The sequence below is a fragment of the Balaenoptera ricei genome, chromosome 5, assembly GCF_028023285.1.
Source record: "Balaenoptera ricei isolate mBalRic1 chromosome 5, mBalRic1.hap2, whole genome shotgun sequence".
NCBI lineage: Eukaryota > Metazoa > Chordata > Mammalia > Artiodactyla > Balaenopteridae > Balaenoptera > Balaenoptera ricei.
In genome coordinates this window covers 111,451,339-111,510,023 of record NC_082643.1, presented here as the reverse complement: position 1 = coordinate 111,510,023, position 58,685 = coordinate 111,451,339, and the positions used below count along the sequence as shown (strand labels likewise).

General features: G+C 45.1%; 1 protein-coding gene and 1 non-coding gene across 3 annotated transcripts; one reads left to right on the top strand and one right to left on the bottom strand.

Annotated features, from left to right (window-relative positions):
* Positions 1–8,765: 8,765 nt before the first annotated feature.
* HADH (hydroxyacyl-CoA dehydrogenase) lies at positions 8,766–57,321 on the bottom strand. Of its 2 annotated transcripts, XM_059923400.1 has the most exons (9): positions 57,061–57,321; positions 33,185–33,313; positions 31,926–32,083; positions 24,915–25,041; positions 20,986–21,075; positions 16,226–16,298; positions 10,655–10,771; positions 9,509–9,660; positions 8,766–9,238 (listed from the first exon to the last, which is right to left on the bottom strand). In XM_059923400.1, the coding sequence occupies exons 1-8, from the start codon at positions 57,190–57,192 to the stop codon at positions 9,542–9,544; spliced, it is 945 nt and encodes a 314-aa protein (XP_059779383.1). In that variant the 5' UTR covers positions 57,193–57,321; the 3' UTR covers positions 8,766–9,238; positions 9,509–9,541. The 2 variants fall into 2 exon arrangements, with proteins under 2 accessions (XP_059779383.1, XP_059779382.1); XM_059923399.1 differs by having other exon boundaries at positions 8,805–9,660.
* Positions 46,252–46,385, top strand: LOC132366792 (small nucleolar RNA SNORA43). The gene has a single exon (XR_009503519.1). It is a non-coding gene; the product is annotated as a small nucleolar RNA SNORA43 (small nucleolar RNA).
* Positions 57,322–58,685: the final 1,364 nt, after the last annotated feature.

Below are 58,685 nucleotides of genomic sequence, written 5' to 3'. Positions count from 1 at the left end.
TTAGTCCTAAACTTGAAGCAGGGAAAAATGTCTATTACGTTCAGGGGACCTACTTGTTAAAGGTTTCATATTCATTTGAAACTCTCTCTCTGTTTTCTTAACATACATGAACCAAGAAGTTATAACTGTTTAAAGCTGCCACTGTGGTCTCTCCAGAAGTTAACTAGAAGATCCAAGGAAGTGTAGGAAAAATCTAGGGTGTTCCTTTTGGGGGGAAGAACAGGTCATAGCAACACATTGGTTCTTCTGAGTCTTAGAAAGAAACTGATTAGTGATAAAAGTCTGTCCGTCAAGTGAACAGAGCAAGGATAGTTGTGAGACTTGAGCCTCAGCCAAAGCCTACTCAAGTCTCCTCTCCCTGGGTTCCTCCTCCTCTACGTTTATATGACGCAAAAAATGGGTAAACAGTATTGAAAGAAATGGGTTGTTTGAATCCTCCGGGCCACAACTTGGTCCCTCCTAGTTTTCTATTCATATTTCCTCCAGAATAACTCTTCCTAGATAACCTGGATGTCATGGCACGGTGCTCACTCCTGGCCCATTCTTCCCAAATCCTGCTTTCTGCAGGCAGCAGTTTTGGGGAAAGGAGAGTCCAGAGTCCCCTGAGAGGCACACACAGACCAAGGGACACTCTCCTGGGGCTACGGGGCAGAGGGACTCCCCTCCGGCCACTGCTTCTGTTTGCTCTTGCAGCGATTCCGCTTCGGCTTCCTTCCCCACAGCGAGCTCGAGGCTGGAGTGCGTTGCGAGAAGAGGATGGCCAGCCTCTCTCGGAGGTCACAGCTGACGCGCCGGTCCTTACCAAGCAAGGGGCGCTTTCCTTGTGGCTTTAGTTTGTTTGGTTGCTGGCAACTACCTGTTCGGCTGGAAGGAGCCTTGGAACACCTTCGCAACTATGGCTGTCCTAAATACAACAATTTTTTCCTCTATACTTTAGGAAACTATGTCTTTTCCTCTAGAAGGTTGAAACAATATGGAAACTTCTGGTCAGGGGCCCGCGAGCAAGAACAAGATGTCTGCGTGGCTTTCTTTTTAAAGGAGAAAAGTCACGAGGGAGCGACGCATGGTCCCGACAGAAAGGAGAAACTTAAATTCCGCACGACGTACTAGTTGTACAGGTTGCTACATCTGCCACAGGATGTTATCTTTCATACACAGAAATTTTAAGAGCTGCCCTGTGAAGCCTGACCTCCAGGGATACGTACATGTATACGCGCACAAAATCTGAACCGCTTTTTAATAGACGCTGAATAGTCTGAAGTTAAGCATCTTAATATTAATAGAAGAATGGGATTCTAAATGCTTATGTATGTATTATGGGAAAAAATAAGATGATTGGTTTTGTTGGCTATTACTTAGTGGATACCATTTTGGCAGCTGCAAACTTCCAAAGCTTCTCCAGCTCTCTAATGCGGAAAACCTGCATTGTCTTACTCTGCAGCTAAGAGTGGTTTTGAGGGAGATAGGAGAACATATCGGGTATACCGAGACAGCCAGTTAAAATAAACGTCACTAGCATGAATCAACCTAAATTAGAAATTGCCGAGCTGAAGAAAAATGCTGTTGTTGTTTACCATCGGCAGTGTTGCAGGCCAGTAAAGCGGCGTTAAACAGAATTGGCCAACGCACTCATTCAATACCTATTTACTGAGTGAGCACCTGCCCATGGGCTCTGCTGAAATAACTGTCCACTAGGAAAATGTTTCTGATGTTTGTAAGCTTGTTCACCACCTGCATTTGTTATAATATACAAGCATCCTTCTCCCTGAATAGTAATTTAAACTTTAAAAATCAGTTGCTTATAACGGAAGGAGGTACACGGTGGGGAAAGCCCAGGTTTGGAGTCGCACGGAGCCGGACAGTGTCGGCCGTGCCCGCTGTCAGGAGCTGCGCACTTCATCCCTCTGCGCACACCCCCTCGCGGGCTGAAGAAGATCTCACTGACCTCCGCGAAGGTACGGCGAGTGGAAAATGAGAGACACCCCACACATACAAAATAACTAGCAAATGAAGTTCCCTTTGAATTGTTTTAGAATTTGTTATTAAACAGTTTCTTTTTTCCCCAATGTAAAAAAATAATACTTTGTTTTTGTAATGCCTGTAGCCATAGAACATGTGAGCATTTTTCTTCTGCCCGTGGAAGCAGTTGGTAACCAGGCCTAACCACTCTGTTTTGGACCAAAGAGTGAGGAAATGGTTACACTAAGGGGGCAGAGTCTGGATTGTATTGGGTCATTTACACTGATGTGTTTATTAAATATTTTTCTTTATATCATCTCTAATATCTTGAGATGTTACCAGCTCAGTTAAATTTTGATCTCCATTAAATACATGGAGAAGTTGTTCGAAAATGTATTATTTGCCAGATGGAATGAGAACACTGCCTACAAACAGACTTAATCACACAACTGTTTCTCTTTGGAGTCACAGTGAGATTAGTAGATTAGTCATTCTCTTCTCTGTTCGTAACTTGTCTCAGAATTTGAACTCAGTAGAATCACTAAATTATGTTCTACACTGTAGTAATATTTTCTCCCACCAGGAAGAAGGTGCAAGACAACCAAAGTAAAACGGAGCCCCACAAATTGGCCTGTTGTTCTTAACAGGTCCTATCAACGTTGCTCAGCTGGAGAAAGGCAACCCACGGTTTCAAAATCTAGCTCGCCCTCCATGCCCAGCTCTAGCCACCATGCAGTGTACAAAGCAAGGCCTGTGCGGTGCTTGCTGGGGGCTTAAGAAGCCCAGCGGTGCCTGCTGAACCACTTCATCTGTTCCCCGCATGCCAGCATCTGGCACAGGCTGTGCCTGCTCCGATTCCTAGGATCCAACTAGCTGGGACTCTTCTTTCCTCAGTGCCTGGTCTCAGAACTCCAACCCATCCAGGCACCCCTTACAACAACTGGCCCATTTTCAGAAGACCTAAATAGACATTTCTCTAAAGAAGACATACAGATGGCCAAGAGGCACGTGAAAAGATGCTCAACATCACTAATTATTAGAGAAATGCAAATCAAAACTACAGTGAGGTATCACCTCACACCGGTCAGAATGGTCATCATCAAAAACTCTACAACTAACATTGTAGAGACGTGGATGGACCTAGAGACTGTCACACAGAGTGAAGTAAGTCAGAAAGAGAAAAACAAATATCGTATATTAATGCATATATGTGGAACCTAGAAAAATGGTACAGATGAACCGGCTTGCAAGGCAGAAATAGAGACACAGATGTAGAGAACAAACGTATGGACACCAAGGGGGGAAAGTGGCGGGGGTGGGTGGTGGTGGTGGGATGAACTGGGAGATTGGGATTGACATGTATACACTGATGTGTATAAAATAGATAACTAATAAGAACCTGCTGTATAAAACAATTAAATTAAAAAAAAAACTCTACAAAGAACAAATGCTGGAGAGGGTGTGGAGAAAAGGGAACCCTCCTGCACTGTTGGTGGGAATGTAAATTGGTACAGCCACTAGGGAGAACAGTATGAAGGTTCCTTAAAAAACTAAAAATAGAACTACCATATGACCCAGCCATCCCACTCCTGGGCATGTATCCAGACAAAAGTATAATTCAAAAAGATATACGCACCCCCGCTATGTTCATAGCTGCACTATTCACAATAGTCAAGACATGGAAGCAACCTAAATGTCCATCAACAGATGAATGGATAAAGAAGATGTGGTACATACATACAATGGAATATTACTGAGCCATAAAGAAGAATGAAATAACACCATTCGCAGCAACATGGATGGACCTAGAGATTATCATACTAAGTGAAGTAAGTCAGAAAGAGAAAGACAAATACCATATGATATCACACGTGAAATCTAAAACATGACACAAATGAACCTGCCTATGAAACAGAAACAGAATCACGGACATAGAGAACAGACTGGTGGTTGCCAAGGGGAAGGGGGTTGGGGGAGGGATGGAGTGGGAGGTTGGGGTTAGCAGATGTGAGCTATTATATACGGAATGCATAAACAACAAGGTCCTACTGTATAGCCCAGAGAACTATATTCAGTATCCTATGATAAACCATCATGGAAAAGAATGTGAAAAAGGAATGCATAAATATGTATAACTGAATCATTTGCTGTACAGCAGAAATTACAACACTGTAAATCAAATATACTTTAATTAAAAAAAATATTGATAGAAAGAAAAAAAAAATGGCCCATTTTCATGCACTTTCAACCTGAATGCAACACTCAGTATTGTGGCCACCACAACTCTTATTCTGAAATGTTAGGAGCACTGTGTCTATTCTCCCCTCCAGTCCTTTTCCCGGAGCAGCAGGGATGGGGAATTTCAAGTGGTGATGAGAGGCCCTGGAGCACAGAGTCGCACAGGGATGGGGCGGGGACCACAAACAGCAAGAAGCGAGACAGAGATGTGTTGTCTCCAGACCCCCTGGCACTGCAGACTAGCGTGACTTTAACAAAACGAAGCTAGCACGAGTCAGCCCCTAACACGTGCGAGCCTTAACCAGCAAGGGAGGACAACAGAGAAAATTAAGACTTGAGCGTTCCTGACCTCACAGAGGCCCCTGACCTAAGAGCATCGAGCCAGCTACCGGCAGAATCCCCCAAGAAACCCAGTGCTGAAAGGGCAGCAGACTCTCTAAACATCCCCACGCGCACGCGGCTGGTTCCCAGCCGAGGAGGTCTGTGTGTTCGCTTAAGCTCTGCCAGCCGTGCAGGCCTGGCGGGGGGGATGGCAGCCCGGTACCGCTTCCCTCCCTCCTGCATCACCTCTTCATCTGATGCCAGTTAAGCAGGTGTCACCTGCGGGCCTGAGGGCGGACAGCCTCCCCTCTGGACTCAGAGGGCCGATCACGGCCCCGGGCCCAACCAGGGCGCTCCCGCTCTGCCCCCGCCACGAATCCATGTGGGGGAGGGGCTGCCTCTGTGCCCTCACGCTGCTCTGCAGCTGTAACACTGAGGTGGAAGAGCTCTGCAAATCCCCCTCCCCAGGAGTAGGTGGCAAAACCTCCACGGGCTCCAGAGTGAGGCTTTCAGGGCTCAGTCCTTCAGATGCCTCAACCAGAAAACCTCCCTCAAACGGGCCTTCCTCCCCAGGCCTGTTTGGGTGCTTTCTCAGTTTCCTGTTTTCTAAACCCAGGATTTCCAAACGTGGTAGAGCCAAGTGACCGTTTACGGGGAGTTCTTAGTCTAAGTTTTCCTCTGTGACATGTGCTCGGCCGCCTGAGGACAGGCTACATGTTTCTGGCGGACTCAAGGCCTGCAGGCCGGCAGCGGCCACAGCCCTTGCGCCTGAAGGCCTGTCTCCTGGCTCTGCCTTGACAAACTCACTAGGAGAGCACGAAGTTCGCCGCTGCTTCTGTTCCTACACCGCCCCCTTCCCTAACTTCTGCATGTGTTCGGCGAGTCTTGGGGCCCTCTCTCCTACGCACTTGCTTTCTTTCTGGGGTCCTGAATCATCCACAGTCTACTGCCCACACATAAAACGTCACTCACCTGGGTGACGGCCGCCTGGCCCGCTCGCTGGTTCCTGCGTGCTTCTCCCTCCGGATCAGCCCTGACAGCGGCCCTCCCAAGGCTTGGGAGGCCCTTCTGGAGCAGCTGCGGGGTGGAGAATGGAGCGTCCGCACTTATCTTTTTACCCAGTTATCCCCGCAGCTTCACCTCTAAGACTCTCTTTTACTCAGCTCCCTCCCCCAGGTGTAAAAGGTTCTGTAAGCCTGTAGGTTCTGGGGAACCGTGGCTTCCCTCCAATGGGGCACAGGAGGGAGGCAGTCACAATCAGCCTATTGAGCCAGGCAATGAGCTCAACACCGGAAGTCCATCATCTCATTTGGTCCTCAGAAACCCTGTGGGGTAGGCCCCATCACTGTGCCCATTCTGCTAGATTTCTCCAGAAGACAAGTAACCGCCCGCCGCCCCCCGCCCCGCCCGAGGTTAGGCTACATAGGTAAAGAGAGTGCAGCTGAGCACTAGAACCCAAGTCCGTTTAATTCCAAAGCCCACGGTATTAATCATTTATACCGATTAATTCTGGAACAGCTACATTTGGTCATTTTAAATAAAACATTGAATAGAATTAGTATCAATGAGGGGATTTTTCTGTCTTTCAGGAGTTAAAATTTGTTCTGCCATAGAAATAAAAACTGTGATTATGAAATCGAGTGATTTTAAAAATAGAATTTACACAATCAAATTGGGTTGAAAATGCAGCAATGCTTCCATTGTTCAAAGCATTTTTTGATTACTATTTATGTATCATCAATGCCTGTTTACAGGAAAAATAGTTCCACAAAATTACAGCCACACCTTGTATTTCTGCTAAGAATCAATTAGTTACTTAGGTTGAAATGTTAAAGGGATTAAAATCAAGACAAAAGCTTGTTTCAAATGCGTGACAACTATAACTTGAAAACTATGAGAGAAAGTGTAATTTGTGTATGTTGTATAAGCAGTGACTAACATATTAGTTTTACCTCCTCCAACACTTAATGGCTGGGTATCAAATGAGCTTTTAAAAGCTGACATGTTAAAGAGTCAGAAAACTTACCATAGAACAGAACCCAGTGGGGAATCATTTTGTACCGCTAGATTTTATACTGTACTTTCAAGATCTGTTCCTGCCTTACCCCCATGCTGCATCAGTTAACAGTCCCCAAACTGGAAACAGACCTTACAACTGATGCCAAGAGAACTTAGCCAGGACTTCCTTGGTGGCACAGTGGTTAAGAATCCGCCTGCTAATGCAGGGGACACGGGTTCGAGCCCTGGTCCGGTTAGATCCCACATGCCGCGGAGCAACTAAGCCTGTGAGCCACAACTACTGAAGCCCGCGCGCCTAGAGCCCATGCTCTGCAACAAGAGAAGCCACCACAATGAGAAGCCCGCGCACCGCAACGAAGAGTAGCCCCCGCTCGCCACAACTAGAGAAAGCCCGCGTGCAGCAATGAAGACCCAACGCAGCCATAAATAAATAAATAAATTTTTTTTTTTTTTTAAAAAGAGAATTAGCCAACCATTGCCCCCTGAGAAACTACTAACAGTGAAGCTTATGGACATTAAAGGGCCACAATTTTTACTTTACAAAGACATCTTCAGAAGCGCTAAAACTATCCTTCAGAGAACACCATCTGGCTAAACATAATTGAAGTCCAGGTGATGGCTATGCTCAGAGGCTCAGTCTTTTTCGACAAGCTATTTCATCCATCGTACAGCTTTCTTTTTAATCTCAAATTTTCATTTCTATTATAGGAATAAAAATATCACTAAGAAGGGAATACAGGAGAGAAGGGGGGAGAGTAGCCTCTTGATCTAAAAATCTAGTAATTACGTTCAAGATGTGACCAAACATCCCTGGTCGCTGACTGGAGGAGAGTTCAGGGAAGAGAGGAGGAACAGCATCGGGGAAGCCAGGCCCACAGCCCCTCCTGGACTTGCCCTCCCTCCCGAACAAGGGCAGCCAAACACAGCAGAGGCCAACCCAAGCCCCTACGGTTCCTGCTGAGGCTCAGTTTGCAACACATACCGCGGCAAACAGCAGCAGCCGTCCTGATTTGAAAGCGGAGGACCTGACTGACCACGGAGACCCTTCTCCCCACGGAGCCCTCGGCGGGCAGCAGCTGGGCTCACCCAAGAATGCAGAGACGGGGCTGCGAAAGCCGCTCTCTGCTCCTGTGTGTAAGAAGATGTTCAAAATTCCTTCCCGGACTCAAACATGGCACGTGGAACAGGATTTTTGAAAATGATAAAAGAATCTTCAGAGGCCAGGTGTTCTGACTTTCTGGCAGGCTGAGTGAGCTGGAAACCCTCAACCAGAGAAAGGTGGCTGTGACCTCCACCCTCACCCCGGCAGGCTGACAGTCACACCCCTGAGTTCTCTCTTTCCTGGAATTCAGTGGTCAAGAAAGGGCCCTGCCACTTCCAAGACAAGGGCCCACATCCTGCAGGCACTCCAGTCAGAGAATAAAAAGAAAGAAAGGCCCCTCCTAAGCCCGGGGCTCCTGTCAAACAAAGGTCAGGAGCCAGCATGAGAGTGAGCAGGGGGCTGTCTGACCACAGGGTAACCTTAAGTAATGGAAATGGTGATGGTGTCACAGGTGCTTCCTTTTATCGTTATGAAATGCTTTATAAGAATAACCTACAAGTTTCCTAAACCAGGTTCTATGTGTGGTAGAAATGTATGTACATATCAATTTTTCCATTATGCTATAGTTAGATTCAAGTAAAAAAAAAATGAATAAGCTCCCCTTTATCCACCATGAAATGGAGGGGGGGCGGAAATCTCTCAACCAGTGGCACTGTGACCCAGGATACCAAACAAGGATGCCCATTTTGGGGACAGTCCTGTTTGAAAGGATTTGAAATTTTCAAATTTGCTATTTTGTATTTTTTTTTATCACTGAAACCTAGTTCTAATCCTGGCTCTGCCACAAAATTTCTGGTGACCTTGGGCACATCACTTCAGCTCTCTGTTAATGAGGCCACTGGACCTCAGGGTTTCTGATGTCCTTCCAGCTTCAAAATTCTATCTTGGAAGACACTTTCTCAAGCCAATGATTAAAAGAAGCTTATGTTACACTGTTTCTTTTTGTTGGCAAAGAAGAAACAGATGTTCCTTAAAAAGTGTTTTCTGTGCCCTTATTATTGCTCTCCGGGTAAGAAATCTGGAGTGACAGCTGCAGGCAGGTTGTACATGAACACCTTCTCCTGCCACTCCTTCCCCTCCATTACCACTCAAAAAAGTGACTACAGGCCAAAGAAGATGGCACAGCTTCTGGCTAAACCTTTACTTTTATAACCATTTAAGCATATTATGATTTTAAATTATACATGTTTATTTCAATTCAAATTTTCACAGAATAAAAGACTGCATTTCATTAGAGTCAATCTGCAGCAATTATTTCTCATAAAAAAAAAAGACAATAATCACTCAGCTTTCAGAGGTGAATGAAACCTCTTCCTGCAAAAACAAAACACATGGAGGTATTCCCACCAATCCAGAAGCAGCATCTCGATGATGAGTTGAATCAACAAGACATGACACCTGACGTCATGCCCAAAGTAGGGTAAGGCTTGAGGCTGCAGGCGGCAAACGTTCTGGTAAAGGCGAGATGCAGGGGCTGCTCACGCAGCCCTCCACAGACACACCACGACGAGTCAACGGCTCGCGGCTCTCCCGCGTGGCAACGACCGACACAGGGTGCTCTCGTTCGTTACAAGTGAATGAGTTCAGGTTCAGGACACTCTTTACAAAAACGACAAGGTTCAAAATAAATGTTTACTCCAAGGCACCTAAGGTGTAAAGCTTTTTAGAAAATACACAGAAATGAACAAACAGACTAAAAAAGGAAATTAGTTCTCAATGGAAGAATCGGCTATTACTGTAACTACTGTAAATAATTAGTTCAGATAGATTACAATCAAAATACACATCGAACAGACTGTGCTGTGTGAGGGAACGTCTGACCAAAGAGCATTCCCCTGGGCACTTGGGGAGCTGTTGGTATGTGCTTACGGGGCTTCTTCCCAGAGCCAGAGAAGCTGCGCATCACTTGTATTTGTAATATCCTTCTCCAGTCTTCTTGCCAAGCTTATTCTCTGCTACCAGCTTATTCATGGATGGGCTGGACTGGAACAAGGGGTTCTTTGTATCCATTTCATGCCATCCTATTGAGAGGAGGGAAGAGAGCTTCGGATGAAGTGCTGGGTTTAGGTCTCGGCGTTCCAGGGCAAGTCTGGAGGCAGAGCGTGGGGAGAAGTGTCCCTACTGTGATGTGGGAGAGCCCCACGGGCCTGATGCCACTCGGGCCCAAATGGCAGAGGCAGAAGGAAGGCTGAGCATGAGCCCTAAAGCGGGTGTGCTGCCACCAGGCCGCGCCGCTCGAGGCCCAGCTCTACCAACGGCCGTCCTGTTCATCCGACCCCTTCCTGGGAATCGCTAATGCCAAAGGTCCAGGGTCACAAACAGAACCCAATTCACCTGGTGGCTGGACCCCTCAGTGACACAGTGAAATGACTTTTCACTGACTTTTCAGCAAATCTGAATTTGCTGCCACTGGTATTTTGTACCCTCGTAAAATTCAAAAGTTCATGCTTAAACCAGAGCCCTCCTTGCTCCTCCTGTAAGTATTCTTTGTGCAACTTGGTATTATGAGGTACATTCAACTTCAGTAGCCCAATTTGGGTTACTATTTTAAACCTGTCTTCAGAGCCACTACAGTAAAATGAATACACTTTTTTAAATGGTTGTGCATCTTGAATGCAGTGGTTACACATATCAGCATATGTGATAGAATGACTGTGTACCAATGTCAATTTCCTGGCTTTGATACTGTACTGTGGTTACGATATAAGATGGAATCACAGGGGGAAACTATATAAAGGGGTACACAGGCCCTGTTTGTGCTGTATTTGAGACTTCTTGTGAATCTATAATTATTTCAAAATGAAAAGTTTTTTAAAAAAAGTTGCCTTATGAGGAGAATAGGCAATCACATTTTTCCTTCTGCCATTTCACTTTAATCTTTAAGCTGGTGGGGCAGGACTTTGGAAGGTCTACTAAGACTCCTTATCTGTTTAAATAGGCATTATACTTATTCATAGTTGAGAGAGACTACCTCAACTCAAATGAGGACAGACAACAGAGAATTCCAATTCTTACCGTCCATGATGAACTTCGTAGTATCCAGCCCAACATAATCGAGAAGCTCGAATGGGCCCATGGGGTACCCAGCGCCCAGCTTCATAGCAGTATCGATGTCTTCCTTGGATGCGTCACCTAAGCAGAAGAGGGCAGTGCTGAGTCCCCACCATCCTTCCCACAATCCTCCTGGTCACGTGCTGAGTCCCTGAATTACTAGCATTTTACATATTTGCACATTCAAAAAACATCTGGAGTCAGGAACTCTGGCTTAGGTAAGATTTTTCTTAGAGATAAATGCCAAACAGGTCACAAGATTTTCAAAGCTACTCCACAAAGTTACTCTGTGAGGTGAATTCTAGAGCACTGCAACCTTGTTCATGGAGAGAGAAGGCCCCAGTGGCCTGGAAACATTAGTTACTTTCTAATGGATTGGGAATCACCTTCTCTGGAATAACTTACTAAAATATCCTTTAAAGCGAGGACATGTTTTTGATTGATAAATGGCCTTTTTTTTGTTTTTCTATGTATTGTATGTATATTTTTCTTTTCCAGCTTTCCTGGTTTTATAAGCAATGAGTATTCCTCTGGAATCACATGCACACAAACTCTTTAGTCAAGATAATGTTTAAAGGAAAGCCCAAACCTGATTTAGAACTGCCATGCAAGTTTGAAAGTGTGTTGAGGAGTCAAGGACCAAGGTGCTTTTTTCTTGGAATTTTTATCCTTCACATAATGTCCTTGGGTCACAGAGGTCTTTACAGAGAACAAGCTGGTCCCTTTCTCCAAAATCAGGACTAGCCTGTAACAAGTGTCTATCTAGAATTTTGTTCCAAAGCATAAAGAAATGGTCAATTATACCAAAGCTAATAAAATTTAAAAGTTATAAAATACTTGAGAGATTTCACAACCTAAATATTTCAGATTTTTAGGCATGAGGAACAAGAACTACTTAAACATGCATAAAGACTCTATTTTTAAAAGCATATGAAGTACTAAGGTAATGCCAAAGGATTTCAAGGCAGTTCAAGATGATTAAAATACCAACCAATTATTTCTTATGGGAGACATTATCAGTACTCCACTGATTAGTCAACCAGAGGATCCTGAGAACCATGATTTGAGCTTCAGGCCATAAGAGAGCAAAAATGATCACATACACATTAGCCTTATCAGGCAGCCTCATTCATTCATTCAACTTTTGTTTATATCTGTTATGTATCAGGCGCCAGAGACTTGGAATGAGACAAAGAAAAACAAGACAAGCACTCCAGTATTCACAATATAATGGGAGGATTCAGATGTGTAAACCACAAATTTCATCATGACAAGTGCTGAGGAGTCATGAAGACTCACACGGCTGCATGGGCAAACACGGAGAGATTTACTCACACTGCCACGACTTCACCACAACTGCCAGCCAGGCCCGGGTCCTGGCGGTCCTGAAGAGAATCCCAGGGAGGGGCAGGGAAGGGCATTCCAGGGAGCAGGAACAGCACGTGCAAACGCAGGAGTGAGAAGGAACATGGCAGCTGATGAGTGGATTATGCTGAGAGGATTTCATGAGACGTCGAGGTTTCTGTGGCGTCAGGGCCCGAATGCCGGAGCGACAGCCCAGGACGCTCCTCTGGCTCAGCTCCTGCTGTCCCTCCCTTGACTGGTACCCTGTCCTCAACAGCGCAGACCTCTGCTCAGGCGTCACCTCATCAGAGCCTCCCCCTCCTCCCTGCACATAAACTAGCAACTGTCAGGACTCCAGGCTAGGGCTCTGGCCATCCCCTAGACTTTATCTTTCTCGGGGATTACTGGTCACAACCTAACATGTTATCTATCGGTTCATTCGCTACAGGCTGTCTCCCCTCATTAGAATCTAGGCTCCCTGGGGATAGAAATCTCATAGCATAATGGTTCCAACTTACCTAAAGCCATTTAATCAAATCAATATTCAAGGCAGACAATAAACCCTAGAGTCAAAACTGTAATTCCAGATTCAGAGACTCACTTGACTAAAATAATATGAAGACACAGCACATCATGTAAAAAAAATCTAAAAAGCTTTACAAAGTCAGTACAATTCTAAAAATTCTGTTCTGAGTAACACAGGGCGAAAGAGGCAAAAAGAAAAGAGAGAGAAATAAAATACACACCGGTGTGCCAAGTGGGAGTTAACAACACGTGGTATCGCGTTTTAGACCAGTAATTCCTACTCTTTAGAATCAAGCACTTCACTCAGGACCTGACACCTTCTCCAAAGACAATGCACATATACACAAAATTCTGCATCAACCTTAGGAGGCTCACGGGACCCACCCCCACCCCCAGCTAAAAGCACCCAACTCTGAACAACAAAGAAGGGCGTCCTCAGTGAACTCCCAGCTCTTCTGCAGGCCTGAGAACCTGAGACCTGCCCCAACAGGCTTCTTTTGCCGGCTCATCAGCACCACCTACCGACCATTCTTGGCATTAACAACAAACCAGAGTCACAGCAAAGAGTTCAGAACCGCAGTGCAGCCGCCACTCCTTCATTCATCAACAGCTACCTAAAGCCTGTCCTACACAAGCACTTTGCGGGGTATGAAGATGGGGACCCAAATACTGCCGCAGAAAACAAGAGTACAGTAGGAGAAGAGAGACACATGCCGTGCGGCAGGGAAGAGAGCAGCACACGCCCCGAAGGAGAAGCAAAGTGTACAGAGAGTCACGACAACACAGATCACACCCAGCCTGGAGCGCTGGGGACAGCCCAGTGGGGCCTTGTGAGAAGGTGGGAGTAAGGTGTGGGGCGAGGACAGGAAGGCAGAGGGTGAGGAGAAAGAAGGCCCCCCGGCGAGGGCACCGTATCTGGTAGGCTACGGTGGAACCGCTGAACACGTCTTGGGCGGGGGAGGGACAGTGTGCGCAGGATGTCGCACAGTGCCTGGGGAACAGGCTCACGACGCTCCCAGGGTGTCACCCGAGAAGAGCCCCACCACGCTGCCAGAGCGGACCCTGACCTGTCACAGTGGCATCTGACGGGGGCAGCTGTCTGCTACAGGCACCAGCCTGCTCAAAGGTCTGCAGAGAGAGCCCGGACCCCCAGGGACGAGGGTGGCCGAGCCCACCAATCAGGCCTCGGTTACAGTGGGAAGGATGAGAGCAACGGAAGGAGAGAGGACAGAAGCTGCAGGGCACTGGGGAGGAAGGCACGACCCAGAGGCAAGGAGGCTCACAGCGCCAGAGAGCAGTGATGGGGGTGGTGAAGCGCCGCTAGACTCCACAGGCAGTTGATGGAAGCGCTGCTGGGGGCCTGTGCGCTCTGAAAGCTGCTCAGCTGCCCAGGAGGCCCAAGTGGACGACGACGGAGCTGATTCTCTGTTCTAACGCCCCACACGTCCTTCTGATGAACCTCTACCACCCAAAGCAGCATTCTGCCAACCTGAGTGGCACACATACCTCGGGAATACCAAAAGTGTTGTAACGGACCCAAAATTCATGTTGAAATACTACCCCCCAATGCGATGGTATAAGGAGGTGGGGTCTTGTACGAATTAGGATTAGCAGAGTCACAAGGGTGGAGCTCCCATGAATGGGATCAGAGCTCTTCTCAGAGTCATAAGAGAGCCTGTTTCCTCCCTCTGCTCTCCGCCATGGGAGGCAGTCTACAACCAGAAGAGGGCTCGCACCAGATACCCAATCATGCTGGCACCCTAAATTTGGACTTTAGCCTCCAGAACTGTGAGAATTAAATTTCTGTCATTTATATGCCACCCAATCTATGCTGCTGTATTTTTTATAGCAGCCCAAGCTGACCAAGACAGTGTCATCCAGAGAAATTCTCCACAATGAGTTCGGGAAAGGCTGGGCTGAACTGCCTTCACGGCTTGACTCTGCTGCCCGGGGGCAGTTCTGCATGCACTGTGCCCTCACCCTCCTGGACAACACAATACCTGAGGAGACCAGTTTGGTAAAGGCACGAGGTAACGGGAAATCCTTTGCTGCCTGGGGGAGCCTCACTAAAGGCAGGCTGACCGGCACAGGGAGACTGGGATGCCAGGGAGGAACCCAAAGTGACAAACGAAAAGACACGGCAGCGAGCGGGGATAATCCTAAATGCCTTCAGGTTTCACAGAAGAACGGATGCAGCTCCGCCAGCCACTCAGAGCAGGCTCACAGAGGCGGGGTGGCAGGCGTGCACGTGAGCACCCCCTGTGCTGGCTGAGTGACGGCAGAACCTTGAGGTGGCAGAAGGGACATGGTAAGAAGCTGAGGTGTGAGGAGTCCAGACCACAGCGTGGCTTCCTGGGAAACAGCACCCAGACATGACCCCCAGCACCTCCAGGGTACTGAGGGCACCGCCAAGAGCAAAGTAAGAGTACTTCCCCTGTGGGGTCAGATTCCCCTCCGAATTTCACCTCCCACGTGGCTAGTGATGGTGAAGGTTAAAGGGACTCCATCTGTTTAGAAAAGGACCACTGCTGGTAAGAGGAAAGTAGAAGATAAGAAAATGACTTTCAACTTACAACCAGATACATGGTTCAGTTGAAAATATATCAAAGTGACAGCATGTTTCAGTGAGAAAGACACCGTTATGAGGTGGATCACCCGCATACTATATTCTAAAACATTACATTACAAAAAAAACTCTGCCTTTCAAAGTAGGGCAAAATGCTTCATGCTGTCTTTGAGGTGTAATTAGGCATATTTGTTGATAGATAAACACAGAAGTGTTGGTTTGATCTTGGAGCAAAAGTGAGGCAAATGCCTCCATAAAACACAGAGAAAAGTTTTAATATTTAAAGCAGATTTTGAGGAAGCAAATATGCTTTCATCTCTCTGGAAGAGCTAGTATAAATGTTTTGTTTCAAAAATGACATTCTCAGGAGCAAGCATTTGTGAATGAAGTAATTGAAAACAATTACACTTGCTTTTCATCCAGTCCTATTAAGGCCTGTTTGCCTTTGAAGCAGACATGATAGTTACCTTTCCAGAAATGCGGTAGGTAAGGTAGGCAGGAGGATACATGACATTTTATAACCTTGGACCATGTCCCAAGTCTACTTCTGCAACAGGGAGAATCATTCTTTGTCAATCAACAAAGTATTGAGAAAAAACCATTTCAGACCATTCTTAAGGTTAAAAAAAAAAATGCATCATAACATCACTCAGCAAGGATGGACAAGGCGGTTAGAAACATTCCTTGTCACACAACAGCCCTGTTACTCAGTTCCCTTCTCCTGTCACAATTTTAGAACCTTAGGGAATTTTAAAGGTTTCCTAGCCCTGTGATTTTTACATCTACATCATCATCATCATCGTGATTATTATTATTTTAAACAATAAACCCTTTAACCAGAGATCCAGGATATAAATCCGTGTTGGCCTATGATTGCTCTGGCTGGGACTGTAGTGGGGGGGCTGTCCCAGGGCCACCTCAGAGGGAATCCAGGCGGGCCTGGGAACACAGTGACAGAGGCACGGGGGCCCAGGGTCAGGCTGATCCACAGAGCCAGAAAACAGAAGCTCCTCCCCTACTCCCCATGGCCCATCCCTTCCCACAGACCCTGCGGGAGAACTCCCAGACTCGCTGCACCCAGCCTGGGTCGGGACAGCTACCTCGTTCATACAGCCTGACTGCTTCCATGAGGTATGGCACCAGGAGACGGTTCACAATAAACCCGGGAGTATCCTGTCAGAGGAGAGAGAAAAACAGTAGACAAATGAATTTTCCATGAGCTTTATCTTTTGTAAAGTCACCAGATCACTCCTTCTCACCCTGGACTGTTACCCACATTTATGAAGCTATACATTTTCAAAATGTTTTAAGGTACCAAGACAGTCTCACTTCTATCTCACATGACAATTTATCCAACAATTATAGTACCCCAGAAGTCCCTACTGCACAGACCCTGAAATAAAGGCAGATAAGGCAGAGGGGTCACTAGAAAGAGCATGGCTTTGGGGGCAGGCAGATCTGGGCTCGAATTCTAATATTCTCTGACCTTGCATCATTCTGAATCTCAGTTTCATCATCTGTGAAATGGGAATAGTAACTTCCACCTCACAGGCTGTGAAGATAAATCAGAACACATAAAATGCTGTGCATATAGCCCTCCCCTCAAATGGCAGTCTTTTTACTCCTCTTCTCTCCCACATCCCTTTCAGGAGTCTAGAAAAAGTAACACTCCATCTTGAACACTCCTCGTAGGAGCACGACCTCCCGGCTGCTCAGGATTTTCTCAGGTTTCAGCGCACAGCACAGGATGGTGGAGCTGGGGACAGGCGCCGGGGCAAACAAGCAGATCCTAACAGATCGATGGCCTTTCACAGCTCACTACCAAAGACTCTTTACCCTGATGACACCTTGTACTGCACATCCTTTCTTCATTTCCCCCTCATTAAAATGCTTAACCATCTCTCCTGGAGGCCTAGTATGGGATCTGGATTCTACCTACTGATCTCTTTTGGAAGCCTGTGGGGCAGGCTGGGTTGGTTGCCTTTTTGGTGGTATTTATGTGAAGTTGATTTCCACTAAGTAAATGGAGCCCACTCTTTTAACAAAAGGCTGTGATCCTCCTGCAGGAAGAAATCTGCACCCTGGCCCCAGGCCTTGTGTCCCGTTTCAAGCACACACTGGGCACTCCATAAACATCTGAATTAAAGACGCCCAGCCTCCTGCATTACTCTTTCAACTCACCTGACTGCACACCATAGCCACAGGATTTGTACCTCCTTTCACTCTGGACAAGCTGAACCCACCCCTACCCCATCTCCCAGGAATACAGAGATGCACAAAAGAGCTTTATCAGTTTAACCAAGACTATATTAATATAACAATGTCGATTTAATAACTAGGGCATGGAAGCAACTTAAATGTCCATCAACGGATGAATGGATAAAGAAGATATGGTACATATATACAATGGAATATTACTGTTAGAAAAAAAGAAAGGAATAATGCCATTTGCAGCAACATGGAGGGACCTAGAGAATCTCATACCGAGTGAAATAAGTCAGACAGAGAAAGACAAATACCATGATATCGCTTATATGTGAAATCTAAAAAAGTGGTACAAATGAACTTATTTATAAAACAGAAATAGAGTCACAAGTGTAGAAAACAAACTTATGGTTACCGGGGGAAAGTTGGGGGGGTTGATAAATTGGGAGACTGGGATTGACAAATACATACTACTATATATAAAATAGGTAATTAATAAGGACCTACTGTGTAGCACAGGGAACTCTTCTCAATACTCTGTAATGACCTATATGGGAAAAGAATCTAAAAAAGTGGATATAGGTATAACTGATACACTTTGCTGTACAGCGGAAGCTAATGCAACACTGTAAATCAACTATACTGTAATAAAAACTTTTTAAAAAACTAACTAGGGCGAACATGCTTTTCAACTTCAAAAGGTTTATTGTAGAAATTCAGGATGGGGTAGGGTATCTGAATACATGAAGCACACCATATACAAGGTTAGAAATCAGAAAGAAGCCTGGGAAAAATATTTTCTCCATATATAATAAATGGAGTTTTAAAATCATTTACATAAAGAGCTCATAGAACTCAATAAGGAAAACATGCTAAAACTCACAAAATATTTAACGAAATATTCGTTAGAACAAAATAGCATGTTGCCAGTAAGATTATTGGCAAGAGGTTTTTTCCCCATTATAATATTCAATGCTGTTGAGGATGCAGAGTGATACTCTCATAATATTGGTAGAATGTAAAGAGACACAGCCCTTTAATTAAGCAATTTAATTTTATGTAATCATACACCTTACATTTTTCATACACATATATTTATTAAATATACTTTATTTACCGTATTTATTATATACCAGGTATTGTTTGTTCTAAGTACGTTACAAATATTAATTCATTTATTCCTCATAATAACCCTGTGAGACAAGTACTATTATTACCTCTACGTGAGGTAGAGGTAACTGAGGCACAGAGAGGTTAAGTGACTTGCCCAAGGTTACACAACTAATAAGTGCCAAAGCCAGGATGTGAACCCAGGCAGGCTGGCTCCAGAGTCCGTGGCCTTAACCTTTTCACACCACACTTTCCCTGTGAAGTCTTACTAGGAAGAAAGACACATTTTAGGCACGTTCATGCCATTCTTCTGTGTCAGGTGTTGGTAAGCTACAAGCCTGCAGGCCAAATCCAGTTGTAAATAAAGTTTTAGTGGAACACAGCCACACTTCTCTGCTGGTATGGTCCATGCAGCAGAATCGAGTAGTGGCAACAGAGACCATAAGCCCTAAAATATTACTACCTGGCCCTTGACAGAAAAGTTTGCTGACCCTTGTTCTATGCGATTGCCTTCTGTCGTCTGGGTGCCTCAGCAAGAGCTTGAATAACTGACCCTGAAAGACGCCCCCAAAGCCCTAAGGTATCACCTAAGAAGAGAGTTCTGCAATGATGTAACAAGGGCAATTTTATGAGACCAGAGTTCCCAGGCCTGCATCTGCCATGGCCAGTCTGATGGAAGAACGAATCATCACTCTGCATGAATTAATGACTGTGCTGCTGAAGACCATCCCTGGCTTGTTCCCGCACCTCCATTTTCATACCTGGCTTTTGATCTGCTGCAGGCTGATGTCCTTTCTAACACTATGACTACTTTCTGCCACAAACAAAGCATCAACCGGTAAGAAAAAGTGCAACCATACCCTCTGGTTATTAATGTGATTTTTTTTTTTAATCCAAAATATTTAAAACCATAAGACTAGACCAAAAAAAATGAGTGTTAAAAAATGAGATTCCCTAATATAACACTACAGACCTCCACCGGGGGGACTGGCATGTGGAAGACTATTGGGGCCCACATCGACAGATGACTGATTCAGATGATTCATGAACAATCTGAGTTTTCATGGGTTAATACAATACTGTGAGTTCAGACTTGAGACTATTTTAGAAAGCAAAACTATGGTATGAGAAGAACCACAATGGTATTTAAAAGATTATGGTCAATCAGCAATTCCACTCCTGGATATATATCCAAAAAAGCAAAAACACTAATTTGAAAACATACATGCACCCCAATATTCAGAGCAGCACTATTTACAATAACCATGACATGGAAACAACCCAAGTGCCCATAACAGACAACTGGCTTAAGCAGACATGATATATATACAATGGAATACGGCTCAGCCATAAAAAAGAATGAAATTTTGCCATTTGCAGCAACATGGATGGACTTGGAGGGCATTATGCTACGTGAAGTCAGACAGAGAAAGACAAATACTGTATGATATCACTTATATGTGGAATCTAAAAAATACAACAAACCAGTAAATAGAACAAAAAAGAAGCAGACTCACAGGAATAGAGAACAAACTAGTGGTTACCATGGGGTGGGGACAGGGAAATACAGGGGTGGGAGAATGGGAGATACAAACTACTGGGTATCAGGTAGGCTCAAGGATGTATTGTACAATACGGGGAATATAGCCAATATTTTGTAGTAACTGTAAATGGAAAGTAACCTTTTAAAATTGTATAAAAAATCTTTTTAAAAAATAAAAAAGATTATGGTCAAAAAAGTAGATAACATATTTATAAAAATTTGTAATGGAATTCTGTGACACAATTGTCCTTTCAGAAAAACAGCCAAGTCATGCAGAAGTGCAGTCCCTAAATCTGGGGGGAACTGAAGAGGAACTACAGCAAATGTAGAGACTGAAGGTAATCAAAACAAAGTAGGTGACAGCAGCTGGGGATAATTTTACATATAATACCAGGTATCTCAAGACAGGGGAAAAAGGCCGGAGGAAGCTTTCCACCCACCACACTTCTTACTGAAAAACAAAACAACACAAACAAAATCATAAGCAACATTCCACTGAGAAACAGCTTCGTTTTTTGCTACCTTGGTTGAGGTGGGCTCTACCTCTCTCACACCATTTCCCTAATCACCTGCAGTGTTCTTTCCAAAAGGGAAGCCCCAGTTTTCTGTTCGGGATTCATGTGCCACCAGGCTGTGCCTGACACACAGGGTTCTGGTTCCTCAGGGCCCAGAAGAAGCTGAAGCTGATGGGGTAACAAAAACCACTGATGGAAACACACTCACTCATCAAGAGACAAAAGTCAAGACCCAGAGAGAAATCCGAGTTTTCAATTGAGCTGAAGCCATGGCTCCATTTGGATTGCAGACTATCCACCTGATGGCCTTGAGCACGGCTTAGGAGTCCGGTTTCCCTGCTGGATGTAACTTGCTCATTACAGCCTGCGGACAGGCCTGCAGCAAAAGTAGCCCACGTCCCACATCATCCTACTATGGAAGAATCCTACCTGGAATAAATCAGATTCTGAGAAAAATCACCCCCTTACCAAGCTATCCATACTCTACCTTGCAAGCAACAGGATGCTTTCCCAGGGTTTTGCTGAAGTCTACCAGAGATTCAAAGGTCTTCTGGCTGGTCATTGGTGTTTTAATGACCTGGAAACGCAAAGCAGAGAAGAATTATAACCAGAAAGTCAGCAAACAATCTCAAAAGAACAGTTCAAGGAAACACTGATCAAATATTGCCACACAGGTGGCAAAAATAATTTTAGTTTCAGATTAGGATTTCAGGCCAGAAACAAAACGTCCACTTTAAGATAGTGGACTACTGCAGAACACACAAAATCAAGGCTTAAAATATAAATGTGGGGACTTCCCTGGTGGCGCAGTGGTTAAGAATCCACCTGCCAAGGCAGGGGACACGGGTTCGAGCCCTGGTCCGGGAAGATCCCACATGCCACAGAGCAACTAAGCCCGTGTGCCACACAACTGCTGAGCCTGTGCTCTAGAGCCCGTGAGCCACAACGACTGAGCCCACGTGCTGCAACTGCTGAAGCCCACAGGCCTAGAGCTCATGCTCCGCAACAAGAGAAGCCACCGCAATGAGAAGCCCGTGCACCGCAACGAAGAGTAGCCCCTGCTCGCCGCAACTATAGAAAGCCCGCGCACAGCAATGAAGACCCAACGCAGCCAAAAATAATAAATAAATAAACAAAATAAATAAATTTTAAAAAAAACATATAAATGTGTGTGTGTGTGTGTGCGCGCGCACAGGAGAGTTCTACAGGTTTTGTCACTGAGACAGACCTGGGTTCAAATACCAATCACACCACTTACTGGTTCTGTGACCCTGGGAATGTTTCTTGAAACTGAAATGACATTGAAATCACTCTACCTACCTCAAGGAGTTAAGGTGAGAATGGAAGTAGATTAGGAAGTAAAGCATTAAGGGCAGCTCCTACGAGGGCTGAAGTGCTCAGTAAATGCTGGCTTTTATTAGGGTTTTACTTGCTACTGTTAAGTATTTCAGGGAGGTAACTGGAAGTCTACTAGAGTGTAACAACTGCCCTTACGGTACTCTGCATGAAGTCACACCTTCTCTTAGCGTACAGATGAGAAGGAGCCTCAGGAACAGAGGTGCACTCAGGTCGCCCAGGTCCTGTGGACTCTGCGATGAGTAACCCCCCCATTTCTCTGCCCGCTCCCACACAGATGCCCCAAAGCCCAACAGCTCCCTTTGCCTCAGGACAGGTTCATCCCAGAGGAAGGCTTCCATAACCAGCGAACACCAGCCAATGGCTGGGGCCTGCCAGCTGCCAGGCGCCTCAGGAAGGCTCCTGGCCGTCCTGCTGACCTTCTCTATGAGGTGCACTGCCAGAGTATGACTGCTACCCCGCTCACAGTGGGCTGCTGGGCTCTACAGAAGTCAGCACCAAGGGCCACACCTGGCAGTCCACTCTCAGGCGTTGTCAGCAATTAGATTTCAGCAAATGGAGAGAGACCCAGATGAATTTAAACTTAAAAAAATATAGAAATTAAATATATAATTTAAATGCCAGTTAAGGAACTTCAACCAGAGTCAAAGCAAACAGGCTTGGCTTCTACATCAGACCCTTTATATGAGCCTAGGCAAGTCAAATCAACCCTCCGTGCCTCACCTTTCTTATATGAAATTGGGATGGTGATATTTGACACATCCTCCCTCTTTTAAGAGGGCTATATGGTGTAATGAGCTAGTGTCTGTGCAGGATGAAAAACTCTATATAAATGAAGAGAATCATTATCATTCATGTTTTAATGTGATCACAGCTTGGGGTGTGGGGCTACGTTATGGCACTAAGGGAAGTAAATGAGTGGAAAGAGAAAAAAGCACCATGAAGATGGGGCTGAGGAATGGGATGAGATGGGCCAGAAACTGCTCTGCAGGTATCACAAATCAAACAGCAATACGAGAATTATTCAAGAGGAGGTATAAAATCACCTCCATCAGAACCGTATAGATTGAGCTAGGACAAGGGCTGCTAATTATGAAGTTTTAAAAAAATAATTTGTTGGCTTAAAGGAGTCAATACTATAGGTTTTTTTTTTTAACAGGAGGGATGCATATCTACTCATTCGTTCGACAAGTAGCAATGTGCTACATATATTCTGTTCCAACACAAGGTCTGAAAAAACATACATATACACATATAAATTGAGCCCAGCTCCAAGTAAAGAAGAGCCACTCAACTTACGGTTCATTGTGGTGCTTACCACCAGCAACACATACATGAATGCTCAACTTAAAAATGAAAGTTGCATAAAGAAGAGCACTTTTGGAAAACACTTTCTAGAAAATGTTAACACTTGCCAAGCATTAACTGTTAACAATCAACGTGCCATATTTCTAAAGACCCAGACGGACATTATGAGATAAATGCAGTTGAAAACAGTATTAAGAGTTTGAAGTAAATCTACAAAATGTGTCTTTATCTTTGAAACACATTATGTGCATGATATGGTAACCAAAAAAGTAACTAGTCCCTAAGTACTGAAATGCTGAAAATTCCACTCCACTTCCTTGCTCTTTTCTGCATAAGGAGAAATGCTGTTTCTTCTATTCCCTGTGCCCCTCCCTTTCATTCCTTAACTTCTTCAAAAACAGCCTTAGGGATTGGCAGTAAATTGGAAGAAACTAAGAAGCAATGTTAGTGGAACAGATAATTCCTATCGCAAGATGGGTCAGAGCTGTCCTTGAAAGAGAACTGTAAGAAAACGTAGTCACCCTTAAACTAGATGCTAATGCTTATGTTGTGGGGGGAGGGGACACGGGAGGGGAAGGGGCCTGGAGGAGAAGGCAGCAGTGGAGAAAAAGACCCCGACGCGCGCCCAGGGAGCCCCGGCCGGTCTCCGGAGGCCTACCTGGATCCACAGCCCCACGCTTCGCGCATGGCAGTAACTCCTCAGCCTCAGCACAAATGCTACTTTAATAGCAGCTGCTCCTCAGACCCTGTAATTAGCCCCCCTATTAAAGGCAAGTTGCCACATTTCAGGTGCAAATTATCTACAGTGACTCCATCTCCCTGGTACCTAAGACTCCAAGCAAGCAAGTAGAAGCAGCCCAAACAGGATCGCTGGCAGCCCTCCCTGGCCACTTTCCTCCACCTCCCAGGTTTGAGGTCGGGAGGTTCAAGGCTACTGGAAGCTGCTTTTTTATTTTTTTTTAACACCTTTATTGAGTATAATTGCTTTACAATGGTGTGCTAGTTTCTGCTGTATAACAAAGTGAATCAGCTATACATATACATATATCCCCATATCCCCTCTCTCTTGCGTCTCCCTCTCACCCTCCCTATCCCACCCCTCTAGGTGATCACAAAGCACTGAGCTGATCTCCCTGTGCTATGCGGCTGCTTCCCACTAGCTGCTTTAATAGCTCTGATCACAACACACGGGAGCTGTGCCTCCCCTGGTGACAATATCAAGGCCCTGTTACCTGGGGCTGAATTCACCCCGGGAACAGTGGTCAGGGTATATTACAGCGGCTCCTGTGGGAAACCAGGCTTCTAATAGAATTCCACATCCAGCCTAGACAAACTGACCTGGACAAGACAATATGAACATGGGTGGCTCTCCCCTCTGTGGTCTCATCAAGCTAGTGGTCTTTAGTGCGGCCTTCCCAGTCTGATGCCTCTCTCTGCACTGCCCATCAGCTATGGCACAAACAAGTAAGTGACATTCCACAAAGTTAGTAGCCCTCCTGGACATCACTGGTCAGAACACAGGGCTGCAAAAAAACCAAGCACAGGGGCCTTCCTAGATATTAGGTGCTGTTTCTTCCTTTGGCTCTGAAAGGAGAGTCTGGCCAGAGAAATCCAAGCACAAGGACAACCCTCCACCCTGCCACTAAAATCTATCCAGTGCAATCCCCAGTGGCAGGGAGGGTGCAACTCACAGAAGCAGGGCTGAGAGCTGGCAGAGCAAAAGCACGCACACACAAGCAGACACCCACTGACCTCCACAAGTTTCATCAGGGGCACTGGGTTGAAGAAATGGAGCCCGGCAAATCGGTCCTGTCTGGTGGTGGCATTGGCTATGCTTGTGATCTGCAAAGAGGAAGTGTTGCTGGCAAAGATTGTGTGTCTGTGGAGAGAAAGACAGTGGAGTATTGGAATGAGTCCCATCTTTGGAAGCAGTCAGGACTCCTCTCAGGTGCAACACACAAGGTGACTGCTTACCACCCAGATCCTGTCCTTTCCTGGCCCTAGAGGAGGTCAGGGAAAAGACACAGCTTCACACAAGAGGCTGAAATCAAGTGACCTGTTTCATTTAAATTTTGAAATTTTAAATTCAAAAGTTACCTGTTCCAAAAGCCTACGCAGTCTTTACCGATCCTTCCTTAATTTTAGGGAGCAAAATTTCTCCTGGCTACTTGCATTATTTAACTCACACGGTATGTGAGAAACAAAAGGAGGCAACAACGTCGGTCACAAGATGAAACTCCAAGTGAACAAAGACTAAGGAAAAACAGGATGCATCACAGACACTCAAAAGAAGCAAAAAACTGTGAAGAAACACCTGAATCCTTAACAAGAAACATCTGACATAAACATGAACTACAATCTTTTCCCTTCAAGTGAAAAGCTTTACTTTTCCATTGACTGGGAATTAAAATGAAAACAGAAGAAAACCAACATGATCCAAAAGAAGTTTTAAGGTTACACTAGTAGACTTGGGGAAGGCAGGATACATGTATACACATGATAAATGTAGTTCAAGGCATTCTTATTATTATAAAATCTCCTTAAAAAAGCAGTACCATCTTCTTTTGAGTATATAAAATATTAAATTATTAATTTAAAAAATCCATACTGACTTAAACCCAATTTAATTTTTTAAGACCTCAATAAAGTGGGGTGCCAAAGGCATGACAGGCAAATATTTAAAGAGACAGGTAAGACTTACCGGCTTTCCTACAGCACCACCTCGTGGATAAATGTACACAAAACGGCCTAATGCTAACTACAACCACAAGGGCCTGGTCACAGCGCAGGGAGGGGAGTGGTTCCTTACGACCAGATTGGGGGGTTCCTGCTTGCTCAAAAGGCAATACTACAATCTGCCTGAAATCAGGGGAAAGTGGGAAGAAAGGAGAAGGGAAGGGAGAAGAAACTAGTAATTTGGGAAGAGGAGAGAAGAGTGAGGTGAAAGCAGCTGGTGTGCTAGATGGTGGCTACCAGAGGCTGAAGGAAGACCCTTCGTGTGCTCAGCCCAGGAAAGCACTTCACTTTTTTTTTTTTTTTTTTTAATTTTTGTTGGGGTATAGTTGATTTACAATGTTGTGTTAGCTTCAGGTGCACAGCAAAGTAAATCAGTCATACATATATGTATACCCACTCTTTTTTAGATTCTTTTCCCATATAGGCCATTACAGAGTACTGAGTAGAGTTCCCTGTGCTATACAGTAGGTCCTTATTAGTTATCTACTTTATATATAGCAGTGTTTATGTGTCAGTCCCAATCTTCCAATTTATTCCTCCTCGCCCCTTACTCCCCCACCCCATAACCATAAGTGTATTTTTTACATCTGTAACTCTATTTCTGTTTTGTAGATAAGTTCATTTGTAGCCTTTTTTTAGATTCCATATATAAGTGATATCATATTTGTCTTTCTCTGTCTGACTTCACTCAGTATGACAATCTCTAGGTCCATCCATGTTGCTGCAAATGGCATTATCTCATCCTTTTTATGGCTGAGTAATATTCCATGGTATATATGTACCACATCATCTTTATCCATTCCTCTGTTGATGGGCATTTAGGTTGCTTCCATGTGCTGGCTATTGTGAATAGTGCTGCAATGAACATTGGGGTGCATGTATCTTTTTGAATTAAGGTTTCCTCTGGATATATGCCCAGGAGTGGGATTGCTGGATCATATGGTAGCTCTATTTTTAGTTTTTTAAGGAACCTCCATACTGTTCTCCATAGTGGCTGTATCAGTGTACATTCCCACCAACAATGTAGGAGGGTTCCCTTTTCCCCACACCCTCTTGAGCATTTATTGTTTGTGGATTTTTTTGATGATGGTCATTCTGACCCATGTGAGGTGATACCTCATTGTAGTTTTCATTTGCAATTCTCTAATAATCAGTGATGTTGAGCATCTTTTCATGTGCTTTTTAACCATCTGTATGTCTTCTTTGGAGAAATGTCTACTTAGATCTTCCACCCATTTTTTGACTGGGTTGGGTTTTTTTTGATATTGAGCTGCATGAACTGTCTGTATATTATGGAGATTAATCCCTTGTCGGTTGCTTCATTTGCAAATATTTTTTCCCATTCTAAGTGTTGTCTTTTTGTTTTGTTTACGGTTTCCTTTGCTGTGCAAAAGCTGTTAAGTTTAATCAGGTCCCATTTGTTTATTTTCATTTTTATTTTCATTACTCTAGGAGGTGGATTGAAAAAGATCTTGCTGTGATTTATAGATCAATGGAACAAGATAGAAAGCCCAGAGATAAACCCACGCACCTATGGTCAACTAATCTATGACAAAGGAGGCAAGGATATACAATGGAGAAAAGACAGTCTCTTTAATAAGTGGTGCTGGGAAAACTGGACAGCTACGTGTAAAAGAATGAAATTAGAACACACCCCAGCAATCCCACTACTGGGCATATATATACCCAGAGAAAACCACAATTCAAAAAGGCATGCACCCCAATGTTCACTGCAGCACTATTTACAATAGCCAAGTCATGGAAGCAACCTAAATGTCCATCGACAGATGAATGGATAAAGAAGATGTGGTACATACAGACAATGGAATATTACTCAGCCATAAAAAGGAATGAAACGGGGTCATCTGTAGGGACGTGGATGGACCTAGAGACTGTCATACAGAGTGAAGTAAGTCAGAAAGAGAAAAACAAATATCGTATATTAACACATATATGTGGAATCTAGAAAAATGGTACAGATGAACCAGTGTGCAAGGCAGAAATAGAGACACAGATGTAGAGAACAAACATATGGACACCAAGGGGGGAAAGCGGGAGTGGCAGGGGGGCAGTGGGATGAATTGGGAGATTGGGATTGACATGTATACACTAATATGTAGAAAATAGATAACTAATAAGAACCTGCTGTATAAAAATAAATAAAATTCAAAAAAAAGAAAATTATAAAGAAAATCAATATAAAGCAAGATGCTATTTAAAAAAATAGATAACTAATAAGAACCTGCTGTATAAAAAAAAAAAAAACACAAAAAATAAAGCAGATTCTCAATCTAGTCCATTAAAAAAAATAAAATAAAAGCACAGAAAAATGACTGCAAAAAAAAAAAACCAATGAAATGAGAACACACCCTAACACCACACACAAAAATAAACTCCAAATGGATTAAAGACCTAAATGTAAGACTGGACACTATAAAACTCTTAGAGGAAAGCATAGGCAGAACACTCTCTGACATAAACAGCATTTCACTTTTACGGCACAAGAACACTGACCTTTCTCAAACAACTTCTCAGTTGGCCAACTTAAAGGCCAGCTAGAGGGGCTTCTCCTTTAAAAAAAAAAAGACTTTTTTTAAGGTTTAAAATTCTAGTTTTCAAAGTTTCTTGCTTTTTGGCCTGGGGAAAATAATATAAATTATCCCGTCACATACTATAAACCATCCCCCATCACAGAAGGCAAGGAGACCCTGTGCAGTAACAAGGAGTGGCTGACGTGCCCTGAAGCACAGCAGCAGGGTCTCCACAACCCAAGGCTGTGCTAGCAGGGGTTCCACTCCCCCCTTAAGAAAGGGCTATCCCAAAGGCGAGGGTTACACACTCATCTTTGATGAGTGTGGCATCTTTTTATAGGACATTTGAAGGGCAACTCATCTGCAAAAAGGGGAAACAAAGGCACACTGGCTGGAGAGCACGTTTCGTTAAACAATGAAGTTACAGTCGGCCCTCAGGATCCACAGGTTCTGCCAACCCGGATCAAAAATATTCCAAAAAAAAATTCCAAAAAGTTCCAAAAAGCAAAACTTGGACTTGCTGTGTGATTTACATAGCACTTACAGTGATGTGGACCATTTTTTAAAAAGTCTTTACTGAATTTATTACAATATTGCTTCTGTTGTTCATGTTTTTTGGGGTTGTTTTTGGTCCGCAAGCCATGTGGGATCTTGGCTCCCCGACCAGGGATCGAACCTGCACCCCCTGTACTGGAAAGCAAAGTCTTAACCACTGGACCACCAGGGAAGTCTACATGGTATTTACATTGTATCAGACATTATAAGTAATCTAGAGATGATTTAAAGTATATGGGGGATTGCGCAGGTTACATGCAAATACTACACCACTTTATGTAAGGGACTCGAGCATCCTCAGATTTTGGTATTCACAGGGGGTCCTGGAACCAACCCTGACAGATACAGAAGGAAGACTGTACATCAGGGCCCAGTGCCGAGTGTCTCCAACCCAGGACACTCCCAGCACACATATTACCAGAAGGAGAAAGATGTCTCCTGCCGACAGACCTCCACTGCCACCTCTCCTAATCGGCCAGGCTGGCTCGGCTACTAACAGTGTCTCCCACTGCCTTCCTTCAACACAAACACGACGTATGTACATGTTATCTTCCACAAAAAAGCACACTCTCACGTTTTCCTTGAAACACTTGACTCTCTAGGACCATCTTTTGTTTTTCCCTTTCTGACATTCATGTACCAAAAAACTTTCCTCTTAAATGCACCAACAGAAAATCAACAGCACAAGCATGATGGTCACTGGAAACACCCCCAGGTATGAAGACTAGAGGGGATGGTGGACTGTGGTGGAGGAGAGCCCATGCTTTGTCAAAAGTGGGGAGCCAGGACTCAGCTGGGATGGGCCATGGGCCTTAGGGAAGCTTTTCATCTGCACGTCTTATACTGCAGCTAGGGAATTTGTGCTCTCTTCCAGGATGCAACTGTTTTATCAGGGCTTCCAAGTGGAACTTTATCACTAGAATATATTTTCGTCTCCCATTATAGGATCTAACTGCAAAACTAAGCAGTAAAGTATCTCAATCAAGCTGTTTTATCAATAAAAAAACACAACAACAACAATTCAGCAAACATTCAATAGAGGCGGTGATCTAAAATGAAAACAAGAGTGTGGAGGAGGATGGCTGGGGCCAGAAGCAAAGTCACATCTATGGCGTGCCTACTACAGGTCCTGTCACGTGTCACATCTGTTTTATGATATAAACTTAGGTGAAAGAGGCTAGTATAGTGCCTGACATACAGTAGCTCTCCGGAAATGTGAGCTGAGTTACACGAGTTTCCTAAACAACCCTGTGCAATAGGTAACACTACCCCCATTTCACGGACAGGGCAACTAGTCTTAGAGTTAGAACTGGGAAGGTCTTGGAAATTATTTACCCCTAACTCCTGAACTCAAATAACAGATGATAAAACTGAGGGTCGGGCTTCCCTGGTGGCGCAGTGGTTGGGGGTCTGCCTGCTAATGCAGGGGACACGGGTTCAAGCCCTGGTCTGGGAGGATCCCACATGCCGCGGAGCAACTACGCCCGTGAGCCACAATTACTGAGCCTGCGCGTCTGGAGCCTGTGCTCCGCAAGAGAGGCCACGATAGTGAGAGGCCCGTGCACCGCGATGAAGAATGGCCCCCGCTTGCCGCAACTAGAGAAAGCCCTCGCACAGAAACGAAGACCCAACACAGTCAAAAGTAAAAAAAAAACAAAAAAAAAAAACTGAGGGTCAGAGAGGGTTCATGACTGTCCAAGGTCAGAGAGGGAAGTGGGGGGGGGGGGGGCCTGGCACCAGGCCCCAGGCCACCTGACTTTCCCCTAACAGTCCTTCCCTTACTCGACGCTGACAAAAGAGGGTAGTCAGACCCGTCACTGTCACGAGGGAATGACCAACATTCCAATAAAGACCAACCTGCTTGACAATACTCCCTTTTCTGGGAGTGGGTGTTTTACTGACTCAGAGGGTTCCCCGCTGACTTGGGAGTCAACACCCCTACCAAGACAACCTTCTGTTTCTGTCAGATGGTGCTGCAGCCCCTAAATGCCCCTGTAAAGCACATGAGCATGCTGGTCAGCAGAGTGACACACAGGTGACAGAAAGACAGGCCTCTTCTCTTTGTCAGGGCAGGGCCTCTCCGGCCACCAGACCATAGAGCTCTAAGAGCTGACAATCCAGCAGGCTGGTATGCAAGTGTTTCTCTTTAGCCAGTGCTCACTGGTGGCTGCCTAAGAATTACTGTTGTCATATAATCTTATTTGACTTTGAGTCCCAACCAAGAAGGGTGAAGCGTGGCCAAGCAAACCACAAGAGCATGAATGAATGCATCAGGTGTCAGAATCACCAAGAGCCACACGCAGAACTAGAGCTGCACATGTGCACAGCTTGCTGACACCGCACAGACAGTCCTGAGCCCGGCGGCCCTGTGCATGACTCGCATGAGGCTGGCTCCCCTCTCCCACCCTTTGCCAGGAAGCTGGGTAAGAACTCAGTGCTCCTTAATGGCTCCTAAGAGTGTTTTGATTTAACCCACAGAAAGCTCAAAGCAGGAGGGTCCTAGAAAACTGTGCAGACAGAGAAGCATTCCCTTCAGTTACGTCATGCTGTTGGTTCCACCCAAAAGAGGGGACACACCAAATTGCTCTGAGGTTGCTCAGCAGACATTTAAGGACATGTCCGAGTGCCTCCATCCTCTGGCCTGGGAGGGCCCATGACAAAGACGCTGCAAGAGATGAAGGCCTGTCCCTGGACGGACCCTCCATTTCACATGGGAAACTCCACCCTCATCTGGGGACAAGGATCAGATCAGGGCAGCCCGAGCCTCGGGAAGCAAACTGGGGGTGGGGGATGGAGAAAAAGGGAAGCAGTGTCAGCTCTTCTGGAAGCAGCTGTAGGGCAATAAAAAGTCTTAGTGTCAGAAGACTCCTTCCCAGGAGAAAAGCCCAGGCGCCCAGGAGGAAGCCCCCAGACCCAACCAGATCTCCCAGAGATCACGTACTCGGCAGCAAACTTGTCCAGCCTCTTGAAGAGCTCGCTCTTCACGGTCAGATTCTCTACGATGGCCTCCACCACCAGGTCTGTGCTGTGGACCACGGACGCTGCGTCCATGCTGGTCAGTATGCTGCTCAGGGTCTTCTCCATGAACTCATCGCCAGCCTAATGCAGTGGAGTGAGAAGGGAACAGTCACTGGGCTCACTGGAAAATGGTGTGTGATTTGCTGCTAAGGCGAGAGGAAAGAGGAGGGCGAGGATACCCCAGACACAACTTGAATGTGTCCTGAAATTCTGAGAAATACAACTCCCTACGTTTCTTCTTAGGGCAGACAGCATCTCAATATACTTCTGGACACCAGGGCAAGAATCAGCCTGTGAACAATCCCAACTGCTGGTCAGCACACTGTCATGTGTCAGTCATAACCTTTCAAGCTCGTAGTCAGCTCTGCTCCAGCAACTAAACTGTTTGTTCACAGCACCTGGCTTGGCCTGTTCTATCTGCTCTGAGTGAAGAGCCAGCCAGCCATGTACTGTTCCATGACGGGCTTCTTGGAAGCCTGTAATTTGTCTTCCAGAAAAGGGCAAAGGCTGAGCTCAGCCCCATCCATGAGTCTGAGAGGTGGTGCTGACTATCTCCCTCTAGTAGGAGGCAGGGGAGAGCTGAGTAAGGGCAGGAGCGAGGAGTCAGAAAGCTGAACTCAGCAGTCGCTCGTCAAATAATGATCGCCCGTCATGTGCCGGCAACGGGTGGTTCAAAAGCACGCCGGACACAGTCTCTGCTCTAAAAGAGCTCACAGTCCTGTCTTTTCCTCATTTGTGCCTCCACGTTTCCGCAAAGAGACCTCCGTTAGGGCAGAAACAGACAGTGCCCCTATCAGCTGCCATTTTACTTCAAAATGTAATTTGCCCATGAGGATTCAAAATGGTCACAATCAGCTGAAGGCATCCAAAGTCATCAAGAAGTAAGCAACTATCAGAGCTGTTCAACAGAAATATAATGCAAGACGATAGGTGATTTAAAATTTCTACTGGTTGCATTTTAACAAGCGAAAAGAAACAGGTAAAATTAATTTTATTTAACCTCAATATTTCCCATGGAATATTTAGTGATTATGTTATTATATTGGCCTACAGTTAGGCCTATTATACTGGCCTAAAGTTTCAATTCAAACAAATTGAAAAAGCAAGCAAAGGGCAGAACCCCCTCACAAATGTGAAGTGGTCAGAGGACTGGTCTTGAGGACACTGATGACAAGAAATTACCTTGGGGTTTTCTGCAAACTTCTTCTTGGCCACTTTCCGAAGGCTTTCCTCAATTCCCTTTCTAGATTTTGCCAGGATGTCCTCTGTTTGGTCCACCAACACTACTGTGTGGCCAGTTGCTGCAGCAACCTGGAGCAAAAAAAAAAAAAAAAAAGCAAGAAAACATAAAAGTTAAAAAAGAAAACAGTAGATGGGAATTCCCTGGTGGTCCAGTGGTTAGGACTCGGCGCTTTCACCACTGGGGTGCAGGTTCAATCCCTGGTTGGGGAACTAAGATCCTGCAAGCCGTGTGGGCGTGGCTCAAAACAAAAACAAAGAAACAGTAAAGTTTCATATTCTACATGAACTCTAACACCCTTCTACTCAAAATACCGAGTAAACATAATAAGCCAACAGTAATTAAACACACACTTCTTACTTCTTCCCAGGCACTGCTCTAAACCCTTAACACAATGACAATTCTCAAAACAACCTAACAAGGTTAAGAAATGTGCCCACGGTCACACAATAGGTAGGCCGCAGAGCTGGGATCTGAATCAAGGTTCTGAAGGCCACACTGTAACCACTACCCTAGGCTGTGCTGTCCAACACAGAAGCCACTAGCCACACAGGACTACTTAAATTAACTGAAACTAAGTAAAATTAAAAACTCAGCTCCTCAGTTGCATTAGTCCTATCCCAAGTGTTCAACAGCCCATTCACAGAGCACACGCTCCCTCCCCAACCACCTTTCTTCCTTAGAGCTGGCCCAGCTTGTGCAGATTGACCCGTGGCTCAGCTCCACTGCAGTGCTTAAGTCAGCAATGGGTAAGACTTTAACAGTGGTGGCAAAAAGACTCATGTCCCCAAGGGCTAATTAGTGACAAGACTCCCATGAAAGTAGGTGTTGTCATCAACCGATTTAAAAGGAAAAGTCCCCTCCCGTCCCCTTGCCCATCTTGGTTAAATCCTGAGGGTACGTTTAGTGAAGCTGCCCCAAGTTCGCATGGAGCCAGCCTAGTTTAGCCACAATCAATGACAAGTCAAGCCCTACCTACTTCATCACAGTTTGCCGATAGCTTTGGCAAAAACTGTGGAAAAGGTAGATAAATTTTTTATTTCATATTACAGGTAGGTGTTATACTCAGTTCAAGCCATAAGTAATAGGACACATATGGCCTAAAACAAACATCAGTGATGCAAGATAACAGCACAACTGAGATGCCTCTCAGGGTCTGGAGACCCCACAGAACCACTGTCTTTAGAACGTCTGTGGACCAGTGGTACGTAAAAGAGGGGCAGGTTAGCGGAAACAAACCTGCCCAGAGATGACAGTAAAGAGTAGTTCTAAACCACCATCATGATGTGATTCTGGAAACCAGGCAACTAAAAACTCAAAGTTGAAAACCAAAGAGGAAAAGAGACAGAAACAGAAGAGCAAAACGCAAAGGAAAAAATGTTCATATCCCAAAGAAAGATTTCCAAGGAACACTTCTAAAAACGATAAGACAGGTTTTAGATGGAAGTTAATTACAACACTGTCTCCCTGAGAACACTGCACTTAGGGCTGCGAGTCTGAGCCTGTGGGGCCTGTAGGCCGCATAAGCACCGCCAACACCCCAGAGCCTGGAACCAAGAAAAGGAAACACTGCCAGGACCGGAAGGTCTGACAACCACAGCAGGGCAATGGGGGTAACGGAATGAGTTATCTTGATATAAAAACAGAGAAAAGAAGCAAACTTGCCCTGTCAGCAAAAAAACAGGCTGCAGGCAGCAGCAGGTCAAAGTAAAATAACACCCCGAAAGCTAAACACCCATCAGTCCAGACCAGGTTTCTCCCTAAGTAACAACAGACCAAGGCCCATCTTGCCAACACCTCAAATCACTGGACACAAATCTGAAGCTCCAATTCAATAAATTCAAAGTAAAAAGGCAAGAGCAAATTTAGAAACTGTGCAGAAAAGACCACACTGTGAGACTGTTATCTTTAGAAAGGCTCTTGGCTGGTGTCTGGAAACGTACATTTGGAGAGGGTTCCTGCTCGCGGTATCTAAACTGCGCAATATGGTTTACACTCACAACTGCTTTCCTTCTGAGAGTCTGAAATTTTGGTGCTTGCCAGGAAGAGGGTGCCTATGTGACCAGCCCCAATAAAAATCCTGGGCTCTGGGTCTCTAATGAGCATCCCTAGTAGACAACATTTCACGCGTGCTGTCACAACTTGCTGCTAGAGGAATTAAGTGTGTCCTGTGTGACTTCACTGGGAGAGGACTTGAGAAGCTGGCACCTGATCTCCTCTAGACTTTGCCCCACGCACCTTTTCCCTTTGCTGATTCTGTTCTATATCCTTTTGCTGTAATAAGTTATAGCCATGATGATGACTCTACGCTGGTCCTGTGAGTAAATCACCAAACCTGGAGAAGTGGGGGGAATTTGGTGAGGAACCCTGACACAGAAAACTAAGAAAATAAATCTGAAATTCCAGACGCAGCTGGTGATGAAACTGAACTGCTTTGAGGCAGGCAGCCCTGGGGAGCAACAGGTGAAGGGAGGTGTGATGACCACTGGTCGGGCACCTCGTCTGCAAGGCGGGGCAAGCAGAGGTGCTGGCTTGGGGACCTTCCCTTTTCGTCTTGCTCCTCTGTCTGACAGTCCCTCTGGAATAACACACGTGGTTTTCACCTTGTTCCTCTTAACCTCTGACCTAGGTCATCCTTTCAACAGGCCAGACAGAATTCCTCAGGTTCCCCCTTCTGCCCAGGCCCCAATCCACTCTCCCGCAATTCAGCTCCAGCATCACTCGGGCTTTTTTGCTCCTCAAGGGGTTGGGGAGGAAAATTCAAGTACATTTGGAACAAGACAGTGCCAAAGCTGAAGGGAAGAGAGACAAAGAAAGACAGCAAGGGACTTCCCTAGTGGTTCAGTGGTTAGGACTCCGCGCTTCCACTGCAGGGGACACTGGTTTGATCCCTGGTCGGGGAACTAACACCCCGGAAGCTTCAGCTGGCGGTCAAAAAAAAAAAAAAAGACAGACAGCGAAGGCAGTGTCTTTCTGCTTCAAAACTTTATAATCCCACTGAGAAAACATGAAGGAAAAAAAAACCACTCAACAATACAAAGCTCCATATGTGGGATGTCAAAGAAAATAAAAACCACATGGTGAAGAATTCTGTCAGGCAACAGATCTCGGAAAGCTGGGTAAGAAGAGCACACCTGGAATGAGCCACCTTCCCAAGGAACAAGGTATTAACCTTAAAGAGGTGGAGCAGAGTAAGTGAAGGAGGTGGTGTCACGCCATCTCTCCAGCAAGCCTCTTTCAGAGTTATCATCATCGTGTTTGTGACAGTCACAGGGCATTTCTGGTTATGTGGCAGATAAGCCATAACGCTATCCTTATGATTACTTTTTTTAAATTGCAAGCAGAACCAAACCTAGAGAGGAAGCAACCCTCAAAAATTCAAGTGAACCAAGAGAGACTTACAAAAACACTAAAATTCAACTGGGAAAAATCCTGGCCAAAAAGCATTTTCAGCCTAAATGCTGACTTTCCACTCCTATCCAAAGTCCTCTGATAAACACCTACAGCTGCCCACCCACACTCCCCTCACCAATCCCCCGCCCAGGCCATAAGGAGACACTGGGCAATTCAGTCACTGCCTTGCTCATCCTGGCGTCTAAATGAGCACACTAGAGATGATACAGTATGTAGACACCAGCCAAAACCAGCTATTAAGGCTCTCTAGGCAATGTTCCAGAAGAGCAAAGTGCACGTGTCAAATGACCCATGTCAAAGTTACTGAGGGTGTAAAACTTCTGTTTACTTTCTCATCTCAACCAGAAGATACAGGATGTGCAAGGAGGGACCGAACCTCAGAGAGAAAGAAGACAGATCTTCCCGGTGTCCCTGATCACATCCTCACTCTGCAAAACTTCCCTCAGCCCCACGTGCCTCAATGGTCTCAAAGAGGCTGCTCTTGTAGAAACTTAGCTCAATTTTTTTCCCTACCTCAACTGACTGGAGAATTTTCTACAATTTTGGGCTCTCCAAAATGCCTAAACTGGTATTTCTGGTGTAGTAAGAAAGCAACAATTGTATACTCTAAATGGTTATCCCTTTAAACAATTTCTACTTCAGCTTTTCTTACCTTGGTTAACTCATAAAGCTTTAAGAAAATACAAAGGAAATCTTATGGTAGAGTCATTCCACAAATATAGCTAGAGAAGGACATTCTGGTTTAAACCCAAAGTGGATATGGTTAGTGGGGAGTTCCCCGGCTGTCCAGTGGTTAGGACTTGACACTTTCACTGCCGTAGCCTGGGTTCAATCCCTGGTCAGAGAACTAAGATCCCGCAAGCTGCGAGGCACAGCCAAAAAAAAAAAAAAAAAAAAAAAAAAAACCCCAAAGTGGATTCTTGAAATATTTTCCATCTCATGGTGCAGCTCTTGGTTGCATAGCAGTAAACTACCGTTACAGCACAACTTCAACTGATTTCAAAGAAAGCAGTTATTTTCATCCTACCCACTTTCAGAGAGTAACCCAACCTAATGCTCAAGTTCCTTGCAATCATTTCTTGCAGACATACCCAAGAGACACAAGGTTGGCGGTATCTTGAGGACAACTTCCTGTCCTATTCATCTTTGCAAACCCCAGTGCCTGGTCCATGGTGGGCACTCAATGTATATTTGTTGAATAAGTAAATGATCAAACTACATCTAGCCCACTGCCTGGTATGTATTAGACACCTGATAACATTTCCACAGGATGAGTCCAATGTTCTTTGATTCTATTCATCTACTCCAAGTAGGGCTGATATTCCTCTCCTACTGCTGTGTGTCTAAACGGGCTACCACCGGGATAGAGTCAGGATGCAGACAGCCTATCCCTTGCCCCCATGCAATCCATGTCCAACCTGAAAGCTGCATGACTCTCATCCCAGACTGGCTCAATACGCTGATGCAACCTTAAGCATGGCCAGCAGTCAGATCTTCATTCCTGGCTTCAGCTACACGTGGGTTTGAAGGCAAAAACCAGAAAAAACAGAACAAGAAGTGCTGTGTTTTTCTTGGAAGCCAAATAACTGTACTGGGGTATACAAACAATCTGGACAGCGGGGAAGCCGTCAAATAGTTTGGATCAAAAAATGCAGATTATTAGGAAATGCTTTCCACCAAATGACCAGAGGTCACAGACGAGAACTTTGGCCTCTCAGAGGTGAGCACTTCTGCTCCCCCGCGCCAACACCCGCACTCCCCTGGGGTGGAGGGCAAGCACCATTTAGAGTCCCGTGCTGGGCACAGCTCCACGTGCGTTCCCTTTACTACTACTGCCTCCTGGTGGCTCAACACCGTGTCGCGGCTGCTCCAGGCCCCGGGACAAGGTGAGGAACAAAACAAATCCCCTGCTCTCAGAGAGCTTTCACTGCTCATAAATTACCCCGTTTGGTCTGCACAACAGCCTTTGGGGGAGGCACTGTAACAGTAAGCAAAGTCTGGATGTGATGGGGCTTTGACGCTAGGGCCGCCTGTATCCAGAGCTCACGTGCTGGCTGCTCCTGACCCCGAAAGGCATGGCTGGATCTGAGGGGAACAGTCTGAGACTGGGCAAGGGCCACACTCCGGAGCCCGTCTGCCAACTGTGAGAGAGAAAAGTTCCTTAACCTCCAGAGGCTGTCTCCTCACCCATAAAAATGAGCAGCAGAGCTGTTGAGAGGATTAAAAGAGTTCATATACACTAGGCACTGTGCCTAGCATATCACAACAGCTTAACGATTTTACTCTAGGCAGCCCCCTTCCTTCTTCTGCAAGGGTCCAAGGCCTAATGCTGGATCCAGGTACAGACTCCAAAGGTAAATTATTTTGCTTTTAAAATGACATCATCTGATCTCACGACTTGTTCCCTTTTTGGTTTTCATTTTCAGGTTTTCTCTTCTGTGTCCTTCCATTTTTACAAACAGGCTAGGATCTCTCTTCATTTAAAAAGAATGTTTAGGGACTTCCCTGGTGGCGCAGTGGTTAGGAATCTGCCTGCCAATGCAGGGGACACGGGTTCGATCCCTGGTCCGGGAAGATCCCACATGCCGCGGAGCAACTAAGCCCGTGCATCACAACTACTGAGCCTGTACTCTAGACCCCGCGAGCCACAACTACTGAGCCCATGTGCCACAACTACTGAAGCCCACGTGCCTAAAGCCGGAGCTCCGCAACAAGAGAAACCACTGCAATGAGAAACCTGAGCACCGCAACGAAGAGTAGCCCCCGCTCAATGCAACTAGAGAAAGCCCGTGTGCAGCAATGAAGACCCAACACAACCAAATAAATTAATTAATTAATTTAAAAAAATAAAAAGAATGTTTAAAAAACAGGGGGGACACCCACAAGCTTCCTTAGCCACCTGAAGCTGGCCTTCGCTTCACCACAGAAATCTTTCAATTACTGGGGGGGCACAGTGGTATGTGGAGCACGAGTTCTAGAACTGGACTTCCTAGGTTTAAACCCTGGCTTAGCCACTTACTGCATAACTTTGGACAAGTTATACAGCCTCTTTATCTATGATTTCCTGATCTGTATAAGGAAAACAACAGTGCCCATTTCATAAGATTGTTGTGAAAATTAAAGAAGTTAAAGCGTTTAAAGTGTATAGACCAATGCCAAGCACAAAGAAGGTGCACAATGCTTGTTAGATGTCACTTTCGTCACTACACTTTGCACTCTCACTTTCCCCCTGAGCCATGCAATTCCTAAACCCTAGCGATGAGGCTTCCTCCACCACTACTGTGGTATGAATGTACAGATAACTTATCAATGGTCTTCTAAGTGCTAAAGCCAATGCCTGTTCTTTGGCTCCATATTCTACTTTTCCACAGCCCTACACTGCCAGTTAAACCATCCTTTTTGAAACTCTCCAATTTCTTATCTGTATTTCCTATCTGTTCCTTTTAGCCATATTAATTCTCTCCATCTTCTCAGCCTTTAAACAAAGGTATCCTTCAAGGTTCTGCTGCCAGTATTCTTTTTCTCTGTCTTTATATCCTTTCTTTCTGGAATCTTAATCATTTGCATAATTGCAGCTATGTATGAAACCAGCATGTTCTGTCCTAAGCTACAGTCAACACCTTGACCCTAAAAACCAATTCTCCTTGACCTTCATTAATACTACCACTATCCTGAGGGTCACAATTTGCTGGACAACACTTTTTTCTTAACCACAACCCTTAATTACATCCAAAGAAATTATATCCACTATTCAAGGCCCATTTCAAAAGCTATCCTCTCCATGAAGCCTTTTTCCAAATGAATGTCTTCATTCCTCTGTTTTGAAACCTTAGACCTAGACTTTTACTGCTGTTATTATGCTGCTTCACACCAAAGTCAGCTGTGTCATGTGGATCTTTGTCTAACGATCTCTGTCTGCTCTTAGATCTGAATCCCTTGATAGCAGAAACTGATCTGGTCCCTGTGTCCCCTAGCACTCATCACTTGCACACGGTGGTTGTCCAATAAATAACTGCTCAATACCAGGTGCCTAGAGCGCAGTGACCTGAGCCCGTGCTCTCCTCCGGCCACACACTTCTCCCTCACGCTGCTTCACAGCTCCACGACCCTGCCCTTAGGTTCCCTCCACCAGAAAGCACCTCTCCCTCACTGTTGCCTGGGGGACTCCAACTCACCCTTCATGATCCAAGAGAGGCCCTCTCTCCTTTAGTGAAAGCTCTCCCAACCTCTAGCAGAGGTGGTCACTCCTTTGTGCCTCTACTGATTTCCAGATACAGCAGGTCTTTCCTGCAGGACTCCAAATACAGAAAGAAAATAGAGTGCAGAGCTGGTGAGAGCCACCAGCTACCAATGGCCACTCAGTTATGTAACGGTAGCCAGAACCCCAGGATGTGAATACAACAGAGAAATCAAAAACAAATGGTCATAAACGATTTCATGTTGTAAAAATCTTACAAATTTCAGAATAAAGGTCATAAACCAATGAGTATGTAGGAGAAATTCCAGATGTGAAAGATAAATTAGACATGAAAAAGCTGACCAACACCAACTCTTGATGATGAACTCAAAATAATACCTAAAGACCTTTTCAAAAGGGCTGCCGTATCATCCACTTCTTCAGAATCTGAAGTAGCTGTTACCACAAATCCCAACATAGGGTAGTTCTGGCACACTCTTAACTGCAATCCAACCAAAATTTCCAGTAAATATAAATTTCATATACATACATGTGGTGCAATGTATACATATGCCTTTTTTTAACATGTACTTTTTTAATGTTCCTTTTCCCTCACTCTAAGAAGATATATCTTATATGTAATATCATATCTTAAGGTATTTAAACCACTAAAACTTTCATCTGTGTCAGGTGACATCCCAGACATGATAAGCAGGCGATCTGTGCCTTTATGACAATTAACTGTTCATACTTGTACTTCCTCCTCTGGACAGCAAGCAATTCAAGAGCAGCAACCACTGTCACCTTCACCCGCCCCAATGCCTGGCACAAAGGGACACAGTATTCATGAAAAGAAGGCATGAATAATAGCTCCATTTTTTAAAAGCATCACTTTGTAAATTATCTTAGGAATAAGTTCTCAAGAAATCATGACTGGTTTTGCTACTAGAAACTATAACAAATTTTACAAACCAAGTTATTTTAGAATTATGAAAAATCACACTCTTAGTTTGAAAAGGATAGGAAGAAAAAAAAAGAGTTAATAACTGGAGCCTTTAGTCAATTACCAAGTGAAAAAAATGCCACAAAAATGCCTGTTATTTTGTGAGCAGTCCAATCGTTTTCTGGCACTGGTGGAGATGCCAGGCAAAAGGGGAACTGGAGGGCAACCGCCGTGTAATATGACCACCTCTGTAATTTCAAAACTGGATTTATGTTTCATTTCCTCCAGCATGTCAATGTCAATGTGTCCATTTATGAAAGGGGCTGTGGGCAAAGACACACACAGCCCCTTTGACGGACAGGATGTGTCCGTCCATCCTGTGAGGGACACGTGCGTGAGCCAGGTCAAGGATGACCACAGACATGTGACATAGGTTTCTCTTCAACGTATGTTTCTTCTCTATCATAGTAGAGAGAAAGTGAGGCACCTTAATTTCTCAACTACTGCAAGGTCAGAGATTGGCAAAAGTATTTACTGTTCAGCTTTATTAGCTACAGATGATCAAGATCTTCTGTTTTTAGAGCAGGACGATCAGTGTGGTGGCTTTCACACTTTTTAGCCATGAAATCCTTCCTCATAAGAATGTATACAGAAGAACAATACATAAAGCATGGGTCAGGGAAGAGGGGTTTTGGGGACCACCAAGGAGATTCACTGAACTCCTAACCCTAAAGTCTATCAGAGCATAGTGTAAAAACCTCTGATCTAGTCACATGTTAGGATGGCTATTATTAAAAAAACAAAAACAAAAACAAAACCCATAAAATAAGTGTTAGCAAGGATATGGAGAAATTGGAACCCTTGCACACTGCTGACGGGTAAAACAGTACAGCCACTGTAGAATATGGTATGGCAGTTCCTCAAAAAATTAAAAATAATTACCATATTATCCAGCAATTCCACTTCTGGGTATATACCCAAAAGAACTGAAGCAAGACTGTAACACAGTTACAACCGTAACACAGTTGTAGACCATGTTCATAGCAGCATTATTCACAATAACCGAAAGGTGGAAGCAGCCCAAGTGCCCATCAACGGAGGAACGGACAAACGCAATGTAGTGTGGACATGCAATGGAATGTGATGCCATTAAAAACATTCCAATGCAATATTATTCCTTATGAAGGAAAGAAATTCTGACACATGCTACAACACAAATGAACCTTTAAGATTTTTAGGTGAAATAAGGCAGTCACAAAAGGACAAATACTGTATGATTCCTCCTGTAAGTAGTATCTAGAACAGTCAAATTCAGAGACCGAAAATAAAGCAATGGCTGCTGGGGGAGGGGGAGATGGGGCGTTATTACTTAACAGGCATGCACTTAAATGCCACTGAACTGTACATTTTTAAATGGTCAAAATGCTGTCTTACTTTATGTATTTTTTACCACACACACACAAAACCTTTAATCCAACACAACACCTTCACTTTACTGAGAAAAGAAACATTAACTAAAGCAAAAAAAATTATTCGCCTAAGATCACATACAGGCACTAAAGTGTTCTATCCAAAATATAATTCTGTAAAAGGCATTTCTGTCTACATTACTAACTCCATTAAACTTTTCAGTGGCTCCCATGACCACAGAATAAAAGTTCTTACACACGGGGGCTTCCCTGGTGGCGCAGTGGTTGAGAGTCTGCCTGCCGATGCAGGGGACACGGGTTCGAGTCCTGGTCTGGGAAGAGCCCACATGCCGCGGAGCAACTAAGCCCGTGCGCCACAACTACTGAGCCTGGGCGTCTGGAGCCTGTGCTTCGCGGCAGGAGGGGCCGCGATGGTGAGGGGCCCGCGCACCGCGATGAGGAGTGGCCCCCACCTGCCGCAACTGGAGAAAGCCCTCGCACAGAAACAAAGACCCAACACAACCATAAATAAATAAATAAATAAATATTTAAAGAAGAAAAGGGAGGAAAAAAAAAAAAAGTTCTTACACATGGCATGCAAGGCCCTCCAGGAAAGGGATCCACCTCCTCCCCAGACACGCTGTTCACCGTCGCCTGAGACTCTAATACCACCACAAGGCTCGTAGTTGCCCACATATGCTACTGCCTCTCACCTCCAGGACTTTGTACTGCCCATGCCTTCTCCCCAGCTTCCCCTCATTAACTAAGCCTGAGTATCACTTCCAGATACTAAGCATCCCCACCCCAGGATCCTCTTCGTCCCAGGCAAGGTGTCTCCGTGTTCCAGTAATACCCCTGCATACCCTTACCACTCCACCCACCACGTCGTGTGATGATCATCCGTTTAAGTGCTGTCTCCCCTACTCCTGGATTCTGACTAAACGTCATTCTATCTTTGTCGGCTGAATAGACCCCGTCTGGCTGGGGTGGGCCCTCAGGAAATGCTGACTGAACAAATACATCTGGTGGGAAAAGCCAGGATGAGATTAGGTCTCCTGAAGGTCCAAGGCTCTCTTCATAGGGTTGCTTAGGGCCTCCCCTCATAATGTGAAAATAACTATACTGGAGTTCCAGTTCAAGACAGTACAGTAGGAAGATCCTGAACTCACGTCCTCCCATAGACACACTTGAGTCTACAGCTACATATGGAACAATTTCCTCTTTAAAAAAATCTAAAGAGGGGCTGAGTGATGACTACACATCAGGCAAAAGACAAGAAAACCACAAGGTGGGTAGGAGAGGCTGGGATACAATCTCATCATAAACCCCATGCAGGGAGGGACCTTGGAACCTGCAGCTTCTCCCTGAAGAGCAAGGGGCTTGCACCCACATCAGGCATCCCAACTTTTGGGTCATACACTTGGGATGACCCTCCAAAACTTCTGGCTTTGAAAACCAACAAGGCTCATGTCCCAAGACTCACAAGACTCTAGCAATCTGAGAAGCCACTCTTAAAGGGCTTACACGCTCAGGTTCACACACTCCAGGGCAACGCTCAGAGGCAGCTGATCACACCAGACTTAAAATAAAGGAAGCTGACCTGCTTATATTAAAGTGTCAGCCTAAAGGGCAGGCATCTAATTTCACACACACATCTAGAAGCCGGCTGTAACACTCTCCAGGTATGGAGACCGGTAGGCACCATCTCTGCGCTCTCCTGTGCCATTCTCCAGAGCACCAGTGTCTTCTGGTGGGAAGCTTTTGCCCGTGTCTGGTGCCCCGATTTTTGTGGTTGCTACTAAGCAGTGCCTCTTGACCGCCTGCCTCTGGAGGCTAGGTGAGTTTGCATTCCTGGCCCCACAGGACGGTAATAATTGGTGTCACCCAGAAAGGAGCTCATACCCGTCTGGCACCCGGATTTTTGCTACTGCTGCCAGGGGACACCTCTACATCGCCTGGCTCTGGTGGTCAGTGGGGTTCATGTTCGTGGTTCCCACAGGACTGTAACCTACAGAGAAAGAGTTCTTAAAGGGCCACCAGGAAAGAGCTTATACACTCATCTGGTGCCCTAATTTCTGTGGCTGCCACTCAGGGAACACTTCCAGATCACCTGGCTCTGGTGACCAGAGGGGCTTATGCCTAAGGTTCCACAGGACTGTATGTATCTAATTACTTTTCAAAGCTGATGCCTGAGGGCCTGGCTTCCAGGTGGCCTGAATCTAGATGCTGAGATTCTTCCCTTTGGGACATTAACAGGACTTGGCACATCCTCAACTACTAAGAGCTGTTAAAAACATAACAGGGTACTTGGATAAGCATAGAGGTTTGAGACAACCAGGAGCTGAGGCAGGGATGAACAACAGGGTTCACCTTCTACATGAGGTCACTCCTTCAGGGCTGGGAGAGGTGATTGCTTCATCTACCGTTTAGAGTCAAGCAAACTGAAGAAACAAGAGGAATAGGTTCCAAATGAAAGAACAAGATAAAACCTCAGGAAAAAAACATAACAAAGCAGAGATAAGTAATGTAACTGATAGAGTTCAAAGTAGTGGTCATAGAGATGTTCACCAAATTGAGTAGGAGAATAGATGAACACAGGGAGAACTTCGACAAAGACATGGAAAATAAAGAAAGTACCAAACAGAAGTCACAGAGCTAAAGAATACAATAACTGAACTGAAAAAAAAAAGCTATAGAGGTTAAACAGCAGACTAGATGAAGCAGAAGAATCAGTCAACTAGAAGACAAAGCATAAAACTCAACCAATCAGAGCAGCAGAAAGAAAAAAGAATGAAAAAAAGTAAAGATAGCTTAAGAGACATTGTACAACATCAAGTATACTAACATTCACGTTACTTACCGTGTTCTAGAAGGAGAAGAGAGGGAGAAAGGAGCAGAAAACTTATTCGAAGAAATAATGGCAGAAAAATTCCCTAACCTAGGGAAAGAAACAGACATCCAGATCCAGTAAGCCCAAAGAGTTTCAAATAAGAACCCAAGAGACCCACACCAAGACACATTATAATTAAAATGGCGAAAGTGAAAGACAAGGAGAGCTGCCCTGCAGATGCCGGACTTGCGGGCACCACGGGTGCAGCTGCCCTGCTGCACCTGTGACGCTGGGGCAGAGAGGAAGCGGCTACTTCTACGCTCAGTGCTCAGAACAGTGGGCGCTTAGGATGGTTTGTAGCCGGACAACACTAAAAGCTGCGTGAGGAAGCACCTTGTTTCCACGTGCACTTGCAGTGGGAGCTGTGCGCAGGCCCTTGAACACTTTGATATTCTTTTCTTTATAATATAAGGCTCGTTGTGAGAATTAAATGAGATATGTGTACAACCACATGGCAAGCTTTGGGCACAATGGGATTGACCAGGAGAGGGTCTCCTTACTGGAAATGATTGTTCTGTTGGTCTGTCTGGCGAGGACTTTTCAGGAATCCTTGGGCAAGTGTGACATGCATCCCTGGCTGAGGGCCGCTGAGCTGGTGTCAAGGTCCTGTTCAGGGCAGGGTCCTAGGTAGGGACGAGGGGGGCCCAGAGCCACCTGGTCCACAAGCACTCATGCTCTGAGGACCTTGAGACGTGTCACTCTGGAAGGAAGGCCAGAGGTTCGCTCCTGGCATTTGTCCTGTTGATGAAGCAGAGGTCGGGCCCCTGTGTGGAGCCCCTCGATGGGCCAAATGTAACCCTATAAAATGATCATCCAAACCAGGGGCATCCTGGTCTCCTTGCAGGTGGAGAGTGCATTTTGCTATTTCCCGAAATGTTTAAGTTGGAGGGCTGAACAAAAGCTGTAGGTCAGTGGCTCTAGACTAGGGGCAGTTTGTCCCCCTCCCAGGGCACATGGCAACGCACAGGGCAGGAAAGGGGTAGCGGTGCTGCTGGCATCTAGTTGGTGGGGGCCAGGGCTGTGGCTACATGTCCTGTGGTGCCCAGGACGGCTCCACAGTAAAGCTACAGGGTCCCAAATGCTGATAGGGCCAAGGCTGACAAACCCTGCTACAGAAAATATAGTTTGGGAGGGATTCATGGATTGGATTCCATTTCTCAGGTCCGTGGGCCCAGCTCGGTCCTGTGCGGCTGGTCAGTGGAACAGACCTGCAGGTGTGGCTCTTGTCACTCTAGGACTGGCTTCAGGACAGATCCTGCTGATGAGACCAGGGCACCGCCCTCAGTTCCGCAGGAAAGTGCCACGGAGTGGAGCCGGGGGGGTGTGCCCGACTCACAGCATGGCGGCCACACACATCCAGTCTGCCGGCAAGGGCAGTGGGGAGCCGGGGAAGTCATGGCCTTGGGAATGTCCTCTGATGAAAAAGAACCTGCAGGCTTATCAAATAACTTTTGTGTGGAACATTGGTGTGTTGAAAAGCAGTTGTGTGTGCTGTTCCCCCCAGTGTGAATCAGCAGTTCTGAGGCAGCAGGCGTGATACAGAAGTGTGAGCAGAGACCGTCTGGAATCCCCAGACTCCAGGGAAACTAGAGGTGACAGCAAGCCAGTGAAGAGGACAGGAGTTAGGGGGCCGGTGGCAGTGGTGGCAGCCCAGCAGGTGCCCCTCGTCTCAGGGCCCTAATCCTGGCTCCAGCCGGGTGGTCAGGGGAGCTGCAAAGTCTTCTGGGCAAGCAGAGCCCACAGTCCTGAGCTGTTCTTCGCTGTGTTTGGGTCATCTCCCCCCAACCAAGGGGAGAAATCTAGATGAGGTTTAAGGATTAATGCTTTAAGAATGTGGATCTCATAGCTGAAACCTTGGAACACGTGTTTTCAGCACAAGGTGCTAAAGTGAACGAAGGATTTAACACCTTTTCAAGGAGGGTGTCTCCATGCGGGCAGAACTAGAGAATAAATAGGTGTTGAATAAAAAAAAAAAAAAAAAAGACAAGGAGAAAATATTAAAAGCATCAAGAGAAAAACAACTTGCTACACACAAGGGAACCCCCAGTAAGACCAACAGCAGAAACTCTGTAGGTCAGAAGGGAGTGACACAATATATTCAGAGTGCTGAAAGAAAAAAACTTCCAACCAAGAACACTCTACCTGGCAAAGTTACTGCTCAGAGTGAAAGAGTTCATCACTACTAAACCAGCCTTACAAGAAATGTTAAAGGGGCTTTAAGCTGAAAACAAAGGGCACTAATTAGTAACAAAAACACATATGAAAGAATAAATCTCACTGGAAAGGTAAATATATAGTAAAAGTAGATTAATCATTTATAAAGCTAGCATGAATGTTAAAAGACAAAAGTCGTAAAAATAACTGATTATAATTAGTCAAGGGATATACAAGATAAAAAGGTGTAAAATGAGACATCAAAAACATTAAATGGCGGGGAGGGTATTAATGTTGAGCTTTAGAATGGGATCAAACTTAAATCGTTATTAAATTAAAATAGACTGTACAAGTTGCTGTATGTTAAGTCTCAAGGTAACCACAAAGAAAATTAAAAATCAATGCAGGGAACTGAAGATATTTGAAATATGAATATAAGAATTCATAATCAGAATCTATAAACATTTCCTACAAATCAATTAGGGAAAAAAAGGACAACATGAGAGCTAAACAGGAATGAAATTTAACAGCATATTACACAAGAATATATCTATATGGCCAATAAACACGTAAAAAGGGGTTTACCTCACTAGTATTGTAAGCGGGGAAATTCTAATAAAAATACAATGAAATGTCACTACACCCACCAGAATGACTAAACTTTAAAGGAACAACAATATAATCCTATAGAGCAAAGAGAATCTTCATACCCTGAAGGCAGAACTGTAAACTGGTATAACCACTTTAGAAAAACGTTTGGCATTATCCACTGAAGTCGAATATATTCATATCTCGTAATCTAGCAAGATTGTAATTGAAATTGAAATTGTAATTTCACCCAAGAGATATGTGCACACATGTATGTCAAAAGACAGGACCATGACTGTTCACAGCAACAGTGCTGTGAGGGTTAATTCCAGCAGGTCTAGAATTAGCCTGAGTTGTTTTGCTAAAGTTCCTGCATCACAATGACCCCTGGTCAAGGCATGAAACCTACTGATTTATAGTGTTGCTTTGTAACCTTAAGTCTAAAGTTTTGGGGTGGTTTGTACCAGCTTATCAGCACTGTTTGTTGATAAGAGTGATATTGATGATTCACACCTGATTTGATTTTTTAAATTACATTATTGAATTTTCTCTTACTTAGAAAAGAACTTCAGGTGTCTTGCAGGCAAGGAAATCAATCACACTCATTCTTCTCAAATTATTCAGTGATAAATTATCCCCAGCTTTCTGAGGAGATGGTAGTGGAAGAGTGGATCACAAAAATAAAGAGGTCTTTTTCCCTCCTCCCATAGACAGAAAAAAATGTTATTTTTTCAATAACTAAGGAGGACTCTCCCTGGCACTTTAATCTGAGTGCCAATAATCTGAATGAACCCACTGAGAACTCCTGTTTTATGTGACAGTGACCTACACTGTAAGACCTTGAGGACAAGCAGTCTGCAATGGAAAAAAATTTATTTGAAGGCTATGTCCTCAGCTCTATGACTTCTCTAGCCCTGGTGGAGAGTAGGCTTAGCCAGAAAGAAATATTTTTTGGACAAGGGTGCTCAGAGCTGTAAAAATAGGTCCAGTGAACAGCACACTTGTCAAAGGCCCTGAGTACTCCAGCCACAGGGCCAAGGAAACATGCCAGGCAGAAGTTTGCTGGATTTCTCTATTTTTGCAAACATACCACCAGCTTTGAAGCCCCTTCTCTGAAGTATAATTTGAGTGGAGAATTTGTGAGAATTACATCAACTGGTCCAGTGAGATGTTCCACGTGCCCCTATACCACAGGAGGGCTGCACTTCATCAACATTACATTCTCTCCGAGAAACGGCAAATTGTATGTACCATCTGCCAAACGCAAATTCTGACTTCTCGATCCCCAGAGTCAGTGTTTGGCCCAGAATAAGTACACGGAGTCGCTGCTCCCCATGAGGCTGCTGCGCCTTTGCATCCAGGCCTGCCCTTGGGTTCTCATGATTTGATCCAGGGAGGAAAAAAGTCATAAATCAGTTGCATCTCTCACAGCTGGCAAGTCTGGGTTTTTGATTGTCTCTGATTGTGCAATGCTGTGAACTCTGCCATCAACACAAGCTGTCTTCACAAACTTCAACAATCAGAAAAAGGCATTCCGTTGAGGCTTTCGACCACCACCACAGATAGCTGGTTTGTACTTAAAACAGTTAAGTTCATTGGCTGGCCTCTTTTTTTAACTTAGATTTTTATATTTTAAATAGCATTTCTAAAAAGCCAAGGAAATGTGCCTCCATTTTTAAGTGAGCCTGTTAAATACACAATTTTTTTTTAAAATTCAGTAAGCATCTGGGTTTGGTAATGTAGAGAAAATAAATTCTCTCCCTGGACCCTCCACTCCCATCTCCCACAAATTCTGGAAAGGAGATGGGATAACTGGACATGTCAGTGGCATCAACCAACTCTTAGTTATATTTAAGAATCTCTGAAAGACGTTGCCAGGATGCACACTTTCTGAGTAGAGGAGAGAGCTGCAATTCCAAACTGCTCTCTCAGAAGATTAATATGGCAATGGGTATTAGGATGAGTGTTTCTTTCCTATTAGATTCTGCTGAAATGAACCAATTAAGATGTTTCCTCAACAATTCAGGTATCAATGCCTGGTCTAGGAATGACAAAGCAAAGAACAGGGGAAACAGCTCTCCTCGGAGGAAAGCCTCAGAGCCTTCTGCAGTATGGTGGACGCTCTGACAGCAACCCTGTCTTTGGAGTGCATGAAGTGGCTAGAAGATCAACAATGGCAATCACAGAGGGAGGAAACTCTTTGGGAAAGCTGGAGAGAACAAAGAAGTCTTGCCACGTGAATTTGAGTCTATTATGGGCAGAAAGATAGTAGCAGAGGATGGAGATGACCAGCAGGTGACTCTAACTTTGAATCTAGAGCTGAAGAGAGGTCAAGCTGATAACTGTTGATTCCAGATACCCACAAAAAATCCCCCTGCCCATGGAAGCCATACTTCTCCCCACAAGACAGCAGAGGCCAAAGGTGCAGGTAGAACTGTGGTCACTGCAGCCACAGGGATCTCCAGCAAGCAGAGCAGTAGTTGAGAGACCCGAGTTCCAGCCCCTGCTCTGCCTCTGACCCTTAACCCCAAGTGCCATCTCTGCAGGGATGAATATCATAATGGTCATATGAAATGACAGAGACATTAAAGTACTTGGAACAGAAAAAAATGTCACATCTGTAGAGTGTTTTTTAAGTGCCAGGCTCTGTTGCAAATGCTTTATGACTATGAACTTACTGTAATACCCAAATACAAGTGAACAAAGCACTAAGATTATCTCTCTCAACAGCCCACACAATTAGTCTTAAAATCTTTAGAATTGTTTGAACTCTCCAGAGCTCCCTATCATATCTTCAAAGACAGTTAAGAGAATCTAAAATAAGAGAAGTCATCACCAGATTAGACCTGATGGATCTACATAAAAGCAGCTAACATTTACTGAACAGTTACCATTGAAAACACTAGTACAGTCTAAGCACTTAGCTCATAGAACTCTCAGAACACTGAGACAAGTATCATTATTTGTAGATAAGGGAAGAAGCAGAGAGGGGTTAAGAGACTCGCCCAAGATTCCCACAGCCAGGAGAGGAAGGGCTGGGATCCAAACTCCAGCAGGCACCTTACAGCCTGCTCACTTCCAAGCATTAGACCACCACTGAGCGGAAACTATCACACAGTCAGCATAACCTAGAGGGAGATATAGAACAGAAAGCAGCAGCATTATCTTCCTGTGGTCCCAGGAGAGCTAGGCAGTGAGGTATGTGCCTAAGGCAGATATGGGGAGAAGAGAGAAGGAGGAGGAAAGGAAATAAGAAACTCAAGAAAGGGGCAGATAACAGTGAGGTGGATCTAGGACACGGCAGAGAAAACCCAAAACCTGACTGAGGTACCATTTCTGCTCTACAATATCCAAACATATTCTACGGCATTCATTTTTCTGCCTGTCAGCCCTACCTCTTCTACAGTATCTCCAGCCACACCCCAAGTCCAAAGACTAACATGCTGACAGAAGCTGATTTTACTGTCCCAGTACATCATGGATATCAGAGAACAGCCCAGTAATGAGCAACAACACAGTAAATGAGGCAAGAACTTCATGACAAACACACACTCCATACCCTTGAGGACAAAGTTAACACCTGGGAATACAACTATTCCCTCGGACTTCCCTGGTGGCTCAGTGGTTGAGAATCTGCCTGCTAAGGCAGGGGACACAGGTTCGAGCCCTGGTCTGGGAAGATCCCACATGCTGCGGAGCACCTAGGCCCGTGAGCCACAACTACTGAGCCTGTGCGTCTGGAGCCTGTGCTCCGCAACAAGAGAGGCCACGACAGTGAGAGGCCCGCCCACTGCGATAAAGAGTGGCCCCCGCTTGCCACAACTAGAGAAAGCCCTCGCACAGAAACGGAGACCCAACACAGCCAAAAAAAAAAAAAAAAAAAACTGTTCCCTACATGGGACTTCCCTTGTGGCGCAGTGGTTAAGAATCCGCCTGCCAATGCAGGGGACACAGGTTCAACCCCTGGTCCCTGAAGATCCCACATGCTGTGGAGCAACTAAGCTCGTGCACCATAACTACTGAGCCTGAGCTCTAGAGTCCGCGAGCCACAACTACTGAAGCCCAGACACCTAGAGCCTATGCTCGTCAACAAGAGAAGCCCCTGCTCGCCGCAACTAGAGAAAGCCTGCGTGCCGCAACTAGAGAAAGCCTGCACGCAGCAATGAAGACCCAACGCAGCCAAAAATAAAAGAAACAAAACAAAACAAAACAAAAAACAACTATTCCCTCCATAAAGAACTTTGAGTCAAAATGAGAGCTTACAGCCAGGTGACTGTGCCAGCCTCCTGTGCTCCTAAAACTCCTCCTAGGCCACTGCACTGTTTTCAAACAAACGTCAACAGAGGCATACTCACTGTAGCGACAGAAAAGAATAAAGCTGAACAACACAAAGCAACTCTGATCATTCTTCTACTCAGCATCAGAAAGTTCAGAGTTGGGGGCAGGAAAAAGGAGATGGGCAAACAAATGCAGAGGCTGGGGAGAAGACTTCCAATCCACTTGAGTCCTCATCAAGCATCGCAGAGTACTACAAATGTCAGGGAAACGTGTACTTGTAGTTTAGAATACCTCTCCCCTTGTTTTAATAGCCTAAGGAGCTCTCCCCAGAAAAATGTGCACTTTTTGCTCTTTAAGAGGAACAAAAAAAAAGCTTTGGGTGTGAACTCAGCTCCAACCTCCTTCAAGATGCAAACTCTCACTTCCTCAAAGAAGTGTAGTGCACTAAAAGGAAGGTTGTACCAGAGAGGCAAGAAATCCAGCCCCTAAAATGCCATTCCCAGAAAGCCCACTGGTTTCTCACTAGTAAATTAACAAAAGCTATAAGCTCTCTGGGCTCCTCATATGAAAAAAAGGCTATGCAAGAAGCAAAGCTTTGACTCATTCTATAAATTGAAGACATGCACAGCTAATAACTTTCTTCTTTTTTTCCCTTTACAAAGCAAAAAGCAACCTGTCCCCCACTGAAGGGTCAATTACTGCTGGAAGCTTCTTTGCTAGCCTAAGTATCCAGCTGAAGATAAACTGGCAACCAGACCCAAGTCAGAATAATGGGCAAACACACAAAACAAGTTAACCTTACTTAAATATTAACCCACAGTTTTTGTTTTTTTGTTTTTAATTTAAAACAAGCAAAAGTAATGACAGGCGAAGTAGATACTCTTAGAGAATACAAATATACAAATGGCCTGTGCTCTGATCAACTATGTACAATTAAACACAGACCTCACTCGTCTTAAATTGCTTAATTGCTTGAGAAATGTGTCAGGCTCCCACAAAATCTACTCAGTTGTTTTTTTTTTTATCCTACTCAGCGTGAACTGGAACATATGGCAAAAATGATAAATTTTTTTAAAAAATTAAAAATGTAAACAGAACTACACCTTGATTAAAATTAAAACTACTTCATGGGACTTCCCTGGTGGTGCAGTGGTTAAGAATCCGCCTTCCAACACAGGGGACGCGGGTCTGATCCCTGGTCAGGGAACTAGATCCCACGTGCATGCCACAACTAAGGAGCCCATGAGCTGCAACTAAGGAACCTACTGGCTGCAACTAAGGAGCACATGTACCACTACTAAGGAGCCCACGAGCCACAACTAAGGAGCCCGCCTGCCACAACTAAGACCTGGTGCCACCAAAAATTATTATTTTTTAATTAAAAAAAAAAAACTACCTCAGAAAAAGTTCTGGAGAGTGAAGCTAAATGTGAATTCGTAGCATAAACTCAGATGTTAGTTTGTGCTTGTGTTTTTAAGGCTTTACTGAGGAGGATAAAAAGTGCCTTTCCTCTTTTCAGAGGTCCCTGAACAAACTGCAGTCAACAACTGGCATTTGCCTTCAAGACTAAGCAAGATGGAACAGAATCACAACCAGTGCTCTCCATCTTAACATTACAGGCCTACCACAGCAGCAAGGATCAGAGATGGGCGTGGCACGAGGGGACAATGACAAAAGGACAAGGGTAACACCATGATGGTCATAACCCTGAAGGCAGCTAACATTCTGTGAGCTCTTACTAGATGCCACTGCGCTAAGTGCTTGACGTGTGCTACTTCATTCAATCCTCTCCATACTCCTAGGAGGCTAGTCCTACCTCAGAGATTAGTAAAGCAAGGCACAGAAGTAACTTTTCCATGTTAGCACAGAGCCAGCATAGACCATCCCAATTCCCCACAGTGAACTGGATCCAATCTACAGTCAAACCACACCAACTAATAGCTGTGGCACTAAATAAGCAAAACAGATTTACCCTGTGACAAAAGCTGTAGGTCAAGGAGCATGAAGAATGAGGCAATACTGCCTCGAACAGCATGCTGCAGGATAGAGTGCAAAAATGGATCAGCTAAACGGCCGAAACCAACCAACTGGCTGAAAGTGGCAAACAGAGATATAATGCAGGAAAGTGCGGTTCCCCTCCACAGGATTAAAGCTGTCACCTACAGTGACTGAGGCTCTTTTAAACCTTGTTATGTAAGGACAGAACTACTGTTCCCTAGGATTGTCCACTATTTAAATCTTTGGTCCTTATCAAATTGTCATTCTTGAATGACAATTCCATTATATTTCCAATGTGTGGGATAAATAGCTTTCTTTTTTACCCCTTAGGTTTCAAAAGGCACGCCGCCCTGGTCCAACTACTCAAGGATTTGATCCACAAGTCCCATCATTGCCAATCTCCTCCCTCCTTTCTCAGATGAAAGCTCCAACACCATACCGATAATTTTAGGTGTTACGTATGTGACTTTTTGTGCAACATAACACTTTTTTGGCCAGTAGTGGATACAGTACTCCAAGAACTGAGCAACCTGAATTTGTACAAAAGCTGAAGTGATGCTTTCTACTTAGTTTCTAATCCTTTTCCACTGATGTCTTCAAGGGACCATCAACAATAGTTTCTGGACCCATTTCCTATGTTGTTATTGGGGGCTTAAGGCCCTAATATCTTGTCGCTAAGATGTTGTTTAGATGTTTTTAAACAAATACATTATTTTATACCCTGCCCACAACAAATCTCATTCTCACAGCATAGGGAGATTTGGGTGGAGCAGGGAGATCCAAATGCACTCAACCTAAACTTTAAGTATCACGTAGTAGAATAAACTTTCATGTTAAAGGGACTTACTCCTCCCATCTCACGCATAATAAAGATTATGGGGACACCATAACCCAGCAGCCAGGGCATGTACACAATAAAAAGGGCAATATATGTCCAAAAACATGATCTGAGAAGAAATGGGAGTCAGAAGGATAAAACATCAATGAAATACAGATTTTAGAAGAAAATGCAATCAAATTAATATGTTGCAAAAAAAAACCTTGCAGTCTGGGAAGTTTTAAGATATATAATAAAGAAAAGATTTTTCTACAAAGCAAGCATAGAAGCATGGACTTGCCTGGAAACAGACACCACAAAAATTAAATTCCTTCATGATCACAGCCACTGAACTTGAGTTCTCCCCTAAGAAAACTTTGATAAATGCCTCCCCCGTCCAACAGTACAAGTAACAAAGGGCCGACATGCTAAGAATATAATCAGCTAGGCTATGAAAATCACGGTTCCCCAATACGAGCTGGAATGTAACCGCTAAAACTCAATCAGTAAAAACACAAGGATCACAGGACCTAGGAAATAGCTGCACAACTGACCCTGAATCACAGCTTAGTTGGAACCGGGCAGAGTCCTGAAAATGCACACTGAGATTAGCGACTCCTTCAGAGCCCTCAACCGCTCTGCCTCCCCCTCCTACTCTACCCAGCGCCAGAGGGCACTAGGTCAAAGACTTCTGGCGCAGCACTAGCGTGGAGTCCCAGGGCCTCACAAGCGCCGATTAGGTAACGTTACCAAATGCTACAAAAGTGCTGACTACTATTATTCTTTGTAACTCCGCAAGCAAACACTGGGAGAGGAGAGAAGACCATTTAGAAAGCAGAGAACTGCTCTGACAACGACTGCAGAATTATAAAAAACTAATACAATTAAAACTGATCGCAGTGCGGGTCTCTGGAAGCCAACCCCCGGAAACTGAGGCTCGGCCCAAGAACACTAGGTCTTCGGGGGACTGCAGACTAACAGGCCCAGACATTTCAACTACACGGGGGAGGGTCGGGGTGGAAATTCCCCGGGGCTCGCGTGAACGCTGGCCTCCGGGCCGGACAACCCCCGCCGGGTCGCGGCCCGCCAGCGCTTTCCTGTCAGGGCGGGCAGCAAAGCGAGCGGGGAGCGCTGCCCGAGGACTGCCCACCTGGGCGATGCCGGCGCCCATCAGCCCGCCGCCGATGACCGTCACGTGCTTGACGAGGATTTTCTTCGCTGAGGCCGCGGCGGTGGACGAGGAGGACATGGAACGCACGAACTGCCTGGTTACGAAAGCCATGGTGCAGACGGCGAAGGCGGCGACAGCGACAAGACCTGGCAGAGAAGACACCCGCACGCGACACAGACAGAGCAGCGAGCAGACGTCTGTGGGCGGAAACCCAGGAGCCCCGCCGCCCGCGCGCCCTGGGCGACGCCGTGACGTCTTCGACGGCGGGGCGGAGCCTCGAGGCCCGCTTTCCCCATTGGCGGAGGCCGCAGGGACGGCGTTCGAACGTCCGAGCGCGGCGTCCAAGCCCACGTGGACTGGGGCGGGCCGCAGCCCTCTGCAGAGCCGGTAGACTCAGGTCGTCGCCGCAGCCGGTCGTGTGCGGATGAGCGGTTAGCGCTCCGGTACCGGATCCAGTGCAAGCCTTTCCTCGCAAAAGCCACGGGCCCCTTGTAAGGGGAAGTCCATGGTGTTGCCTTGTTAACTCCTCGCTTTTGATCCTTGTGCATAACTCGGCGCCGAGTAAATACGTGTTATTTGGCTGTGGCGATGAGGGAGCCCAAAATGAGCACCTTCCGTTCGTGTCACCAAAAACCAAGTCTAGGGATTATTTTAACCCGGTGCATATTGTTCCTGCTAAAAACGGAAGGAAACAAACTGCTCATACCCAAAGCAAATGTCTATAGTGACCCGTGGGTTCTAATGCAAAAATCAGGCCCACTAAGGGAAACAGAGTTTTAACCTTTAATTGCCCATTTCGACTTTACATGTTTATTAATGCAGGGAACGTGTGGACAATTTAAAGTCAAAGAGGAACCTTTGTGGAGTAACCGGTAATAATAGAAAGGCCAATCTTCTCCCTCGTGTAAATAATTTCTAGTTACTTACTTAGTACCTTGGTAATATAGAATTTTTATTAATTTATTTATTTTAAAATATGTAATAAGGACCCACAGACTCACCATCCAAAGTCCGCCTCCTATTGCAAGTAACTTACATAGTGAATCCCGTGTTCACCATTACTTTGCTTAGATCTCATTTTTGTTTCAAATTCTGTAAAAGTGTGGGAGAAGTGCTGGTGTTGAGCACTCTTTAAGGCTTGGGACGTTTCTAAGGAGATCGTTACTGGCTGAAGACACTGTCACATCCAAATAATTAAAGTCCATTAAGTGCTAGAATGTAGCAAATGCAAAAACCAATAGGACTAGAATTGGAATAGGAAGATTACATGGAGAACCTAGTAACTTGAACAAATGAGTTAATTTATGAAGAAAAGAGGCTTCTAGGCACAGGAAGCAGCACATGCAAGGTAGAAACGTAAAAAAATATTGCCACAGGAAAAGGGTGAGGAATTAGGTATTGTTAGAGGTGAAGCTAGGATAGTAGATTAGGAAGATGCACAGATGATTCTTTCCGTGGATTTTAACTTTTCATTCTCATTTAAAAGTTGTGTTTAATGCAAGGCCAAACGTATTCTGATTATAGTGTCATCACAATATGTATTTTTTTAATGTGTGTAACGTAAAACATAACGCCTGAGTATTTCGTATGTTTTCAGATCTCTG

Bases quoted from the DNA above. Each gene is read 5' to 3' on its own strand.
- HADH (XM_059923400.1), bottom strand. From the start codon at position 57,192: ATGGCTTTCGTAACCAGGCAGTTCGTGCGTTCCATGTCCTCCTCGTCC. The intron at 33,314-57,060 runs GTGGGCAGTCCT...TTTTTGCTCCAG, and splicing joins TGGGCGCCGGCATCGCCCAG to GTTGCTGCAGCAACTGGCCA. The intron at 21,076-24,914 runs GTCAGTGGGTGT...TTGCGTTTCCAG, and splicing joins CCCTGATGAAACTTGTGGAG to GTCATTAAAACACCAATGAC.